This window comes from Hyperoodon ampullatus, assembly GCF_949752795.1.
Source record: "Hyperoodon ampullatus genome assembly, chromosome: 16".
Lineage (NCBI taxonomy): Eukaryota > Metazoa > Chordata > Mammalia > Artiodactyla > Ziphiidae > Hyperoodon > Hyperoodon ampullatus.
This window is the reverse complement of record NC_136929.1, coordinates 52,596,050-52,668,138: the sequence shown is the minus strand read 5'-3', so window position 1 is coordinate 52,668,138 and position 72,089 is coordinate 52,596,050. Positions and strand designations below refer to the sequence as shown.

Genomic DNA, 72,089 nt, shown 5'->3' with positions numbered 1-72,089 from the left:
GGAACTCTTAAAGAGCAAGTTATTTGTCACCTCTATCTTTGTGTCTTGTCAGACGATCTGTATACTAGAGTAAAAGTGGCTATTGAGCTATACTACAAATGTGTAGGCACCCCACCCTTTTTGAAAAAAATAACTCCTGGGCTGTATGCTTTGTTGGTAGAGGGGATAAATTATGCAGCTGAGCTTTGGCTGAACAAATTTCTGTGCAGAAACGTTTTCATTTGCTTCTCTTCCAGTAAATAAGTATCTGAATTAACATTGTCCTCATCATCAGAAAACTGTTCCTAAACTTCTCTTTTCACTTTCATTCTCTTACCCCTGTAAGAATTCAGAGCTCTTCTTTCATTTGTCTTTTAGTGCTGAGTAGCGGGTATCAGCTCTTTTTCATCTCCATATTTTGTAGCTGGAGATTGGTTGCCAGCATCAAAACAAACCAAAAAAAAAGCACAACAGTAAACTATGAATACCTTCTGGAGTTTTTATGAAGATTGATTTAATGATTTTTATATTAAAAAGCTATCAAAATGATGCACATTGTTAAAAATCTAATAAAAAACCTTTAGTGAAAAGCAGCCTCTCTACCCCTTCCCACTCTCAGTCCTGCTGCCTAAAGGCAACCACTTATACAAGTTTTTGGTTTTTTGATTTTTCAAATTTGTATTTTCTTGGATCTATCCTTTTCCAGTCTTCTACCCCATGGAATAGAAGTTCTTCAAGGTAGCAGGAACCAGTGTGACTTTACATGATGTAAAGTCATGTTAAGTTCATTTTCTATGTGATAGATGCTCAGTAATACAGTGGTCATTGTATTTGTGCAGAGTTGTATGGTACAGTTTTACAAATCTAAATTAAAGAAAATTGGTTATTTTCTGTATTTTAGAAAACAGTCCTGTAAACAGTGAAACTAGAAAATTTTACAATAAAACTATAAAAATGAGGTGTTGATTTAATAACTGTTAGTTTATGTGCATCTTATTTTTTATACCAAAATACTAAATGGAAGCTGAATATTGTAATGGAGCAATTCATTATCCTTTTTTCTTTAAAACTGAAATGTGCATGTAGGGGAATGTGTAAAACATATACAGTTTAAATGTAATTACATAGTGTTTACCCATGTCACAACAGAAATAGAGCACGTTTATTAAGATAGAAATCCCCCAGCAGGACTTTCCTGGTGGTCCACTGGTTAGGACTCCCTGCTCCCAACACAGCTGGCCCAGGTTCGATCCCTGGTCGGGGAACTAGATCCCTCAGGCCTCAACTAAAGATCCTGCATGCGGCAATGAAGATCCCGAGTGCCACAACCAAGACCCGGCACAGCCAAATAATAAATAAATAAATATTTAAAAAGAAAAAAAGAAATCCCCCACTCTGCCCATGTTTTTTTCTCCTTAAAAATAACTATTATCCTGATTTTTGCGATAAGCTTTTCTTTATAGTTTTACCCCTTTGAACTTTATTTAAATGGATCACACCATGTATATTCTATAGTGACTTGCTTCTTTCATTTAACTCTATGAGCTTCATCTTACTTAATTTTAATTGCAGTGTAGTATTGCATTGTCTGTATCAGAATGTATTTATTCTTTCTTGTTGATGGCAGTAGATTATTTCCAGTTTGGGAACACTCTTGCACATAATTCTTGGAGCATACGTGCAAGAGCATATGTGAAGAGTTTACAAAGAGTATGGAGAGAATGAATATTTAAGATACTTTAGAGTTTTTCATTTTCTTTCCTAGGAACTATTGCTATTGCCTGCTATTGATGCCTTCCTACCCATTCAGCATCTTACTATGGTGTTTTGCCCTGGGGACTAAAATCTTCCAGGACCCTAAACAAATGGGCAGTTGATGCCTTTAGAGTAAGTTGCAAACATTAGTATATTTGACCACTAAACACTTAGCAGTTTAGCATGCCTGTCATTTATTAACTAGAGTTTAATTAGTTCAAACATAATTTTGAATAAAAAACAAATTTTGATAGAACATTGTAATCCCTATTATGTACATAAAAACAATATTATTATTGATATGTATGAAGTAAAGTTATAAAAATATAGACAGTTGGGGCAACATCAATTTTAGAATAGTCGGAGGAGATTGGTGAGGGATATATAGAAGGCTTTAACTATATTTGACTTTTTTATTCTTAAGAATCTGAAACAAATTATGGAAAAGTGTTAATGTAATGTGAAGCCGGGTGATGGGTATGTCAGTGTATTCTTTCTTTGGTTGAACTATTTCATAGTAAACTGTGCTATATAAGGGGTAGTTTATTTTTGCTCCACATTTATATATAACTGAGAAATAATGTTTAATTTGATGAGGAGTAGAAGTTGATTTTAAAAAAATGTGGTGAATAAACTCTACATCAGTTAAAAAAATCACCATTTCAGTGAAGGAGATTAGGTAGATTCAGAATTAAGTTATAATAGGACCGTGTATCTGTCCCACATAACTAACAAGATGGCTCTAGGCATACTTCTTTTTTTTTTTTTTTTTTTTTTTTGTTGTGGTACGCGGGCCTCTCACTGTTGTGGCCTCTCCCGTTGCGGAGCACAGGCTCCGGACGCGCAGGCTCAGCGGCCATGGCTCACGGGCCCAGCCGCTCTGCGGCATGTGGGATTTTCCCAGACCGGGGCACGAACCCACATCCCCTGAATTGGCAGGCAGATTCTTAACCACTGTGCCACCAGGGAAGTCCTCTACGCATACTTCTGATGAGTAAATGATAATTTCCAGTTGAGATCCATGGGAGCTATAGTTTGCTAGAAATAATTTAGTCTTTAGAATCATCACACATTCAAATATTTTTCAAAAACACATTTTAGAACAAAGATTCATAAAACATAATTGATATAGTATTAATTGACACTGATAAACTTTTAAGTAGCTAATACCCCAAATCAGACTTTTACATCTAACCAGATTTATTGCCATAATTAGTGTTTCATCTTGCTTCCTGATATGGGTGTCATCTTGTTTCCTTAAAATTCTTACTATAATGATAGTAATTCCTGCATCTTTAGTGACTTTTTTGTTATAAACTTGATATGGAATCTTTATATAAGATTTCCAAAATGTAATAATGTAAATGTGGGAGTTGCTATAAAAAGGGAAACATAGATCTTAATCCAGTGTTTTGCTTTGGCAGTCATCTCTTGGCCCTCTTTTCTGAGCTCTTTTTCACAGTGTCCGTATAAGTAGTGGCAGGGACAAAGAGGAACAAATGAAAGTAGAAGTCATAAGATTTTATAGTTGGAAGGGTTCTTAAAAGTCATGCAATTCAGGGGTCTCCTGGATTTGTTTTTTTTTATTATTATGTTCCTTTTCATCCTATATAATTTATTGATTTCATTCAACAATTATTTATTGTCTGTTAGGGAGAATTCTTGATGCTGGGGAGTACAGCAGCCAGAGATTTTCTTATGGCAATTTAGAACATATCCATGCTGATGGAACCAATGCCGTATTTTGTGTTTTTGGCCACTCTGTGTGGCATGTGGAATCTTAGTTTCCGGATCAGGGATTGAACCCGTGCCCCCTGCGTTGGAAGTGCAGAGTCTTAACCACTGGACTGCCAGGGAAGTCCCCAATGCTGTGTTGGTGGCGGTGTGTAGCCTGCACCTTTTAGGCAAGATAGAAAAGGTTAGACCCCCAAGCTTCTTGTTAAGATCTCTACACATGGCATTCCTAAGGTGGGCTATAGCCTTTGTTCTGCAGAAGGTCAGAACACTTTGTGAGAGGCATCACTGAAGATGGGCTGCTTTTTGCATCTTAGATATTTCTGTTTGTTATAATGGAAGCCTAATAATCGTGATTTATCTTTCTTTGGTAATAATATTTTTCTAAGCACTGAGTCCTAGCAAATGTTTAAAATTCCTTTCCAAGTAACCTTTGTGTTTATTTATAATTTTATGTCTTAAAGAAGCCTTGTTAAAGTATGCTGGAAGAGTATATACAGTATTATACTATTTATATAAGGTTAAATATATACCACACAAAACACACATATATTAAAGCATAAAGAAAAAGAATGTGAAGATTTTAGATTTAAATTAGAATAATCAGAATTAATGTTATATGTGTTTTAGTTTGAGAGACAGTTCATATTTAGAAACAGAAGATTTGTGTAAGTTATTTGTTTATTCAGAACGTTTTATGGCATGAACTGTTAAGCTGGGTGTTATATTTGATCCTTTCGTCTTTGGATCAGAGACAAATATGTGGGCTGTTATAGAATCATTTATAACCTGTTAGTCTTCTGAATAAACTGAAAGGAAGGTGTACTGTTCATCTGCACTTGGAAGAATAGAACAGCTGCTCACCATTGTTAGCATATTTGATTGTTGAGAAGTGGTAGACGCCAGGTTCTCTGCAGATGTCCTGAGACTTTTCTGACCATTTTCAGGTGGTTCGACCCAAGCATCAGAGCCAGGGGCTGTGGGAAGGGAGCTAATGTGTAAGGAAATGGACAATTCCCTTAGGGTTCAGGGAGCATTTATTCCCTAGATACTGGGGACAGTTGAGGGTAATACATTTACAAGTAAGAGCAGAAATATACTAAAGATATGCTAGGAAGGCACTAGTAACTCTTACACTGTTGAAAAGAATGAACTAGATATTTTCATTGAAAAATACTGAATAAAAATGAAATTGGTTTCCAAGATACTCATTTAAGAAATGTTACTTGCTTTAGGAACATGGTGCCATGTTTAAAGCTGATTATTACATGTATATTAAATTCTCTTTAGGAAAGAAAGACCATAAGATGAGCTTACTTGCAGTAAAATATTGAGTTATTGTGGACATTGACCTAGAGACAAATAGCAGTATGGCCTGGTGAAATTGTAGTTGTGGTAACTTATAGCTTAGGTAAGAATTGACCAATGGAGAAGATGGCTGTATTGTGCCCAAGTTTTTATGGAATATGATGCATATGAGTGATGAATTGAGGTGATTCTTAGGAATTATTAGTTGGGGAGGCACCTAGGCATGATGAAAAGTGAGCATCTCTGTTTTAGTTGTAATTAATTGCAAGCTTGCTTTAAATGACTTAAAACAGTAATAAGTATTCACCTATTGGGAATGGAGTTCTATTTGCTTTGTGTATAGTTGGAGAACATATGTGAGTAGATAATGTGAGCCATGTTTTGGATATACTGAGAAGAGAGCAAGGGAGTGGAGATAGTTTGATTGGGGGGGAACACAAATTGTAATCTGGGAGAAGTGCTCACAAGAAGCCATGGTAAAAATGACCAGAGATCAAAGAGGCAAGGTGTCTGTCCTGCTGTTTTCAGTCAGTTGTTCAAAGTTTTTTTTTTGTTTTGTTTTTGGTGGTAGTTATCTTTTTTGAGAGGTAAAGTCAGGGTGGGGAGAGCGTCTTCTATCTAGGTGGTCACATGTTATTTATCTAACCAGTTGGGTAAAATAGTTTGGGGGCTGTTCTGTTGTTCAGAGACTTGATTTTTTTACTCACTCATTGTGGTTTTCAAGTCTTAATTTGTAAGGTACTTATTCCTAAGAGTACTTCTTAAGAAATCTATTAATAACGAGTCTTCATGTGTGTAATGAACTTAGATCCCAACCTCAGAATACCTTTTTAAGTGTTCTGTTTTCATAAACACTCTTTACCAATTCTATCTTATGCTTCTGACACCAGGCTGTGATACCTTTTCACATAAACTATTGGACTATTTATAAAACAAGACATAAAGATGTAGCAGAGAAGGCAGGAAATACTTGACGTTTGTATGCCATATCTTGTTCTCTGCTTCCTGTCAGTTAAACCACGATGAGAGGAACAGAGACACAGATGTACAGTTGCTGCTCTAATTTCCCATTAGGGAGACCAGTTAGGTATAAAGCTTATTTCATTAAACTTTTGTCACTTGTTGATTCTAGGCATGTTGTAGTCTTGTTTTGTATTATATGGGTTGTATGGATCACAATTAGATGTTTGATATAGAAAATATAAAATGTGTTTACCTTTGTGAAATTTTTATAGGTCATAAAAGGCTGGCATTCAAATTTGTATCTATGGTATACATGCAATATGAAATGATAAGCTAATATGTTGGTCTCAAAATTTTGACAAGCATTAATTTATTTTTGTATTTTGGTTTATCAGTATTCTTTAAAACTTTTAGAGCACTTTATGGTTTACAAAGTAAAATCTTGCTAGGTACAACTTTAAGATGATGAAAGGAAGGTCACAGAGGTTGACTTATCCAAGAAAATAAAGTTAGTAACTGGCAGGACTAGGATTTGGATGCAGGTCTTCTGATGCTAAATCTTGTGTCCTTTTAGGAAAAGGTTTGTTTTCATTAAATTACTATTTTACCCATTATTCAGTGATTTAATCTTTTAGGTTTTCCTTAGCTTCTTCTATCTGGAATGTCCCCCCAGCAAATAATTACTGAATAATATGGGAGAATAAGCTTTGTAGCCACTTCTGCTACATCTTTTGTCTTAGCTGATAGACTGATTGCCCATAGTGTTTCTTTCCTGTCCTTCTCCCTTACCCACTGGTATCTGGCAGATAGGTCCCTAGTGAGCACTTGTGAAATAAATAAAAGAATGTAGATAGTACTGATATGATTTCTGAAGGCCACCTAGTATATAGGAAAAGATAATACAGGGGGAATTTTCTCTTCTTCCTTGAAGTGTTTATATTTGTAAAGGGAATGCTTTAAAAACAATTCCAATAAACTTTTTGGTTGTTGTTAAATTTCAATTAACTCAAAGGCAAATTAAAAATTAAAGTGAAATAGAGGCCCTGAGGTTTGCCTGGAAGAAGTCAGCCATTGGATTTAGCTGTATCTATTTTCACCTCAAATTTTCCCTTCCCCTCTCCTTATGTGCCTACAGATTGTCTGAAAGGTAAGAAATTCTCCCACAACTCTTACTGTCCACTTTGAGTGGGAGAGGTCGCATTTTCTGTGTCTAGTTGCCAGGGATTGAGAGGTAGCTGGGAGTTAGACATGGGAGGAGAGGGGCGGAGTTTCTGTTCATGGGTTGTAAGGTAACTGTATTGCCTGACAATCTCACATTTTTAAAGCAGAATATTTTGAGGGGGAACATCAAGACCACTAGATTAGAAGCCCTTCGAAGGCAGAAGTTTTGGTCTGTTTTGTTCTGTGCTGTATTCCTGCCACCTAGGATAGAGTCTGACATGTTGTAGGTACTCAGTGGAGTGTATGAATAGATGAATGAACGTGAGCTGAAGTCAGACATGCTCAAACTCTCTCTGAGCATCTTGAGTATTCCTTTGACAAATATTTATCCTGGGCCGTCTGTGTAAGCTGTGGGAGTATGGTGGTGACCATGACAAAGTTCTTTTGCCCTTATTTGGTTGGCTCTGTCAATGCACGGTTATTACTGATATGAAGATTAAATGACAGATATAGCAACATACTGTAGCATAAGGCCTGGCACATGTAAATAGTAGCTATTATTTTCTTCTTATTATTTATTTCTAATTTGTTATCATCTCTTTCTTAAATTCCTTGAGGATAAGTATCATGGTTTTTTCGTATCTGTGCAAAAACATCAGTGGTTGTAGAGATGTTTAAGAATTATGTAAAGTAGTATATATGTCTTGCTTTATAAATTGTAAAAGCGCTTATTAGACACTAAGATATTATTACCAACAAATGATAATGTAAATGGACCTTATTGTGCTATTGTACAATTTCTGGATGTGTCTTCATGCTAAAGTATTTTTAAAAATCTAATAAGTGCCTGTAATATCTACTAAAGCAACTTTGAATTCTTGAACTTCCAAAGAGTAAGGCAAAGCCATAAAGCAGAAAATACTTCTAACAAAGAGCAAGTTTAATGCAGCTAGACATTTTTACAGGAGTATCTCTCTTTTAAACATCACCCTGGAAGGAAGTAGATTCCTTGAAAGTTGGTGATAGAAGTCTCTATTAAGTGACTAAGAAACTTTAATCTGTCATGGATATCATATCCTTCTTCACTAACTGACTCAGCATCATCTTTTCAAAATACTTAATACTAAATGGCAATATACAGTAATCCATAGATGCAGTGAGTTCATATATTTCAAAGTTTCACTGGTATCCAGATGGATGTAGGACAATTTTGATGTTCAATTGAATAGCTTGTAAGAAAGGTTATATCGTAATAAGTCATATCTTTTTGAAAATTTTATTTTCCTATTTCTCCCTTCTTCCAATCCTTAGGCAGAGAACAAAAAGTTGAAGTAAACTAGTGAGTTTTGTTTTTTTTTGTTTTTTGTTTTTTTGTAGTACGCGGGCCTCTCACTGTTGTGGCCTCTCCCGTTGCGGAGCACAGGCTCCGGACGCGCAGGCCCAGCGGCCATGGCTCACGGGCCCAGCCGCTCCGCGGCATGTGGGATCCTCCCCAACTGGGGCACGAACCCGTGTCCCCTGCATCGGCAGGCGGACTGTCAACCACTGCGCCACCAGGGAAGCCCCAGAGTTTTGTTTGTTTTAAATAACTTCCCCACACCCTGGGTAGTTTAAAAACCATTGTTGAGAATTTCTATTACAAGTAATTAATGAAGAATTTAAGGAGGACAGTATACACATCAGTGGCTAGAAGTTATCAGTGTAGCAGTCAAGCTATGGAATGTTTGTTTAAACTGTCCTCATCATTTTTAGATGGTAGTTACCAGATCCCGCTTGCACTGGGCTTTGTAATCTTGGGACCACACTCCGTTGTTGCAACCGGATATGAAAACCTCCAGGAACTTTCCACTTCTTCTTTCCAAATCAAGCCTAAATTCCACTGCCTGACTTTCAAGACCCTCCATAATTGGTTTTGCTTTGCTTATTTAACCACATTTTCTACTATTTCCCATTGTCAACTCTTAGCTCTGGTCAGGCTGTTAACTATCTCCAAACTTACTTGGTAGGTTTTGATTCTCTTTATTCTTCTGTGACTCAGCCTTCTCTCTCTCTCTCTCTCTCTCTCTCTCTCTCACTCTCACACACACACACACACACGCACATATGTACACATGTATGCACACATAAGCAAACATGCACATACACACACTATACTGTCTTTCCCTTTCCCTGTGGTCTCTCCACATCCTATGTCACTTTAAGGTTGAGTTTAAGTCCTTTACTGTCTAAAGTGTTCCCTTGATCCATTTGACCATCCCCTCTTCTGAAATGCTGCAGTATAGATCAGCTTTATTAGCGTTTAATTAAATGCTAACTTTTGGTGTTCAATTGTTTTCTCTCTTGGTCTTGTTTCCTGAACTAGATTGTGAGCTTCACAGGAATAAGCCCATGCAGTATCTTTTTGTCTTTCCCACAGTGCTGAGCTAAGGGGAAGTTCACTAAGTATTCACCAATTTTTTTTTACCACCAAGTCAATCAGTAGACCATGGTTTCTTCTGAAAATGGATGTTGTGGAAGGCCTGAAAATTGAACTGTTCTGTATTATAAATCTTTTTTTGTTTGTTTTGTTTTGCCACACCATGCGGCTTGTGGGATCTTAGTTCCCCGACCAGGGATCAAACCCATGCCCTCGGCAGTAAAAGCACAGAGTCCTAACCACTGGATTTCCAGGGAATTCCCTGTATTATAAATTTTTATATTACTTGTGAATGATATTTAAAGTTTGCTTCAACTTAAGATATGTACAATAGGAAAATATAAAGTTACATGTGTAATTTATACTAAGCCCATGCCCTTCCACTTTCTCATCTCTCATCTTGTGGTTTTACTGCTTCTAGTTTTTTTGGTGTCATTGAGCTTAGCATCTTAGGTGAGAGCCAGGTAGTTACGAGGATGATTGTAGGAAGAATCCCATTTTAAGGATCTTGACATGGAGCGCCAGAATCGTTTGATTATATCCAAACTTATTTAAACTAGATTTCTATTATTTAAAGAAGAAAAGGGGTATGCTATGAAATTGGGGATATTCTCGCACATAGTGAGCAGGAAGTTTTGTGCACAAGGATCTTTGAGTCCATCAAACTTGTTGGTGACTTGGGAAAAGGTGAAAATGCTTTGCATCTCTAGAGTTTATATCCTTAAGTCTGGTCCCACTGTGACTTGGAAGAGGCTGCTAAAATGCCACAGGTATAAAAGGTTATGATCACCCAAGAAGATTTGGAGAGATCTGGATTGAGCCTATCATTCAGCACAGATGAAGCCTGGGAAAGGGTGGTACATACAGGGTGCTGGGGGGAATTGGGGCAGGGCCGACTTTGGCTTCTTTAATTCGGGGGCGGGGTAAGGGGGCCATGAGAGACTATAAAATGCAGAAATGCTGGTGTACCTTTTTTTTTTTTTTTTTTTTTTTGTGGTACGCGGGCCTCTCACTGCTGTGGCCTCTCCCGTTGCGGAGCACAGGCTCCGGACGCGCAGGCTCAGCAGCCATGGCTCACGGGCCCAGCCGCTCCACGGCATATGGGATCCTCCCAGACCGGGGCACGAACCCGTATCCCCTGCATCGGCAGGCGGACTCTCAACCACTGTGCCACCAGGGAGGCCCTGGTGTACCTATTTTTGAGTTGGGAGTGAAGAGTAGTAAAAAAAATTGTGACAGAGGTGTCCTTTTTAAACTTGGTCTGTGAACATTCCCAGTCAGTCTTCTGGTGCAGGTGATCAGATACCCTGTTTTTACAAATCTGACTGGCTGCATTTTTCCTCATACCTTTTGGGACATCATGAAGAGCCACTTCAACCCTGTTAATGAATTTGAAGTTTTTCTTATAGGCAGTGGAAGCCACTGATTAGTTTTTTTTTTAATTAATTAATTAATTAATTGTTTTTGGCTGCGTTGCGTCTTTGTTGCTGCACGCGGGCTTTCTCTAGTTGTGGTACATGGGGGCCACTTTTTGTTGCAGTGCGTGGGCTTCTTATTGTGGTGGCTTCTCTTGTTGCGGAGCATGGGCTCTAGGTGCGCGGGCTTCAGTAGTTGTGGCGCGCGGGCTTCAGTAGTTGTGGCGCGCGGGCTCTAGAGCACAGGCTCAGTAGTTGTGGCACACGGGCTTAGTTGCTCTGCAGCATGTGGGATCTTCCCAGACCAGGGCTTGAGCCCGTGTCCCCTGCATTAGCAGGCGGATTCTTAACCACTGCGTCACCAGGGAAGTCCCTTTTTTTTTTTTTTAATTTTAGTATAGTTGATTTACAGTGTTGCGTTGATTCGTTGTTTTTTTTTTTTTTTTTTTGCGGTACGCGGACCTCTCTCTGTTGTGGCCTCTCCCGCTGCGGAGCACAGGCTCCGGACACGCAGACTCAGCGGCCATGGCTCACGGGCCCAGCCGCTCTGCGGCATGTGGGATCTTGCCGAACCGGGGCACGAACCCGTGTCTCCTGCATCGGCAGGCAGACCTCAACCACTGCGCCACCAGGGAAGCCCCGTTGATTAGTTTTAAGTAGAGAAGTAAGTTGATCATATTTTCATTTTTGGTTAATTACTCCTATTGCAGGGTGAAGAACCACAAGGGGAGCTAGAGTAAAGGTAGTAATGACCCATCAATTGAACACATAGAGCTGCTATCACCTAATAATACAATCTGTGGCCATTAAGCTTTTTATGTAACCTTTGATTTTGTTTTCACCTGATGGTGTGTCTCTTCCTAAGAGTGAAACTTCTCATGACAGAGTAACAGTCTCTTCTAGAAGAGTATTGTGCAGTGTGGGAGTTAGAGATGGCAGGAGCCGTGTCCTGTAGCAAAATCTCCTGTGGGACTTCACAGCAACATCCCTGGCTTTTCCCTTTCACTTTGGGCCAGAATGAAACACTGTTATTGATGGGAATCTGCCGTATTCTCAGGTGAGGGAACCACTGGACTAGAGCGTATCTTTACTCTGATGATAATATTAAACGGGGGAATAAACAACCACAGAAATGAAACAGTTTTCTTGTGAGCTGATTCTTGTTTGTTACAGAAAGAAAAATGTTAACTGCCCGATCAGGTCTTGCTGATAAGCACATTTCAGCATATTTGTGTTCCTGAGCTAGGTGTGTTTTTGTCGGAGTTTAGATTTTGCGTGCTGGAGGGAAGAAAGTTCCTTCAGTCAGTTTATTTGCATAATAAAAACACCAATAAATGACATTTTTGACAATGATCACTTTCAGCCATTTGGAGAAAGTAAATTTTTTTTTTCATGACCAAGGTTAAAAGACTATCTGATTACTGTTGGGTATTTCTCTTTGGTTTTAAATTCTCTTGTTTTCAGAACATGCTCAGAAAAAGGGTTAATCTTGAGACCACAGGTATGAACAGGTCTAGGTATGTGATATGGTTTTGCAAGGTGCTACAAATGCTGCCTGAGTGTAATGTGACACCAGGTAGGCCTAAGTGGCCAATGATGGGAAGTGGAGAACAATGTGAAAGAACCGGCCTTTCAGGTCTGGGGAGTGAGTAATTGCAGCCTGTCCTCTGAGTACTGGAACTGTTCTGGGGTGTCAGCAGAAAGGCCAAGCATAGAGAAGTCAGCCTGTTCCCTTGATCATATTGACTTTGTGGGGTTTTTGTTGTTGTTGTTGTTGTTGTTTCACTTTAACATGGTTGAAGCTAAGGTGAGCTTATTCAGGTTTCCAAGGCCTGCTTTGGCTTTGCATAAATCACCAGAATACAAAAAACATCAATTTGTGTTTCATTCACGTGGAAATAAAAATATACTTTTGAAAAAGATCTAAGTACTTCACTTCCCCTGCCTCCCCCTCAGTGTCAATGAAAGATGCCTAAAGCAGCGGAGCTACTTAAAAGATAGATGGTTATATATATGGTACTTATATGATTCCAATAACAATATTTTTAAACTTTTTCTACATTTTCTTGAATTCCTTGAATATTTGAAATGAGTTAAAGGTGGTAGTATAGAAACATTTTCTTTTTGAATTAAGAGAACCCTGAATGCAGTAGGGAATGATTTGCTCCTCTGTGACATTTACTTGTATTTTTTCCTCTTCTACTTTGTGTATAGAGTACATGATTTAGAGAGTGCTATGCAGTGAGATTTATTTTACAATTAATGTCTTTGTTTGTTTGTTTCCTTATTCAGTAGAAACTGAGAGACTACCCTTGTTGGGGGAGATTAAAGTCTGGTTACTTAACTGTAACTACATTTTGATGTGTTTTTTATTTTTTTCTTATCTACAAGTTTTTAGTGTGATAGCAGTATTGTATTCAAAGAACTAGCAAGAAAAATGTCAATAAAATTAATTTTAAAGTATTTTAATGAGTTATTGTGGTAGCTTTATAAAAAGGCTTATTGATGTTTCCTTTTCACTTTTTTAGGCTGAGTGAAGGTAAAGCAAGATAGTATGATATATGATAGAACTTGGAAGCGAACAACAATAGTAAAATTTTAAGATTTAAAACAATAATAGAAAAATGTAGAAACTCCTCTTTTTCAGTTATTCCACATAAAAATGTGACTGAAAATGATTTACCAGGTAGCAAATGTGTGTAAGGGATTTCTTATTTGTCCAGATATTCTACTAATGAAAAATACTAATGAAGTTCTATTAATGTAGAGAATTGGGCTGGGAATTGGGGAAAAGTAGAGAATTGTTGCTTTCTTTGTCATTAACTGTCTGTGTGACCTTGGACAAGTCAGACTGCGCTAGGCCCAAATTCTCTAACTGTTCAACAAATGCATTGTCCTAGGTAATCCTTACATCTTTTTTAGTTCTAAAAGTATGTGATTCCACACTTTTCAGATTGAGAATGGGCAGACCCTTGGAAGACTGTATAGAATTTATCTTGATACCACTGATTTATTATTTTCATTTCTGTTGGGAGCTAATACAAAGCATTCTACCATACTAGAAAACAACTGGAAAGGCGTAACTATGGTCTGTTATGGAAGAATTCCAGTCATTACAGTTTATGGATTTATTGCTTGCTTCTCATTTCTAACTTGAATAGCTTCTCTTCGCTCACGTTTCTTACTCTGTTTTCTTTAATTTTTATTGTATTTCTTCTGGTTTCATGGTTTTTCCAATATACTTCCTGTTCTTACGATGGGTGTATCTGTATGCTGAAAAGGGTGGTTTATCAGGTTACCACTTCATATAAAAGTACTTTCCGTTCAGGTACTTGGCATCTGCGGTTACTACATAGTTCCAGTTCTTTAGATACTCCCCGCCTTATAAATACACACACACACACACACACACACACACACACACACACACACGCTCTGAATACTTTATTAGAGATAGTCATTCAAATTAAAGGTAGTCATTCAACCACCCATTGCTCTAAGCTGGTGTATTTTACCTTCTTTGGGCCAGTAACTGTCTAATCTAAAAACTTATTCCTCTTTTGTTTGATTGGTTCCCTTTGTCAGTTTTCATATTGAGCTTAATGAATTGGTAGCCTAATAACTTCCAAAGGTTGGCAGTGATTTTTTAAAAATATCATTATGAATTAATGGGTTTATAGACCCTTGTGTTTAAAGCCCTTTTGAAGGGAACTTAAATTTGCATTCAATTAGGGATTAGAAGGCAAGTGTGAAAAGTATTAAAAACTGATTTTGACGATCATATGTTTGTAATACCTGAAATCTTTTATAATAAGTTATATAACAGTTAACCATTTGAGTTGGTTGTAGTAGCCAGTAATGTGGCTGAGGGTTTTGTATTTACAATCAGTAAATTCATTTTGTTTGGATTAGGGACATAATAGAACTCTGTGTTAAGGGAGCCTTGCCAGACAGGGTGTGGTCCTAACCTTGAAGCAACTGGATTTATCAAACAGGTGCCAAATTTTTAGGCACTGGAGTAGAATTATACTTTTGTTGATAATGGGGCTATAGTGTTCTTTGTTGGAGTCTAGCAAATAGCTGTGGTAAAGGAGACTCCTAGGGAGTATGGAAATGAGACTTAAGGAATAATTTGTTATCTGGCAAGCATGTGTTACGTATCTCTTGCACTGTACATAGATTATAATGAAGCTAATGTTTATTGAGTAAAATTTATATGCCAAGGATTCTGCACATACATTCGCATCTCATCTTCACAGAAACTCTAGATTTTGGTGTTGTTATGCCCATTTTACAGAATGAGAAAACTGTGGCTTATACCTATTTTGCAGGAAGAAGAGACTGACACTAAGTAAGTAACTTGTCCAAAGTCACAGTGCAGAAGATTCAAACCCAAGTGGCCTGATTCCAGAGCCTGTGCTCCTAACCATTTTGCTTGAGCTACTACTTTACCTTAAATTTGAAGCTCAGTTTGGCAGTAAGCGGCGAGGACCTCATTGATGAGACATTCCTTTGGCATGTCTCCTTGAAGAATAAGAATATGGTCCTTACCGAGTTGAAAGATATGACAGCCAGCTTGGGGAGTTTTTATTATTTGGTGGATTCCCAACTGGATGACTGCACAAAACTGTGCAAGTAAGTTAACTGTCTGTGTCGAATTAATAGTTTTCACTTTTTACTTGTTATTTTATAAAGACTAAATGACACTTTGAAAATGAAATATGTTTGGGAACTATTAATACAGCAAAATGTTCCTGAATATAATACATATAGCTAATGGTTAGTAAATTCAACCAATTTTTACATTTCCTGAAGACCTTATAATTTTGTTAGAGTAGAAAAAAGGCCTCTGCTTTACCCTGAGTACCCACGTTTTTTCCACACTAGAGCAGATTTGAGGAGTAAAATGATAAGTTTAGTTTTGGACATGTTGTAGACACGTTGACTGTGAGGGGCACTGACACGGACTTATCCAGTAGGCAGTTTAGTGAGTGGATTTGGACATCGGGAGCTGAACTAGAGAAGGAAGTTTGTTTTTTCTAATTTGATATATGTATTTACTTAGAAACCTGTGTTCTAGGGAATTCCCTAGCATGGCAGTTCAGTGGTTAAGACTCCGTGCTTCCACTGCAGGGGACACGATTTCCATCCCTGGCCGGGGAACTAAGATCCCGCAAGCTGCGCGGTGCGGCCTAAATAAATAAATAAGAAGAAAAAAACATTAAAAAGAAAAAGAAACCTGTGTTCTGAACTATTACAGCATAAACGATTTGGGTAGATTTAGAGGCTGTGTATTGTAGTCATGGACAGAGTCCTGATTTAGGAGATGAAGATTCTAGTAATTCTGTTAATGCTTTCAGATTGTGAGACCTTGGACACAGGACTCAGTTTACTTATGAAAAATTGAATCATTGATCTAGGTGTCCAGTCTCATCTGTTGCTGAAAAAATTTTAATACACTGAGGCTGTGTTATTTAAGTACCTCTAATATGTATGGGTGGTACCTCTGGATCAGGAATTAGAAAAAGTCTTCCCAGGAACCACCTTGGTGCCATAGGCTGTATAACTACTCAGAGAAGAGGAAGAGCAGTGGGATAGAGTGAAAGAAGATAGAGGGTCAGAGGCCTAATGAAGCCAATAAAATAATGCAGGAGCTTTCCTTTCCTTACACATTTTCAGTTTATGAACTTCTACATAGAAATGAACAGAATAAAGGTTCTCTCTTCCTATCCTAACAAAGGCTTAGTGATCATGGGCTGTCATTTCAGTTTCGGTTGATTACTGTTGGTTCCTAGTGTGTACCGTAAGATATAGGTATGTTGATTGCTTGTCCTTATTTTTGAGACTAAAAAAAACATTTATTAAAGAACAGTAACACTGTGGAAGTGCTAGTAAGAAAAGGTTTGTGACTGCAATGGAAAAGAAAGTGAAACTTTACACAGATGTGTTCACATTGATCATTGGAACAGTGTCACCTTTGTATTTATGAATAAATGGATTTTGGAATCTAACCTTTTACAGAGAAACTTTTCTGTCAGGAAACATCCCTTGCTTCTGGTTATACTTTCTTACTGTGGTTCTTTTAAGTTTAGAATAATGATTTCCATCTTGTCAAAAGTATTACAGTAATTCTTTCAAAGAACATACATAGAGCGTAAATATCTATGATAGATTTTCAAAACAATATCTGTCATTAATATTATCCTTTTTATTATTAGTATTATATTATTATCATTAATATAATCCTTTTTATTATTATTACCAAACCGCACAGGTTTGGTAGGTACAGAAGAAACTTTAGACAATGGTTATTTACCCAGAGAAGTTTTGCTCTAATTATTGTGGTGCCTGGTACATAGCTTTGCAAATAATAGACACTGAAACACGTACTCAATTGAATTAGGGGGACATAATTTTCAAGTGTGAGACAGTATACAGTTAGTGCTAATTTGGTGGTAGGGGTAATAAGTGCTGTATTTTTGAAGGCCCATGTAGGTCAAGGCATAGCGGTCGGGAGGCTCTGTGAAAGAAATGGGACTTGAGCATTGAAGGACAGAGAAGATGGGAATGGGTACTGGGAAGTGGGAGGGGAATTCCAGGAGTGGGGAATAGTAGAAGTTGAAAATGGAGGTAAGAATGAATGTAGTTTGTGTGGAGGACCTAAGAAGGAAAGCCTAGTACAGAAGAATTGGGTGAGAGTTTAAAGGAAAATATTGTATGTTTTATGTTTCTATGTCTGTCTGATGAATTTTGGTCAAAGTACTATCCCCCGCACCAGACATGGTGCAGTACTCAAAAACTACCTAAATAGTAGTGCTAAAAATACTTTCCCAGTGTTGGAGTTGAAGTCTTTATTAAAAGAGATGGAGTGGGTGTGGGAAACTGCTGGGTTAGAAGTTAGTGAGTAGAAATATTGAACTGAATTGAATTCTTAACTCTTTTTTTTTAAATTTCCTGTTAGGGCAACCACAGTCATCCATGATGACCCCTAGAGTCTGCAATATATAGGAAATCGGCTTTACTGAAATTAGGAAAATGAGTATGTGATTTAGCTAGCACATACTGGCTGGATTTAAGTTTTCAGAGAAACTGATTCACGAGATCAGCTTCATTCCTGAACTTGTCTCTTTAAAATTAAAATTGTAAATGCTGTTTCAAAGAACTAGATGTTATTTAATGTGCTTATTTTTATGTCTTTATCTTTTCATGTCATATTTATGGCCATAACCATATGAAGCAATATTTAATAAAATTGTGATAAACTTTTAATTTCCTTTTACTTTTGTTAGTAGTGGTAACTTTAAAAAAATATATTGTTAAATATGCAAACATCTTTGGCAGGCACTCTTTAGAGCTCTTCTCCCTCTGCTGTGAAATTGTTTTCACTCTTAAGTTGCGTTTCTGTTTTTCTATTGTAAAGTGCACTTCTTTGCATGTTCTAATTTGCCATGACGTGGTCAAGTGCTGTTTCCTTCCTGTTGCTTGCAAGCCTGTGCTAGAGATAAGGATACATTTCAGTGCATTAAAAAAGAAGCCACCGAAGACAGGCTTAAGCATGGTGAAGCATTCTACTTATCAGAAACCTTTTTAAAGAACAGAAAGAGTGAGCTTTATTTCTGCTTATTTTTAAAAGCTCTTAAAATAGTACTATTAAACTTTAAATGTATTAGACAGATTTTAAATCCTTATATATATTAGGCCTAACAAGGATACTGTCTGACTGTTTCTATTAAGGCAAAAATATATGTTATGAAATTACTCATGGAGTAGGAATTCCTATGTGTGTGGTTTGCTAGGTTAGTAGAAAGAAGGAAATTGTTTATATATCCTTTATTGCAATTACAAAAACCTAGTTATGGCTGGGTGGAATTTTTTTTTTTTTAATAAATAGTACTTCCTAGTTTAACGGGGGTTCGTGGGGGAGAATGGCTTCATTTTCAGTAATGAGAGGTGATCTTATCTTAGCAGGAATGAAATCTTAAAAGAAAATATATGTCTAGTTTTTTTAAAAAACAACAACAACCGTGTATTCACTAGTCATATTGGTTTTGTTTAAAAACGTTAACAGAAAAATGCTTTGGAGACATTACTGTCTGTATTAACTGTTATATTCAAAATAGTATGATTGCTTTCTCACAACTAACTTATGTTTTTCAGGTCAAGAAGTTCTAGAGAAGAAAAATTTCAGAAAAATTGCCTCAATTTAAGGAAAATCCCAGTGAATCAAGAAGATTTGAAGCACCTTCCTTAAAGAAAACCTGGTATACAGTAACTTCGCAGACTTAGCTTGGGTTATTTACACAAATTGATCACTGGACTCTGCTGCTTGGTGCTTGAACCTGTTTGGAATTTTTCTCATGTGGATCTAAGGGGAATGCTTTATTATGGCTGCTGTTGTCCAACAGAACGACCTAGTATTTGAATTTGCTAGTAACGTCATGGAGGATGAACAACAGGTATGAATGAGACTCAGAGAAAATTAGATTTTAATAAATTTATTATTTTGCTTTTTCTATTTGTCTCAAAATTATTTCCTTTAAAAGACAGTAGGAGAAACTTTATTAATGTAAACATTTAGATGTTAAAAATGTGGAGGTAATGTGATTTTATGTGTTAAGTACTAGTTAATTCATTAAGAAAGAATCTTATCCTTAGCTTTGATGTGGTAACAAGGATATAATACTTTCGGGGTTAGCTTGTTTTTCTGTAAAATGAGACTTAACAGGAAATACCTTAAGTAATTATTTCAGAGTACTTTGAAAAGTTCTAGATGACATACTGACAAGACATGTAAATTTTTCTTAGGACTGGTGATTGTAATAGTTGCTTGCAGTTATACAGTTTTAATATATGTGGTTAATTAAGATTTATAATCCTGGACTATTCCTTCAAGGGGATGGAAAGATGTTAGCAGTCTCATTATCAGACATCATTTCAGTCCAAAGCATGTGACTCTGAGGAAGTTACTTAACTTCTCTAGATCCTGATTTCATCATCTGCTGAATGAAGGGATTGAACTGAAGAATTTCTAAATTGGCTTTCTTTTATTGAATTTATACAAGATGTATAAATTACTATTTCTAGAGTGTAAGAAAGATCCAAGAGATAATGAGAAAAGGACTGAGTTAATTCTGGTCTCCCCCCTCCCCACTAGAGGTTCTTGGGACTTTATAATTTACTTCATTTTGAACAGGTTATTTGGGAATGTAAGACGTGATGTGAGAGAAATCATGTGTTAGAAAGATTCATTGTACTCATGGAGTAGGAATTCCTTGTACTGGGAAAAATATTTTGAGGGCTAGTAGACTTAAAATAATGTCTAATAAAGTTGATTTAAATATTGAAATAAGCCTAATCCTAAATATCTAACTTTAATAGGCCAATTATAATGTATCATGCTTTTATTCTAGGTGATTCTTACTTTTGGCAGGGTATTGTAATTTCTTAGTTCTTTGTATTGTACTGTTGAGTGAAGAGACAGAATAAAACATTTATAAATAAACCTACAAACGGTGAGAATTTCGATTAAGGTGCTGTAAAATCAAGGTGAGCTTTGGCTAGGGAGGAAAAAAGTGTGAGGGAGAAGATTGCATCCCAATTAAAAATAGTTTATGGATTTAATCTAGGGACAATAGAAAAGACATTTTAGAGGGAGAAAGTGTTTTGAATTTGTTTTAAAACAGTATGTTTCTGTATACGTTAAGGTTTGAAAACTGTGCGTTTACTGTGCAGCCCTCGAAGATGAAAGATGTGGTGAGGTTTGTTCTTGGGATGTGGCCACAGGGGACAGAGCTCTAAGCCGCTCACTGGTATATGCTTCCAGTGCACTGGCTTTGACACTCTTTAACCATAAGAAATACGTTTTACATCATGGTGCAGCATTCATACGTGTATCTATATAGCCTTAGAAAAAGTTTTCCAAGGCAGTACCTACCCTTACCATCTGTGATGTACTTAGTTTAACTTAGAGAGGTTATTAATGACTTTGGATAGCGAGATGTACTCATACCTTAACATCAGAACGCACATATATATTTTTCTTATTTATTTATTTATCTATTTATTTATTTATAACAAGTTATTTATCTTTTATCTAACAAAATGAATATGTAGTAGTTTTTTGAGATATTATTATAAGGACTTAACAAATGTGAAACATGGGGCAAATACTATCATCCCTATTTTACAATGAGGAAATTGAGAGAATAGATAGGTTGAGTGACTTACCCGAAGTCGTACATACAGTTGGTAAATAGTGGAGCTACAGCTTGAACCCAAGCAGTTTGACTCTCACTAATGATGTTGAATGCTCTTGCCATGATATATGCTGATTGTACTATATTATAATCAGTTGGCCAGGTTTAGGGTTTTTTCATCTGTGGCCATGAGCACAGAAAACTTAACTTGATGCTTGCAGGGGTAGATCCAGTAGTGTCAGATTTATTAGCATCTTATCTATTAAGTAGCTGTAGCTCTACTTTGTTGTTTTTTGTTTCCTTAAATTTGTTTTTGGTATAAAAGTCGTAGCATGCCAATTATAAAACAAGTCATCTAAGAGAAAAAGAAAGTAAATAGTGAGAATCTCTTTTCACTTACAGTCCCTAATCCTGTTCTCCCCAGAAGATACCAGTATTGACTATTTGATGTGTAATTTTTTGGACAAAGGCCTAAACAGAAGAACAATATACATACATACCAACCTATATACACAGGTTGTTTTTAAGATACAAATGAAAGAATGTAATATCTTTTTTGTGACTTATTTTCACTTAATATATTATAAATATTTGTGTGTTTGTATGCCGGCTCTGCATCATTTATTTTCCCACATGGTGGATGGATTATAATTTACTTTACCAGTATTTGATCATGGGCAATTGGCTATTCCCACTAGTTTGTTAATATATTATAAATGAATATCCTTGTTTGGGAGGCAATAGACCTACAATGGTTAAGAGCTCAGATATTGGAGTCAGAGTACCTGGATTTGAATCTTTGCTCCACTACTTATTATCTCTGTGACCTTGGGCAAGTTACTTAACCTCCCTGTGTCTTAGTTTCCTTATCTGCAAAACAGGGATCATAATAACAGACTTGATATTGTAGTTAGGGTTGTGAAAATTAAATGTGTTGATGTATATAAAGTTCTTAGAACTGTGCCTGGCACATAGTAATATTTACTGAGCACTGTCATTTTATTACTTCACGCGCACGTGCATGAAGTGTGTAGTGTATCTTCGTATACTTGTATGACTATTTCTGTAGTAAATTTTTAAAAGTAGAATTACTGAGTTTACTAAAAGTATATTCAAAAAACTGTATCAGTTTCTACTACCACTAACAGTATATTTCTCAAACCATCACTAACAGAAATCCTTTTTTTCTTTTTGTTCAGTCTTTTGGGTGAAAAAAAATTACATTAAAAAAATTACATTTTACCATTTAATTTGCATTTTCTTGACTACTACTATTGAGGTTGTGGGATTGTTCCATTAGCTTTTTTTTTTTTATTGTTGATTTGAATTTTCTTTGAATTAATAATATCCTTTTGCCTGGTAGGAGTTCTTTATATATTATGAATTTACATCAGTGTCATTGTCTTCTAATTCATTGTACAGTTAATGGTTAACTCTCTTTTTATGACATGTGATGCAGATATTTTGTCCCAATCTGGTACTGTCTTTTAACAATATGATATCTTGTGCCCTATAGAAATTTAAAATATTTATGTCATAAAATTTACCAATTTTTTTGGTGAGTTTCGTTTAGGAAAGCTTTTCTTACCCCTAAAACTATTAAATATTCTCTTATATTTTCTTCTAGTATATTTTATAGGTTTAACTCCTTAGTCCATATGAAGTCTACTTTTGTTGTTGTTGTTGTTTATTTGTTTATTTGTTTTTATTTTTTGCGGTATATGGGCCTCTCACTGTTGTGGCCTCTCCCGTTGCGGAGCACAGGCTCCAGATGCGCAGGCCCAGTGGCCATGGCTCACGGGCCCAGCCGCTCCGCGGCATGTGGGATCTTCCCGGACTGGGGCACGAACCCGTGTCCCCTGCATCAGCAGGTGGACTCTCAACCACTGCGCCACCAGGGAAGCCCCTGAAATCTAATTTTTTAAAAAAAAATTATTTTATTTATTTTTGGTTTTGTTGGTTCTTCATTGCTCTGTGTGGGCTTTCTCTAGTTGCGGTGAGTGGGGGCTCCTCTTCGTTGCGGTGCGTGGACTTCTCACTGCGGTGGCTTTTCTTGTTGCAGAGCACGGGCTCTAGGTGAGTGGGCTTCAGTAGTTGTGGCTCGCGGGCTCTAGAGCACAGACTCAGTAGTTGTAGAGTATGGGCTTAGTTGCTCCGCGGCATGTAGGATCTTCCTGCGCCAGGGCTCGATCCTGTGTCCCCTGCATTGGCAGGCGGATTCTTAACCACTGCACCACCAGGGAAGCCCTGAAATCTACTTTTGTAGGATGTGAGGTACAGGAATCTGACGACTCTCCTCTCCCACAAATGGGGATATTGGCCCTTCACCATTTATTGAGCGTTTTATGATTTCCACATTTAGACTGCTGCCTCTGTTGTATACTAAATTACCGTAAGTATAGACTTTAGTTTTGAACTTGCGCTAGTGTATTTTATTCCATTTACCTGTTTTGTATTGTGCCAATCTCACATTGCTTTCATTAGTATCACTTCATAGATTTGATATCTGATAAAGATATTCTCCACCCCCCGCCAAAATTGGGATAGAGTTTTGAATGAATTTTAGAACTGACTTGTTAAGTTACATAACTCTGTTGGGATTTTGACTTTTCAAAGTTAAGAAGTATTTGTATCTTTAAAATAATTTGTTCTGGTTTATGATCCTATATTGGTTTAATTGGTTGGTCTTTATAAAGTCACTGTTTGAAGGTACCAGATTAGAATGTATTTCCTGTTTTTAGTTATGGTCTGTGGTTATTAATGTAGTCGTCTAAAGAAACTGACACCATTAATGTGTGGTTGCCACCACCTTGATCATTTTCCCTTATATCAATTCGTACTCTTTTCAGATTTGCTTGGAAGAACTTTGGGCAGGGATGAGGCAAGGGGTGTTGGAAAAGAAATATCAATATTGCTGGTGCTGACAAGCCATTTAGAAGTCTGTTCTTGCTATCCATTCTAAACTGGGCCTATTTGTAGGTGAGAGTGAGGTACTTCTGTGGCAGAGCAACACTCAGTATTGAATTACAGTATACTTTTATTTGAAAGTGCCTTGGTTTGACCTTATTGAACAGGTATGTTTGCCTGGTGAATGTATGAGAGAAAAAGAAAGCTGAAGGTTGTGGACCTAAGTATCTAAAGAGAAGGAAACTTGACTCTATGCTCAAATATTCCAGAAGTTAATTGAGTGAAAAACAGCTGTTAGTTTAATGCTTTTTATAATTTTGATATATCATTACACTGTATGTTTTTTCAGTTGTTGGTTCTAAAAGTAGAACTTAGCAAATCATAGTTATTTGTGCTTAACAGACTTAGCTCACTAGGGAGAACCTTGGTGACATGCTAGGGAAAGTAAAACAAATATTTTTATAGAATCCCGCCCCAATGTAAGAAGGTGGTCTTATGACTTTCGTTCTTAGGGTGTAAATTGGCTCACTCTGCTGATTCCTAGAAGCTAAAGTGTAAACTGCTGTCTTTTCACCAAGCTGCCCGTTAATTCTCATTCAGTGTTTGGCAATCACTACCCAGTGTAACAGAGGTCAGCACAGAGTGCTGTGGATACAGAGAAAGGAGCCTTTGACGGCCCTGCAACTTTGGGAAAGCTTCACCATGGAAATTACATTTGAACTGGACCTTGAAGGAAGATCCAGTTTATCTGACAGATGAAGAAGAGGAAGTGTTTCAGAGCAGTGGACTGTACCAGAACTTTTGATATATTTCTCTTGACTGTATAATCAAACTAAACACCTTAACTTACGGTTAGAAGCTTTTCATAGTGTGATTGTTTCATGCTCTTTTCTTTCTTGTACTACATTAGTTTTGCCAGCCTACTGTATGATTTTCCCAAATGCTTTTCTGCTTCCCCACTGTTTGATCTTCCACATTCATACCTGTTACCTGTTTAAGTTCTAATCATCTTTCAAGATTTTAGGACAAAACCTACTTATTCCAGGAACTTATCCTAAAATCATCCCTTCAGGAATTAACAACTTTATCCTGTTATTCCTACATGACTTAATGTCATTATCATACATTTGCCATGTTAAATTTTTATATATACATTATTAATTTCCCAGATAAGTGCTAAACTACTTGAAGAAAGGGTTGCCTCCCCCCCTTAATAGTCCCCATGCCTTTAACATAATTTATAATACATTTATTGGTTGAATCCTCTGGAAGTTTTTTCTTCCTTCTCTTAATCTTGTTGGTAAAATGGTGTGGGATCTATATCAGTTATGGCCCTTATTACATCAGAAGGCCTTTCTTTTGGTTTGTTTGTTTTGCTTTTGTTTTTTTAACATCTTTATTGGAGTATAATTGCTTTACAAAGCTGTGTTAGTTTCTGCTTTATAACAAAGTGAAACAGCTATACATATATCCCTATATCCCTTCCCTCTTGCGTCTCCCTCCCTTCCACCCTCCCTATCCCACCCCTCCAGGTGGTCATAAAGCACCAAGCTGATCTCCCTGTGCTATGTGGCTGCTTCCCACTAGCTATCTATTTTACATTTGGTAGTGTGTATGTGTCCATGCCACTCGCTCATTTTGTCCCAGCTTACCCTTCCCCCTCCCCGTGTCCTCAAGTCCATTCTCTAGTAAGTCTGTGTCTTTATTCCCTTCTTGCCCCTAGGTTCTTCATGACGACTTTTTTTTTTTTTTTTCCCCATATAGGTCCATCCACCTCACTACAAATAACTCAGTTTCGTTCCTTTTTATGGCTGAGTAATATTCCATTGTATATATGTGCCACATCTTCTTTATCCATTCATCTGTTGACGGACACTTAGGTTGCTTCCATGTCCTGGCTATTGTAAATAGAGCTGCAATGAACATTGTGGTACATGACTCTTTTTGAATTATGGTTTTCTCAGGGTATATGCCCAGTAGTGGGATTGCTAGGTCATATGGTAGTTCTATTTTTAGTTTTTTAAGGAACCTCCATACTGTTCTCCATAGTGGCTGTATCAATTGACATTCCCACCAACAGTGTAAGAGGGTTCCCTTTTCTCCACACCCTCTCTAGCATTTATTGTTTGTAGATTTTTTGATGATGCCCATTCTGACTGGTGTGAGGTGATACCACATTGTAGTTTTGATTTGCATTTCTCTAATGATTAATGACGTTGAGAATTCTTTCATGTGTTTGTTGGCAATCTGTATATCTTCTTTGGAGAAATGTCTATTTAGGTCTTCTGCCCATTTTTGGATTGGGTTGTTTGTTTTTTTTTGATATTGAGCTGCATGAACTGCTTGTAAATTTTGGAGATTAATCCTTTGACAGTTGCTTCATTTGCCGATATTTTCTCCCATTCCATCAGAAGGCCGTTGAATGAGAGGTGATATCCTGCCCCACAACTCTCTTGACTACAATACTTTTTTTTTTCTGGGACCTGTGTGTCCACATTCTCACTTAGTGCATGGGCAGTATGGCATGTCACCACAATTCCAAGACCAGAAACAAATATTCATGGAGTTTTTTTCTTGAAAATGTATTTAGAACTATTGTGTTAAATGTGTTTAATGAAAACTACCTCAAATAACTTAAAATTTATTATTGAAATTATCAATAAGTAAATATCCATTTAGAGTTTTCATGTTTCTTGGGAGACTTGTTCAAGTTGTAGAGAGGGAGTTTTTGACATGGTTGTATCTTGAGAACGAGGTTGTATTTTGTAGACTGAGAAAAATATAGATCACATCAACCTGCCATTTTTTAGCTGAAATGGTAAAATTCTGTTAGGCCAGGGAGTTAGTGTACCTTAGAGTAGAAGGAATGTGTTGACAGTATTCTGTGTGTAACAGCACCAGTGTTGTGGAGACAGGAAGTTGGAATGATGCTACTAACCTGTGCATGGACATGGTAGAGCCTCTGTTATTTACATACAGTTCCAAATTATATTGACCAGTCTATCTGTTCCTGTTGTCCTCATTCTTAATCTTGCCAGGTCAGATTTATCAGACCCACTAAAAGTTTGACCATCTGTGAAACTAACATACAGAGATTGCTTGTTTCTTTTCTGTACATTTGGAAAAGCCTTCATCAAAGGAGTTATGCTATAGAGCCCCCATTACAAGCCTTATCATCTTTGGGAAAAGTCTGACCTTGCATAAGGTCTAAGGCCCTCTTCAGGTTATGTGAAGGGCCAACCCTGCCTGTGGCCTAGAGTTTGGCCTGGTTTATCTCCCTGCCAACTACCGGCAGCAAGGAAGCTGATGGTTGTTAAGAAAGAAGAGTTGGTGAGGGGAGCAGGAACTTCTTATCACTCTCTTTTGCAGAGTCTTCCTCTAAGTGTCCCCCAGCCATCACACAGAGGCTCCATGACAACGTCTTAGAAATGAATATGGATGAGGTCATTGCATAGGGTAGGACATGGACTGGTCTGGCTCCAGAAACATTCAGTGCTGAATTTTAGTAACTGATGTTTACTTAGCATTTTGTTCTGCGTACCTTGTGCTTTACAAGGATTGTCCTAGTTAATTCTTACCACAACCTGATGAAATAGGTATTCTAATTCTCACTTTGCAGAAGAGTAAAGTGAGGTTCCGAGAAGGGGAGCGACTTGCCTGTAAATGCTAAAGCTGGGAATTGCAACCAGCTTGTGCCTTAAACAACTATATTTGGATAATTCCAGCCACTAGTACGTGTAAGTGGTTAAAAAAGTAGTTTTAAATGTGGAAGAATTATTATACTTTGCATTTGTTATGTTAGCAAAAAGAAAATGTTATTCATTCGAGTTAATTTGTTAGTGTAGTTACAGGTTGACAGTCTTCGTGCCTGATAAACCTGTGTTGTATTTCTTTTTTTAAAACAACAGTTTGTTTTGTTTTGTTTTTGCTTTTTATTTTTTATTTGTTTTGGCCCCACCGCACTCGGAATCTTAGTTCCCCGACCGGGGATTGAACCTGGGCTCTCAGCAGTGAAAACGCCAAGTCCTAACTACTGGACCGCCAGGGAATTTCCTAAATAACAGTTTAATTGAGATATAATTTATATGCCATATAATTCACCTATTTAAAATGTGTAATTCATTACACATCTAGTATATAAATGTCATCCATCACCGTAATCAGCTTTCAAACATCTTACTTATCCCAAAAAGAAACCTCTACTCATTAGCGGTCGTGCCCTATTCTTTCCCCCACTCCTAGCCATTAGCAACCACTAATCTACTTTTTGTCTCTTTGGATTTGACTATTCTGTACGTTTCTTATGAGTGGCATACAATATGTGATCTCCTATGACTGACTTCTTTCACTTAGTAGAGGGTTTTCAGGGTTGTAGCATGAACAAGTACCTCCTTTTTGTTATTGAATAATGTTCCATTGTATGGATAATACCACATTGTATTTATCCACTCTGTATACCTTTCAGGAGAAGCTATTTTTTCAGTGAGGTTTGTGTTGGTCAGTTTTTTTTGAGGATAGACTTAGCAGTCTCTGTTCTCCCAGATAGTACTCCGTCACCTAGAGCACCCTTGCTGAGTAAGTAAGGAAATTAGTACCTCTTTGATGTATTTCAGTTTAGCTATGTAATCTTGACATTTTTTGCCCCCTTTCTATTTCACTTAACACATAACACGTAAAGGATAAGCCACTATATATACAGGTGGTGTTACTGTGTTACTGGCCTTTCCTGTTTCTAAAGCCATGGTCACCTTCAGTACTATTTAGAGAATACTGATGAAGATAATGTCCTTTGATTTAGTGAAATAAAAAGAAAACTGATAAATTAAAAGAAAAAAACTGATTGTTAATGGTTTGTTAAAGTGTGAATTTAACAAAGTGATACCCTTAATAATGTTCATAAATCTAATATGCCTAATATTAAATAAGTTAGAATACAGGCAGGATTTTTTTTTTAACATGGTTGTAGCCAAAATTCTCAGTATTAGGCAATTCTTTTCTTGGAAAGAAGAATTGTAATGACTTGGTGATACATTTGTGAGCTTATCTGTTTCATCTGTTCCCACCTCTTGTCAATTAAGAGTCTGTGAGGTAGCATCAAGAGTGTCAGCTTGGAGAGGAGGCTCCACCGCTTACTAGCTGTATGATTTCAGACAAGATTTTAAATTTCACTGAGCTTTGATTTCCTCCACCAAAAGTGAAAGTTACTTCCCAAGGTTATGAGCAGTCAGTGTTTATGTAAAACATTTAGCAAGAGCATAGCACAAAGGAAGTAGTCAATAAATGTGGCAGTTGCTGTGTTAATGACCTGAGGTAAATCAAGAAAAGGAATTAAGGTTTGTAGTGTTGCACTGTGCACTCTGCATCACTCAGTTGTTTTGGATAAGTGAGGTAATGAAGGCAATTTTTATGACTTGGATACCAGTTAGACAAATACATTCACCCTTTTTTTTTTTTTTTGAAGTTTTCCTATTTTTTCGTTGATACTTGAGAATGACTGACTTGTTTCTAGAATAAGCCAATAAACTTTTCATTCAGGATTTAAAAAATCTGAGAGATTCATTCTGTAGGGGAGCCCTCTCCTTTAACATTGTAGCATGTTAAGTTTATTTTGATGTAGTTTGATCTGGAGTTGTTCAGTTTTTTGCAGTGACTCTAATTTCTGTCTTTGTCTATGATCATCTAGTGTGACTTTTGATTCTGGAAAAGGCTTTGTTGTAGCTAAACTGCCTATATTCACGAATGCCCTGGCTCATTTTATTCTATGAGTTGTGCATATGTAAGATTCTTGTCAAAGTGCATCTTTTAGAAGTAGGAATTACCTCTTTAATTATGATTTTACTTGAATTCTTTGAGTTATACAGAATCTGCATGTTTAAAACATTTATCAGTCTGGTACTGACTGTTGTGATGTTGCCTAGTTAGTTTGCAAGTAAATATTTAAACCTGGTTAAAATTGACTACACCTCCTAAAATTTACCTTTTTTTTAACCTTGTAATTGATTCTGTTCATACTTAGCTAGCCACACACACACACACACACACACAGATACACACACACACACACACACACACCAATATATTAAGCTTTTAAAGTGGGCACTCTAGTAAAAAAAACTAAGATTGTTTTCAGTGATTATTTTACTTTTTTGAGATACATGGCCAAGTTGTAATTTATCCTGACTGAAAAAAGAAAACTCTGGGCAAAGACTAAAGAAGGCCAATTGTCAAGAAAGACCTAAAATGAGATTAGACTTAGCTAAATCAACTCCACAGGGGTTTACAGTGGAATTTCAGAGATTATCTTGGGGAAGTCTGGAGAAAAGACCATTTTACTTAGACCTTTCTGTTTTTCATGGTGCTGTGCAAGAGAAAAGGCTTCTTCAGAAACACTGATCTCTGCTGGAGTCAACAGAAATAAAACAAAATTTTTCAGCTGTAGCTCTAACACAGTGTACATTAAGAAAAAAAAAATATATATATATATATATTTTTTAAGCCCACACTTTAGCTGAGGTGAAACTTTTATTATGACTATAATTTATCTGTAGGATCCTGTACTTGTGGACTCTGGAATCAGATTGCCTGGGTTCAGATTTCAGCTCTGCCTCTGGCTGACCAGTGGCAACCAAACAACAGCACAGTGTTGTGGGGTAACTGGCATAAGCCACGTGAAGTGCTTAACATAGTGGCTGCTTTCATCATCACCACCACCACCATCGCCGCCACATTAAGAATATCGTTTTATTTTTACTTTATTCTATTTTACTGTTTAGTGAGGAGCTCTCAAAAATAGAGACTGGAGGATACAACATTGTAATGAGTTCCTTTTTAATCAGATTAAGGACGGACTTTGACTGTGTTAATGACCAGGAATTTGAATCATTTTTCCCTTATACCAAGCCCCTGGCTGTAACATAATATTTAACTACATCATGGTATAAAAGGTACGTAATCCATGAAAACCTAGGATATTGGAGAACTGAGGGGACTGATAGAAGCATGTATTAAAATTTTGTGCCTTGATGCTGCTTTGGATGTTAACCTCTGTGCCAAGAAAGCATTACCTGCTGTATTGTTGAGTAAAGTGTAAAAATAACACTGCCTAGCATTTTGTAGAGCCGTTTATAGTTTACAAAGTCTTCTCCACGTACGCTTTGATTCTCACAAATCAACCTGCAATACAGTGTTCTTTCTATTTTCTGTAGTAGACTATTATCTTGAATTTATTACTGGATAACTAGAAGCACTATATTAGAATCCTGTAATAGATTCCTAGGACAGGGTTACAAAGGTACCCAGAGTATTGTTCAAAATAACCTGGCTTATTTACTAAAGGTATCTAGATTCCTATTCTTTTAAAACAATTATTTATTTATCTATTTATTTATTTATTTTTGGCTGCGTTGGGTCTTTGTTTCTGCACGGGGGCTTTCTCTAGTTCGCGGCGAGAGGGGGCTACTCTTTGTTGCGGTGCGCGGGCTTCTCACTGTGGTGGCTTCTCTTGTGGAGCACGAGCTCTAGGGGTGCGGGCTTCAGTAGTTGTGGCGCACGGGCTTAGTTGCTCCACGGCATGTGGGATCTTCCCGGACCAGGGCTCAAACCCGTGTCCCTTGCATTGGCAGGCAGGTTCTTAACCACTGCGCCACCAGGGAAGTCCCGTCCTATTTTAATAACATTCTTTTAGAATATCAGTTAGTAGATGGTTTGTCTTATTATCTGTTTATTTCCTCATTAATTTTTTTGACGGAACTTGATTTGTTTATATTTCTATTAAGAGATGATGCAGAACTGTGTAGGGATTTTATATACTGCTTTAGCTAGTGCATTGAAGTATTTTTAAGTTTTTGGAATGTTAGTAATCAATGTTTGGTGTTTTGTTTAAAATGAAAATGTACTAGTAACAACAACAACAAAACCTGAGGAAATTGTCAGGGAACAATCTCCATAAGCATAAAACTGGTAGGCCCAAAGACTTTCGTGGGTGAGTTATCTTAAACTTTAGTGAATCATTTAAACAGTTTCAGTTCAGAGAGAGAAGTTCCCTAATTCATTTTTACAGAGCCAATATAACACTGATGCCAAAAACTGGCACAGTATATGCATACACACATGAACAATAGGCTAATTTCAAGATGGATATTTTGTTTAACTATATGAGGTAATATTTATTGTCTCTTAGCTTTACCAAGTCCTGTAGGTGATGTGCATTCTCTCAATCCTCACAATAAACCCTGGTACAGTATGGCAGCTGTTTTCCCCACTTTATGAATAAGGGAAGTCTTTGTAAAGAGGAATCTCGAGAGGTTTGAATGAAGGAATGAGTATTGCCCAGAAACACAACTGTAAAGTGGCAGCACCTGCATTGGAGTTGAGTCTTTGACTTGAGAAAGTCCAAAATCTTAACCATTATGCTAGGAGAGATATAAGAGATAAAAGGAACTTTGAATGAAAGAGAGAATCTGGAAGAATATTAAGTAAGTAGCCTTTTATAGGGATTACAATTGTGATAAATACAATAGGATTTTTATTTTCTCCCCAATACATTTACATATTAAAATTTTTTTAAATTAGATTCATGTACTACACTTTCAGTCAGGAAAACTGTTTATAAGTTAGACCAGTGTGTTGGGTAATGTGCACTGCAGCTCCTTAAGACTTTTCTGCCTGATTGCTAAAACTGCTTTTCATTTTCTTTTAAAATAAGACTAGAAGGGATAAGCTCCTATAAAGAGAGCTTGAGTCAGTCAACAGAAGTATTCTCATTTGCAGATAATGAAGCTGTTTTAATGACAGATTTTCAAAGTATGCCAGGAATCTGGCTGTGAAGAATCCTTCACAAGAACTTAGTGCTGAGTCCCAGAGACCAGCTATACAATCCTGGCTTGTTTTATATAATACATTAATTCCTGAAATCATTTAAAATGCACTTTGGAAATTGGTGACAGTGGTAGCTATTGGGGACGGGGAACTATATAGAAAGGGGGACAGTAATGTTTTATACTCTTGGAATATAAATATGTTCATATATAAATCTATTCCCCAAAATAATTTTTTAAAAATGTACCACGGGAACTTGTATGAAGGATTTTAATTTTGACTAATTTCGTTCACCAGTCACCCTAATTTTGTGTGTGTATATCCACCTAGATGTGCTGTGTCTAGAGATTTTCTTTAATATTATTATGGCTCGTAGGAGGGGGTGAAGGAAGACCATCCTAGTGTTTGATCTGGTCCCAGTCTCCTCCCCCAACTGCTCTGCTTTCACTTCTGCCTGAGAATAGTGCTCAGAGCTGAGAGAACTAGAGTATAGTGAGTTGAAGGTATTTTCAGGTTCTTTTTCTGCCATCATATGGACCTCTGCTTTTTAAGCTTGAAGTATAGCATAAACACAAAGATGCACAAATCATAAGTGTACAGTTTGATGAATTTTCGCAAAGTGAACACACATATGTATCCAGCTTTTGCTTTTAGTTGGAGCTAAATGGTTGTTGCTGGGAGTAAATGGTTATGTTTCATGCACCAGTTTTCTGAAAGGACTCTTCTTACTAAAAACAAAATAAAAGGGACTTCCCATGCGGTCCAGTGGTTAAGATTCCGTGCTTCCAATGCGGAGGGCCTGGGTTCGATCCCTGGTCAGGGAAGTAAGATCCCACATGCCAAGTGGTGAAGCCAAATTAAAAAACAACACAAGGGCTTCCCTGGTGGCGCAGTGGTTGAGAGTCCACCTACCGATGCAGGGGACACAGGTTCGTGCCCTGGTCCGGGAAGATCCCACATGCTGCGGAGCGGATAGGCCCGTGAGCCATGGCCGCTAGGCCTGCGTGTCCGGAGCCTGTGCTCCGCAATGGGAGAAGCCACATCAGTGAGAGGCCCACGTACCGCCAAAAAAAAAAAAAACAACACAAAGCAAAAAACCATGCCTGTCAATGTAAGATTGTAGTAAGCCATGTCCTGCCCCCCCAGCTTTATTACATATAACATTGTTTAAGGTGTGTACAATGTGATGATGTGATTTGTGCGTTTGTATATATGTATATATAGTAAGTCAAGTTTTAAGAGTGTTTATTTTTATCTAAGTCAAATATTGAAGGATTTTGATCATCAAAAAAATTCATTGAATGCTTGCTCTATGCCATGCAGTATAAGTGATGTATTTACATGTTATTGAATTTTTACAGCAGCTCTAGAAGATATTATTATTCGTATTTTAGATGGGCACAAAAACTAAATCCTAGAGAGACTGAATAATTTGCCTGAGTTCAAGCACCCAGGGCATGGTGTACAGTCTGGCCTTAAATAGGGTCATTCTGACTCAAGGGCCTGAGTAGTTACTGTTATATCCTGTTTTCGCCATGTGTATTTCTGGTGCATTTGCTGCATGGTAAATATTGTCAGATTGCTTCCTGATAGAGTAAGGGGTCGGGTTTTTGTTTTTTAAATCAAAGGTGGAGGAAGTCATTTCAAAGCAGTGTCTTCATAGGATGAGGCTTCGGGACAGCATTCTGATCGGAAGAGAGGGCACAAGATAAATTTTTACAAGTGCGCTGTGCTTAGTTTGCATGTTTTAGTTTGCATGTTTGCAAGATACTGAAGGTATCTCCTGTACCCAACTCCTGGTATCGCCTTGACCGCCTTGACCGGAGGCAGAGAGATGGTATAAACTACTGGAAAGGTGCTCGTTTAGCATCTTATCTTTAAAGAGGATTATCTCCATTGGGGAATTTTTTCTTTTCTGTTTTCTTTTAGCCGCGCCCGCTGTAGGGCATGCGGGATTTTAGTTCCCCAACCAGGAGACCAGGAATCGAACCCGGCCCCCTGCAGTGGAAGCACGGAGTCTTAACCACTGGACCACCAGGGAAGTCCCTCCATTGGGGAGATTTTTAAAGACTGTTTTTAACCAGCTTTTTGTTTAGGAAAACATTTGATAGATACTTCATTTTAAGCTGTTTCGTAGGGGATCGGCAGGATGTTTCACAACAGCGTGGACCAGATTGAGCTCTGCTATTGGAAAAGCTTGGCAAACAAGTTATTTGAAAGTTCTTTTGCTTTTTTATATCCAAAAACTTGTTGAATAAACTTACTTAATAGAGTTGGAATAATGATCCATAGTTTCTTAAGTATCTGCCTAGGGCTTTGGATCGTGGTATACTGAGGAAACAAGCAAGCCTACTCAGGGTAGTAACATACTGTACTGCTTACAGATTGGTCACTTTCCTTCTCTTTTAACTTGATGGTGTTTCCACATATATCATCAGCCACAAATGGCAACTACATAGTGGACAATGTTGAAATTTGGGGAATTGTTTCTCTTTCCTGCTAACACTTGGTTTGATTTTTATTACTGCTGCTAAAAAAAAATTGTTAATTTTGCTTTCATCACATGTCATAAATTTACCTGAAATTAATAGAAAGGGAAACTGGTATACATATTTTTCTGTCCAGAGCTGTTAACACCTTCACTAAAGTTACAAAACAGTCAAAAATCAGTTTTTCACTACAGTGTAATTTGCTATGGAAGTAGCGGCTTTAATAACTCTGATCTTTAACAGATTTTAATTCTAAGAAGCGTTCCCTCTCTCTTCTCACCTATCATTTGTGATTTAGTTTAGTTCTATTCCAAAAACAAATGGGAAAATAATCTGCAAGTGCCAAATAGCAGAAGATCTCGTAACATAATAATATAACTGTTTGTCTCTTTGGATTACTAGTATCTCAGACATTGGTATAAATAATCAGAGTTGACTCAATTTAGGGAATGCAGTTTAGAATCTTGTAATTCTTTAGAGCAGTGGTTCTGACCCCTTCATACTCATTGGAATCACCTGAGGAGCTTTAATAACATGCTCTGGTTACATCCTTAGATATTCTGATTTGTTTGATCCCATATAGGGTCAGGTACTGATATTTTTAGATGTTTCCCAGTATATAGTCAGGGTTGATGACCACTGGTAGTTTACTGAGATCCCCTGATTTACTGAAGAGGCGATGCTTATTTAACCTAATTATTTAAATGAAGAGTGGGTTTAGAGCTGATTTAGAAGATTTGGAGAAAAAAAATTTTTTAAGTAGCCAGCCAAATGAAATGTAATATTTTTGTTCGGGCATCAATGAAGTGTTGACTCCCTCATTTCTTAAAAGGAGGTAACAGATCTTATTGCTAACTGTTAGAAATGTGGCCATTTTATGACTAGCTCTGACCTTCCTGAAACTCTCTTTTTAAATAAATCTTGGGAAGGAGTCTGGTCAAAATGATAGAGAAAAACTAGGTGGATAAAGTTTGATGGTCTTCAGCAAAGAAACTTGAAGAATAATGTCTAACTTTAATTTATGAATAGTAACAAGAATATATATATATATATATCTTTACTGCCTTAAGCTATTGAGGTTATTTAGGGTAAAGGGAGCTGGTTGTCAAATGAGAGCTTTAAAGCTAAATAAAATGGAGTCCTGTTATGGGCTGAATTGCCCTCCACCCCCCAAATACATATGTTGCAATCCTAACCCCTGATATCTCAGAATGTGACCTTATTTGGAAATAGGGTCATTGTGGATGTAATTAGTTAACATGAGGTTATACTGGAATAGGGTAGGCCACTAATCCAGTATGGTTAGTGTCTTTATAAGAAGAGAAAACTTGGACACACACATATACAGGGAGAACACCATGTGAACATGATGAGGGCCATTTACAAGCCAAGGAGAGAGGCCTGGAGCAGATCCTTCCCTCAAAGCCCTCAGAAGGAACCAACCCTGCTGACACCTTGATTTCAGACATGTAGCCTCTAGAATTGACAGACAATACGTGCCTGTTGTTTTAGCCACCTAACCTGTGGTGCTTTGTTACAGCAGCTCTAGCAAACGAATACAAGTCCCAATATTTTATTTATTAAAAAAATTTAAATCTACGAAAATTCAGCATTTGAAATTTGCCAGTTTTTTCATTTAAGAGACTAGGGTCCATTTCTTTATATGGAATGTCAGAATGTGTGGTTATGAAGTTTTTAGGTTCCTGATGATTCAGTCACTAGTCAGTCAGTTTATAAGGCAGGAGTTTACCATGAGCCCAGATCAGCAGCTGGAGTTTCTGGAGCGTGTGTTTTCCTTCTGTTTATGGTAATAGAGAGAGAGATTCTTTCCAGTCACCTGAGAGGGGTTTCCTAGATCTATTTTGTATATACAGATTCAGGCTTGTTACCTAAGATTCAGAGTTGGTCTGTTCATTGTATGTGAATTAATAGCACCCTGGAGAAATTAGAGATGAACAACTTTGAATATATATCTCAGTGGACTAGAGAAGAGTGGCTTATGTTTTTCATGAGAGGAGCAAATATCTAGAAGGAGAAGACAGTATGGCTAAATTGGGAGTGATCCTGGGAAGTCCCTGGGGACCAAGAGGGACTGGCTGTGCCTTCAAGATAGTTTATAACAGATTTGGATCGGAGAAGCCCTGAAAAAAAGATAATATTGAAAGTCATACCGTAAACACAGCTCCTTGCCTATTCTGGTTTTCTAAACAGAGCTAAGTAAATATGCCAAAAAAACAAAAACCAATCCCAAAGCAAAATGGGACCATGTTTAAAGCTGGTTATAATAGGGAATAGGTAAAGAACATGGACTCTGGAGTCAATTTAAGAGTCTTCCGGGGACTTCCCTGGTGGTGCAGTGGTTAGGACTCCGAGCTCCCAATGCAGGGGGCCTGGGTTCGATCCCTGGTCCGGGAACTAGGTCCCACACACATGCTGCAACTAAGAGTTCACATGCCACAACTAAGGAGCCGGCAAGCTGCAACTGAGGAGCCCACATACCACAACTAAGGAGCCGGCAAGCTACAACTAAGGAGCCTGCCTGCTGCAACTAAGACCCAATGCAACCAAATAAATAATAAATAAATATTTTTTAAAAAGTCTTCCACTTACAATAAATTATTTCCTTTCTCCTTGAGACTTCATTTTCCCATGTATAAAACAGATAATCTTATGTGTCTCCTTAATTGGATTTTGTGATGATGAAATAAAGTGGTAATCCATGTGAAGCAATGAGCAAAATGCCTGGTGCTGATAATATTAGCTAACAGCAGTAGCAAAGCCAGAAGGTATGTGACCACTTGTGCATGCGACTCCCTCCCCCTGGTTCAGTCCATAAGAATGAGTAATCTCTTCTACTGTAATGTTATCAACAGGCAGTTTTCAAATCCATACCTTTAAAATACATCTTAAAACCTGGAAGTGCCCTTGGGATCAACTGGTGCTTTCTTTCATTTAAAGTGAGGAGGATAAGATCATGGTAGTAGGATTGGAGAAGGCCTTGGGTCTCCTGGTGCACAGTCTTCTTTACCTACAGGTTGCCACTCTCTAAATCACACAACCACATGTCCCTTTTCATTCTTAAGTAACCTTTTGCTTCTGTGGAAACTAATTTTTCTCTCTACTTTTTGTATGTTTGAAATTTGTCTTAAAACAGTTTTTAAATTATTTTAAAATTTGAACTGAAATTAAAAATGATTGTTTAACGCAAATTAGAATATGCTTGATTATACACAGACTGCCTCTGTTAGGGAACAAAGAAATTGGCAACAGTGGTTGCTTCTGGAGAGGGGCACTGAGGTAGATGTAGCATTGATTATAGTGGTGTATGACAGGGTGTTCTAACACCTGTACATCTGGAGACTATAGCGTCATCAGCTCCAATCCAGTTACAGAGTAAGAGAATAGGACAAGGCAGAAGGTAGTAACACGTATCTGTAGTTCTTTGAAACTTGGGAACTTTATAGATTCTGAAAAAATTTTGGAGATATCCCTTGTAATAGCCACACTCTAAACACTCACTACCCAAACTTAAGGAGCCAAATAGATGTGGGTAGGGAGAAATACTTCGCTTTCATTTGAGGGCTTCTCCTGTGAATTGCGTCGACCTGCCTCTGTCTCTGACTTAGTGGTGATCTTGGGTAAATTTCTTAACCTAATTCTTTATCTGCCAGTGGATAGAAATGATAAGCCCTGTCCTTACCTGGTACATGGAGTTGTTGTGGCTTAAAATGAAATCATGAGAATTAACTCTGGGCTCAGCCTTGTCAGAAGACAAGGAGCTTAAGTTTAGCTCTTAGGAGAGAAGAGGAGAAGGGCTGTTAACAAGCATGTGCTCATGCTAAGTTGGGTTGCATGTGCAGCATTCACTCTCAAAAAAGAGAAGGGCAAGGCAATGACTATACTGTGGCTACTCTGTATGATACTCTCTCTAGTGCCTCCCTGTGTGTGTTTTACATTGTAATGTTTGAGCCTCTTTCTGTTTTAAAACTTATGATTTGGAGAGCCAGTTCCTTCTGACTAATTTCCTCTTTTCTGAAATAGGAAGAGACATTTTAAAATAAAGCAATCCAAATATGTTTTAGTGTTAATGTTATCTATAAATTTCAGAACATAACATTCTTGAAGGCACAGATAGTATCTGTTTAGTACCTATGATACCATATACTTAATTTAGGTAATTAAATTCTTATATAAGAAGTAATATTTAACTTCTGTGCACTGCTACAAACATTAATTTTAAAAGGCTGAGGCTGCTTAGTTATAATGAAATCATAAATAATATTTTCAATATATATATATTTTAAGAAACAGGATATTTACATGAGCTATCTTCCCATAAGATACTTATTAATTATGAAAGGAAAAATAGTAACTTTATGGTAGAGAAGCCTGGTAGACCCCACCCTAACTGAATGATCAAAGTTAATATCACTAGTAATGGGACAAAAAGGTTTTTTTGACCTCCTGATAAGATATATTTGAAAGGACACAAGATTACTTTTTTTTATTCTAGCCAAAAATGCAGACTGAATCTAATGATGAGTTAATATCACAAAAACCCAAATTGGGGGACATTTTATGAAACAAATGGCCTGTATTCTTCCAAAGTGTCAAGATCATGAAAGACAAAGAAAAACTGAGAAACTGCTCCAGATTAAAGGAGAAGAAATTGTTCTAGAGTAAAGGAGTTGTCATGAAGAAACATGATATTTACTAAATGAAACTTAGGATCCTGATCTCAATTTTTTTTCCCATTTAAAAAAAAAAAAGACATTAATGAGACGGAGAAATTTGAATAAGGTCTATAGATTAAATAATAGTACTGTATCAATGTTACTTTCCTGGTTTTGATAATTGTGCTATCTTTGTATAAGATAATGGTCATATATTTAGAAAATATATACTTAAATATTTAGGGTTAAAGGAGCAGTATGTCTACCACTTTCAAATAAGTCAGAAAAACTATAGATATAGAAATGATAATATAGAAAGAGGATGATAGACATGATTAAGTGTTAAAATTTGGGGAATGTGGATGAAGGTTGTAGGAGAATTCTTTGTACTACTTTTACAACTTTTTAAAGTCTGAAGTTTTTTAATTTTTAAAGTAAAAGAGAAATGTAATGACGTCTTAATCGATTTTTTTCATCAATAGACTGTTTAGTGTATATTAGTGGTTTAGGGGATGATGATTTGCAGAGAAATGTTACTATGAAAGTGTAACAAATGAACAGAACCCTTACCATATGGCAAGTAGAGCAATATAAAACAAGTTAATAAATGTCAGCATTTTTACTATATTTAAAAAGTAATTCTTTTATAGCTAGCCCTTACTATATAGTATTATGATTCATGTATACTTAGGTACATTCAAAACATTTTTTTATTTGGCTTTCACTTTTAACATTGAATTTTTTCGTGACTAATTAACTGATTTTTGAGTAGGCTGTTAAAAATCCTCTCTGCCTCAGTTTCCTGATCTGTAAAATGAGATGGCTAGACTAGAGTTCTTCCAGTTCTCGACTTCCCTGATCTTATAACCAGATAGAAAGTGAAAGTTAATTTTCCCAATTGAATCAAAAGCAGTTAGTTGTTAAACACAGCCTGTGTGCCAAGTGACAGTGTAATATTTATTAAGCTCACAGATTTTTTTCTGTCAAAGAAACTTTTGCTGAGATTTTATTTAATTGTACATTTCATTTGTATGCCACTTCTTATGCATTAATGATTCTAGATTTTTTAATTTAGTGAGCTTTAAAAACATACTTTTATGGAATTTCCCAATGAAAACTTGTCTGTTAAGACCCAAAATTGATAATGAAAGTTTTATTTGGTCTTAGTAGATATATATTCTCTGTATCCTAGAAAGCTTGTCAATATACAAGTAGCTGATGATGTGAAAACTAAATTGTGTAAAATAATTTGGGTTGTATTTAACAAAAGCAAAACTTTGTTAATCATTTTTTTCCTTCACCCCTCCCAGCTTGGTGATCCAGCTATTTTTCCTGCCGTCATTGTGGAACACGTTCCTGGTGCTGATATTCTCAATAGCTATGCGGGTCTAGCCTGTGTGGAGGAGCCCAATGACATGATCACTGAGAGCTCCTTGGATGTCGCCGAAGAGGAAATCATCGATGAGGATGACGACGACATAACCCTTACAGGTGTGCGAGCCTCTGACAGCACCTTCCTTCAGCATAGTTTTAGTCAGTGGGTTAGCCCTGTGATTTGGGGGATATAAAAAGTTCTTGACTCGGTTTTAAGTAACTCCATTACCGGCTAGAGCCCTGTGGGAAGAAGGAAATGACGTTTTCTTTCTCATCTGCCTGTGCTTCATAGTGCTCACTTATCTCCTCCCGCTTCTTTCCTAAATAGAGATGAACGTGATGAAATAGAAGGTGTGTAAGAGGAACCAAACCAACTCGGTTCACCAAGTTTTCACTGAGCACTGTTTGTGTGCCCAGCTCTGTACTCCTGATAACAAATTAATGAGAGGTTGTTTGCAGGGCAAAAGATAGGAATATTCTTTTGTTACTGCTGCCGCAGGAAGCAAAATAGGAGGCCGTGACCCAAATGTAGGATAAGGTGCAGAGGTTTAAAGATTTGTTCAGTCAGAACTAATAGGATATTTCACACTGAATGTGTGTTGAGGTGGTGCTTTTTTCCATCAGTTTTAGAAACTGGTGCATGCATTTGTAATTTTATACATTTACATTCATATATCTTGGCCAGAGATGTTGGAGGTGTTTGAGAAAGTTAATTACTTAGAAGCAAAGATTATTTGAATATTTACTCTTTTTTTTTAAAGTTTTATTTATTTATTTATTTATGGCCGTGTTGGGTCTTCGTTGCTGCGTGCGGGCTTTCTCGCGAGTAGGGGCTACTCTTCGTTGTGGTGCACGGGCTTCTCTTGTTGCGGAGCACAGGCTCTAGGTGCGCAGGCTTCGGTAGTTGTGGCACGCAGCCTCAGTAGTTGTGGCGTACGGGCTTAGTTGCTACACCGCATGTGGGATCTTCCCAGACCAGGGCTCGAACCCATGTCCCCTGCATTGGCAGGCAGATAGATTCTTAACCACTGTGCCACCAGGGAAGCTCTGAATATTTATTCTTAAATTAAAAACATTAACATTAGTCACAGTATTATCAACTAAACCTGGACTTTATTCCACGCATTTCACACTAACATCCTTTTTCTATTGCAGGATCCTATCTTGAATCTCACATTGCAATTTGTTGGTAATTTTTCCTAGTCGCTTCCAGTCTATGACAGTTCCTCTGTCTTTCCTTGTCTCTCATAACCTTGATGCTTTTGAGGAGTACTGGTCAGACAGTACTGCCCCTCAATTTTTTTTCTGTGATATTTTCTCATGATTGGAATGAGATAATCCATTTTGGGCAAAAATACCTCCAAAATGGCATTGTCTTCTTATCATTGTATCATATTAACATAGTAGATTTTTTTAAAAGTACGGATTTAATTCTCACAGCAGAAAAAGAAAACTGAAATTAGAGAAGTTAAATGACTTGCTTATGTCATGCACCCAGTGACTGAGTCATTGATAACACTGATGAACAACACTTAGTTTGTGTACTGTCCTCTTATTTTTTACAAAGCATGTTCTCATATATTCACATTTTTGTTCAGAGCAACCCAATGAAAGTTTTTGATAAATCTATATTTGTTTCTCGCTTATCAATAAGACAGTTGGATTAATCATATTAGAGGTTTCAACTCATCACTGACTGTGTACTTCATGTTTTGTATAACAGAATGACCACCACTATGCATGTGTGTGTTGTGTAGCTAATGGGGTTTTCGCCACAGTGTGTTCTGACCTACTTTCTTGATGCCGTAGGGTAAGGCTACACGCTTTGTGGGTTGGGAACCAGGGTCTCCCTTGAAAGAGTGTTTATTCCTGGTTTTAGTCACCAAGGAAGATATTGGTCCTCAAAGAAGAAATGGAGACTAGGAAAGCAGATCTTGGATCTTTAGGAGAAGGAATTATTTCTTCCTTCCAGTGCTTCACTCTCTTGGGCTTAGACTTGAAGATAGCTGATGACGTGATGCAGACAAGCTCCTTCCTTCCTGGAAAACAGAACTGGTATGGAATGGATCCAGGAAATAAGCCACATCTTGAAAATCAGATTTGCTATTTGTGTGTTTCTTCTTTCTTGCCTTTCTTAACTTCCAACCCAAACCTTTGTTTAACTCTTCTGTACTTGTTCGAGTCATGTCATGAGAAATGAAAGGATCTTATAGCCCTCCTTAGTCCAGAGTGGGGGAGGGGAGAGTACTGCACTTTTGAGAAACTACAGGGAAGATGGTGATGGGGATAGGACAGTTTATAAACTAATTATGAGACCTAGGTAGCACTTCAGATTATAAGGAATATTTTTAACATTTTTAGACATGATAACAGCATTGTGTTAGATTCTTTATCTTTTAGATACATATGCTCAAATACTTAGAAATAAAATACAGTGTCATGGATTCCTTCAGAGTAAGCCTGGGGGTCAGGGTGTGTGTGAGGGGACCTTGAGCAGTAAGTGGAGTATGGATGAAAAAAAATTGATTATGTTTTGATAATGATTGATGCTGAGAACGGATATGTGAGAATTCATTATACTGTGTCCCATAATTTTGATTCTGTTTAAAATTTTAAATAAAAAGATCAAACTATTTTTATGGACTTGAGAGTTATATTAGATGGCAGCTGTCATCGATAACCCCTGATTTCAAATTTTCATGTTCATCAGAACACTTTCATTTTTTCTCTTTTTTTTTTTTTTTTGTGGTACGCGGGCCTCTCACTGCTCTCCCGTTGCGGAGCACAGGCTCTGGATTCGCAGCCCCCGTGGCCATGGCTCACGGGCCCAGCTGCTCCGCGGCGTGTGGGATCCTCCCGGACCGGGGCACGAACCCGTGTCCCCTGCATCGGCAGGCAGACTCCCAACCACTGCACCACCAGGGAAGCCCAAACACTTTCATTTTTATCATTTATTTATCTCATATCAAGTTTGATATAAATTTTAACCTTTAAAATGTATAATGATAAAATACTACTTTTATCTGTTTATATGTTGGGGTTTTATATAACATTTCCTTTGAAACAAGGCTGTGCTATTAAAAATTTATGAAAAACATTTGACTATGAGCTTTATCTATGTGGAGATCCTTCCATTACCAGTCTTGAGTCTAAAATTGAAATTATTAAAGGAGATGGACCTCTTTGGACCCCTCAGCCAGCTATCCGGGATCCAGCCCCACTCACAGGTGGGCCAACAGCAGCTTTTGGACACCCTGGACCCCACGGCCAGCCGTGTCAGGAACTGGCCCTGCCCACCAGCAGGCTGACACTAGATCTTGGGATCCTGAGCCCCACAACTACCCACTCTAGAACCTGGCTCTGCGCACTTGTCAGCCAACACTAGCCCTGGGACCACCTGGGGTCCCTGGCAGCCTCTGCGCAAGGCAGGACCTAGCGAACAACTGGACCACAGGCCAGCCACACCTACCAGACCATCCACAATAGTTAGCCTATCACAACAGAAGGACCCACGCAGTCCACTAGGGAGCACCCCAGAACACATAGCTCTGGTGACCAGAGGGGAGACCACAGCTGGGATGCATAGGACGGCACCTACAGAAGGCCACTTCTCCAAGGTCGGGAAATGTAACCAACCTACCAAATACATAGAAATAAAAAGAGCAAGTTAAATAAAATGAAGTGACAGAGGAATATCTTCCAAATAAAGGAAAAAGATAAAACCCCAGAAGAACTAAGTGGAGATAGGCAGCCTGCCCTATAAAGAGTTCAAGATGATGATCGTAAACATGTTCAAGGAACTGTGGAGAAGAATGGGTGCACAGAGCAAGAAGTTAGAAGTTTTTAATAAAGAGTTAGAAAATGTAAAGAACAACCAAACAGATGAAGAGTACAGTAACTGAAATGAAAAATACACTGGAAGGAATTACAGTAGACTAAATGACACAGAGGAACAGATCAGTGAGCTGGGAGTCAAGAGTAGTGGAAATCATTGGAGTTGAACAGAAAAAGGAAAAAATTATAGAAAGAAATGAGACAGTTTAAGAGACCTCTCAGACAACATCAAGCATACTAGTATTTGCATTATAGGGGTTTCAGAGGAGAAGAGACAGAGAAAGGGGCAGAGAACATGTTTGAATACATAATAGCTGAAAACTTTCCTGACCTGGGAAAGGACACAGACATCCATGTCCAGGAAGCACAGAGAGTCCCAAACAGGATCAACCCAAAGAGGACCACAACAAGACACATTGTAATTAAAGTAGCAGAAATTAAAGAGAGAATTTTAAAAGCAGCAAGGGAAAAGCAACAAGTTACATACAAAGGAACTCCCATAAGGCTATGAGCTGACTTTTTAGCAGAAACCCTGCAGGCCAGAAGGGAGTGGCTCAATATATTTAAAGTGGTGAAAGGGGAGAACCTACAACCAAGAATACTCTACCCAGCAAGGCTTTCATTCAGGTTTGATGGAGAGATCAAGTTTTACAGACAAGCAAAAGTTAAAAGAGTTCAGCACCAACAAACCAGCTTTACAAGAAACGTTAAAGGGATTTCTCTAACCAAAAAAAGGTCACAACAAGAAATATGAAAATTATGAAAGGAAAAATTATGAAAGGAAAAATCTCATTGGTAAAGGCAAATATACAGTAAAGGGAGTAAATCAGCCATGTATAAAGCTAGTAGGAAGGTTAAAAGACAAACAGCATAAAACCATCTGTATTCACAATGAGTAGTTAAGGGATACACAAAACAGAAAGACGTAAAACATGATGTCAGAAATAGTAAATGTGGAGTTGGGGAGTAAAAATGCAGGGTTAAAATGCGTTTGAAATTAAGTGATCAACAACTTAATATGTATATTGCTATATACAGTGTGGAGAATACAGTAAATAACTAGGTAATATCTTTGTATGATGATGTGTCTTAACTAGACATATTGTGGTGATCATTTTGATATGTATAGCAATACCACATCACTATGTTGAGGAACTAACAGTGTTGTAGGTCAGGTGTACTTCGAAAACAAATAAACAAACTCATAGAAAATGAGATCAGATTTGTGGTTACCAGAGGCAGGGGTGGGGGGAATGGGAATTGGACCAAGGTGGTCAAAAGGTACAAACATCCAGTTAGAAGATAAAAAAGTACTAGGGATATAATGTACAATATGATAAATATAATTAACACTGCTATATGTTATATATAAAAGTTGTTAAAAGAGTAATTCCTCAGTTCTTATCACAAGAAAAATTTTTTTGTGTTTCTTTAATTTTGTATCTATGAGATGATGGGTGTTCACTAAACTTATTGTGATAATCATTTCACGATGTACATAAGTCAGATCATGCTGTACACCTTAAACTTACACAATGCTGTATGTCAATTATAATCTCAATAAAATTGGAAGGAAGAAAGGCTTATGGGTTTTATTGTTGCTTACAAGAAATTTTTGTAATCTATTTAATGAAGGGCAAACATTTTCTTTATATTTTTAAAAGCTTAGTTGTACTTTTTTTTGGTTTTCCTTCCTGTTTCATGTAGGAGCCACCAATTTATTTTGTATTTCCTGACCTAAGCACTGAAGCTAAGTGGAATAAACAAAGTTTTACAAATTAGATTACTGATATTAACCACATTTAACTTGCCTTACGTTTTTGAAATTCAGAAGGTAGCATGATTTCTATATGTAGTTGTGGAATGATTTCTAGTGTATATGAAGTTTAAAAAGCAAGGGTCAGTACAGCATGAATGGTTACCTATTATTTAAGATAGGGGAAAGAATATAAATGATATGTATGTGTTTGCTTACATTTAAAAATAGAAAGATATGGGTTTCCCTGGTGGCACGGTGGTTAAGAATCCGCCTGCCAATGCAGGAGACACGGGTTCGAGCGCTGGTCTGGGAAGATCCCACATGCCGTGGAGCAACTAAGCCTGTGTGCCACAACTACTGAGCCTGTGCTCTAGAGCCCGTGAGCCACAACTACTGAGCCCGCATGCTGCAACTACTGAAACCCACGTGCCTAGAGCCCGTGCTCCGCAGCAAGAGAAGCCACAGCAATGAGAAGCCCGCGCACCACAGCAACAAGTAGCCCCTGCTCTCCACAACTAGAGAAAGCCCACGCCCAGCAATGAAGACCCAACACAGCCAAAAATAAATAAAATAAATAGATTTTATAATAGATAAAACCAAAAGCTAATAAAAATCTTTCAAACTTAGTGGTCACTTTTTTTTTCTTAAATACTTATTTACTTATTTATTTATTTGGCTGCGCCGGGTCTTAGTTGCGGTACGAGGGATCTTTTAGTTGTAGCATGCGGGATCTTTATTTGTGGCATGCGGGCTCTTAGTTGGGGCATGCGGGATCTAGTTCCCCGACCAGGGGTTGAACCTCGGCCCCCTGCACTGGGAGCATAGAGTTGTAACCACTGGACTACCAGGGAAGTCCCTGTGGTCACTTTTGAAAGATCCCATTTATTATTCTGAAAATCAGTAAATAACAGAAAAAGAACCAAGTGTTTAATTTGCCCTTATTGTGTGAACCATGGCTCAGGGTAACCAGATAGTTTATGACAAAGTTCTTCCTTATAGAGAATTCTAGCTAATAAATGCTAGAGGAATGATAAGGTTAGAATTATCACCATTTTGAAATCCCTAATGAAATAGTGCATCTAGGTAACTATCATCAGTAACTTCTAAAGCCATTAGGTAAAAGGCTGATGGAGAATCTTATGCTGGATAGATCAGGCTGGCAACACCTGAACCTGCTTCTCAATCCTCGCAGTACTGAAGGAAGATCTACCTACCTTCAAAAGGCCCAGTGAATCACACAGCATCACCTTTGAAGTATTCTTGCCAAAGAATTGAATGCAAATCGAATCAATCTTCTAGATGTAACTACCAGTTTACAGGAAATACACAGGGGGAGGGATTTGGTAAGTGACACCACAGATATATAACCAGCAAAATTTAGAATGTGGGAAACTACAAACAGATGACCCTGTTTCTCCTAAGATAAACAACAAAAATGGAAAAAACCCAAATACTAAGGAAGGGACGTGCCACCAAATGTAATGCATGAACTTTGTTTGAAATCTGGTTAACAAACCAACTTTTTCAGATTTAAAAAAATCTGAGACAGAAATTTCAATATTAATTGGATATCTGATTTAAAGAGTGATTTTTAAAAGATGTGATCATGGTATTGTCTATATACTGTAATATTTACAATTGAATGATAGGCTCTCTGGGGTTCACTTTGAAATAATCCCGTATCTGTGTTGGGCCAGGGAGTATAGATTAAGGAAGATTGACTGTTAAGTATTGAAGCTGGGCCCTTGATACATTCAGTTCATTATAAATATGATTTCCTATATGTTTGTATATGTTTGAAATTTTTCATTATACAAAGCTTGACAAAGAAGTGATTTGAAATTCTCATTGTATTTTCTTAATTGATAGGCAACTGAATAGTTATACATACTAATTTTATCATTTTCATCAACCCAGTAGACTTTAAAATATTTATAAAACTTATTTATATAAATGAACATTTAGAGTTATATAAATGTTTAGAAGATGGTAATTAATTATGGAGTTATCTGTGCCTTACTTGCCTGATTTTTTCAAAAATTTAGTTTTAGGAGGATATTTTCTTCAATTCATAGAATTTCAAAGCCTTGACAGAGGAGCAATATGCTTTTCTTCTTTTTTTAAAAAAAAATTATTTATTTATTTATTTATTTTTGGCTGCATTGGGTCTTTGTTGTTGGGTCTTCGTTGCTGTGCACGGGCTTTCTCTAGTTGCAGTGAGTGGGGGCTACTCTTCGTTGCCATGCGCGGACTTCTCATTGCGTTGGCTTCTCTTGTTGCAGAGCGTGGGCTCTAGGCACACAGGCTTCAGTAGTTGTGGTATGCGGGCTCAGTAGTTGTGGCTCACGGGCTCTAGAGCACAGGCTCAGTAGTTGTGGCGCACAGGCTTAGTTGCTCTGGGGCATGTGAGCTCTTCCTGGACCAGGGCTCAAACCTGTGTCTCCTTCATTGGCAGGCAGATTCTCAACCACTGCGCCACCAGGGAAGTCCTGCAGTATGCTTTTCTACTATGCCTTAAATCTACAAGATTTTAAATAGGAGGCTTAAGTTTTTAAGAGCAAGTGTTACAATGCCTTATTTTAATCATTTTGCTAGACTTTTTGAAGTATTTACCTTTTCTGGTTTTAACTATTATGGAGGAATTGGACTTTTAAGCACTTGTTTTTTTTAAATTCTTTTAACGTTTTTATTGGAGTATAATTGCTTTACAATGGTGTGTTAGTTTCTGCTTTATAAAAAAGTGAATCAGTTGTACATATACATGTATCCCCGTGTCTCTCCCATCTTGCGTCTCCCTCCCTCCCACCCTTCTAGCTGGTCCTAAAGCACTGAGCTGATCTCCTTGTGCTATGCGACTGCTTCCCACTAGCTATCTGTTTTACATTTGGTAGTGTATATATGTCCATGCCACTCTCTCACTTTGTCCCAGCTTACCCTTCCCCTTCCCCGTGTCCTCAAGTCCCTTCTCTAGTAGGTCTGCATCTTTATTCCCGTCTTGCCCTAGGTTCTTCATGACCTCTTTTTTTTTTTTTTAGATTCCATACATATGTGTTAGCATAAGGTATTTGTTTTTCTCTTTCTGACTTACTTCACTCTGTATGACAGACTCTAGGTCCATCCACCTCACTACAAATAACTCAATTTCATTTCTTTTTATGGCTGAGTAATACTCCATTGTATATATGTGCCACATCTTCTTTATCCATTCATCTGTTGATGGACACTTAGGTTGCTTCCATGTCCTGGGTATTGTAAATAGAGCTGCAGTGAACATTGTGGTACATGACTCTTTTTTTTTTAATTGAATTTTATTTATTTTTTTATACAGCAGGTTCTTATTAGTCATACATTTTATACACATCATTGTTTACATGTCAATCCCAATCCCCCAATTCATCACACCACCACCCCCACCCCCCTGCCACTTTCCCCGCTTGGTGTCCATACGTTTGTTCTCTACATCTGTGTCTCAATATCTGCCCTGCAAACAAGTTCATCTGTACCATTTTTCTAGGTTCTACATATATGCGTTAATATACGATATTTGTTTTTCTCTTTCTGACTTACTTCACTCTGTATGACAGTCTCCAGATCCATCCACGTCTCTACAAATGACCCAATTTTTGTTCCTTTTTATGGCTGAGTAGTATTCCATTGTATATATTTACCACATCTTCTTTATCCATTTGCCATGACTCTTTTTGAATTATGGTTTTCTCAGGGTATATGCCCAGTAGTGGGATTGCTGGGTCGTATGGTAGTACTATTTTTAGTTTTTTAAGGAGCCTCCATACTGTTCTCCATAGTGGCGGTATCAATTTACATTCCCACCAACATTGCAGGAGGGTTCACTTTTCTCCACAACCTCTCCAGCATTTATTGTTTGTAGACTTTTTTGGGGGGGTGGTATGCAGGCCTCTCACTGTTGTGGCCTCTCCCGTTGCGGAGCACAGGCTCCGGACGTGCAGGCTTAGCAGCCATGGCTCACGGGCCCAGCCGCTTCGCGGCATGTGGGATCTTCCCGGACCGGGGCATGAACCCACGTCCCCTGCATCAGCAGGCAGGCTCTCAACCACTGTGCCACCAGGGGAGCCCTGTTTGTTTTTTTGATATTGAGCTGCATGAGTTGCTTGTAAATTTTGGAGATTAATCCTTTGTCAGTTAAGCACTTGTTTTTGATAGAATGTATAATTAATATTTAATTGATTTACTTTTCATTATAATTAGGGGAAGTAGCTTCCTAACGAAGACTGTGAATCTCCTAATGAAGTTTTGTGTATCTTGATATGAAAATGAAAAGGACACCTACTTTTAGAATTAAAAACCTAGTCAAAAACCTATTCAGGTGCTCTAGAGTGCTTTTTTGTAGTAACTCAGAAATGTGAGCACTGGCCTTAAGAGGAAAAGCTTAAAGCCTTTAAAAGAGGAAGACTCCATAAGGGTTAAATTGCTGTTAGAGAAATTCAGCCTAGATTAAAATCCTTGCCTCTTTTTATGTTGGCTGTCTTCTTGTTCCTTGTCCTCCCTGTGACCTATAGATATTTGGGTTCAAAGATATTAGCTGAGGGAATGGAGCCCAGAAGGTTGGAATTATGCAGATACATCTTTCATATCTGGAAGAAGGAGGTTCTCTTCTGGCTTGGCAGGTTGTGGGGACTTCCAGTGTTAGCCAGTATTTTATGGGAGAAAATGTGCTTTGTTGGGAGTTTTTCCTAATTGAGAGGAGCTGACTAGTATATAATCCAAGATCCAGAACTCCTTTGAAAGCATCATTCAGGAATTGTCTCTAGTCTCTGCTCCTTCAGCAGTCCATGCCTTCCATTCCTATTGTGGGATTCCTCCCTTGGGGACGCAGTCAGCCACATTAGTCAATTTGTAAAGCAAATTACTTAATATGATGTTATTATAATAATCTTTAGCTATTACACATTTTGCTTTCTAATGGTATAGACTAATTATCTCATTTTCTTTAAATGCATAATACTTCTTCTCATGCCCTTGCTTCTACTATTATTCTTGCTTTAATTTCTCTCTCTTCTTCTCGAAGTATTTAAATCCTAGCTATCTTAAATGACTCAGCCTAAACCCATCTCTTCAGGAAGGCTTCCTAACTTATAATGATGTACAGTGCCTGTAGTCAGTCTGCTCTATACCATAAAACTGATCACTTTGTTATCTTCTTGGACAGTATCTAAGTATCTGTTACCAATAGATAAGGAAAAAGGTCATGTCCTATACTATTGTATCTTCCACATTTCCTTGTACAGTTACTTAAGAGTGCTCGTCATTCAATATTTTTGCCAGCTGGGGATTTGGAATCAATGAAGAATTTTGTAGATTCTTGGAAATCTTCAGTCTAAAAGAGAGTGTGAACTGTTTAGGAAATATTTAGGATAATAAATGTTATAATATTCTAATGGAAAGTTAAGGTAAATTTCAAAGAACTACAGATTTCTTGGAAATCTGGTTATAATCTTAATAATGAAGAGGAAAATGATTTTGTTGCTTCTCTGGATTGAATAGGAATAGGGAGAGGTGTATAAATGATCATTTCATTCATTTGATTGAGAAAAAGAACTTTTGCTTTACTACGTTTATATTTACTTTCTAATGTTTTGTAAAATTAAAAGGCTTATATTCATTGAGTTATAGACTGTCAGTCCAACCCTGAATCTGAAAATCATTATTTTATATATATATATATATTCAGACTTTTAAAAATAGCATGTATAATTTTGTCAATATTGAAAGGAAAATATAGCAGGTAAATACAAGGGATTATAGATGATAAATACCACATTCAGGAAACTTGAATTTATCCATGAAAAGAGAACATTGGTAGCTCTTTATTTAGTTTCTTGGTGCTGATCCTAGAACTGAGGGGCTAAAAGCCATTCAAGGAGTTTGCTGTGCAGCTATTTCGGACACCTCTCTGGGATGCAGAGAAGTGTCTAGTGTCTAGCATGTACTTGGATTAATTTTCATTTGTATTTTAATATTTTTAAAGAACATAAAAAAAACCTTGGACTAGGCACAGTTCACAGTAGGGAAATTAGTGTTCTATGTTACACATTAGAGAAGAAAGGTACCAGAATACTATAATTATCAGAGTGTTTAGATTCTAATAATGTGACTACGACTAAAACTTTTGGTGATGGTGGCAATTCACTAATTATAGAAGAATGGAAGAAGATTCAGAAATTAACAGAGACTCATGTTCGTTCCTATGAGTGAGCTAAGAGTATTGGAATCAATGTTAGAGCTGAAAGGGACCTAAAACTATCAACCCAGTCATTTTAAAGTATGGAGTCAACAGAAACAGCACGACCTGCCCAGTGACATCTTAGTTTACTATTCATGTAAATACAAGAATTATCAGAAATGACTGGTGTTTTCCTCCTAAAGTATGAGTTCTATTTTGCTTACTTTTTTACCTCCCAGTGTCTTGCAGAGGTTTTTGTTGTTGTTATTTTTAATAAAACCCCCGCATCTTGCAAAGTTTTAAATGAGAAATATAGTCATTTTCAGTATAGATTTTATATGTTGAGACAAACTGTTGTTATCAACCAGAGTATTAAGTGATGTATCCTGGTTCAAGAGATGAGAATCTATGCTTTTTAATTCATTAATGTATTTATGTATTTATTTATTTACTTAGGCCACACCGCACGGCTTATGGGATCTTAGGTCCCCGACCAGGGATTGAACCTGGGCCCCTGGCAGTGAAAGTGCTGAGTCCCAGCCACTGGACCACCAGGGAATTCCTGAATCTGTGCTTTTTAGAAGAACAAATGTCTTGTAGCTAATTCTGTTTTCTCTTTAAATGTATTGTAGTTGAAGCTTCCTGTCATAATGGGGATGAAACAATTGAAACTATCGAGGCTGCTGAAGCACTCCTCAATATGGATTCTCCTGGCCCTATGCTAGACGAAAAGCGCATCAGTGAGTGTTGTGTTAGGACTGTTCATGTTTATATGCTTTTTTTTTTTTGATGTATAGTTGATTTACAATATTGTGTTAATTTTTGCTGTACAGCAAAGTGATTCCGTAATACATATGTATACATTCTTTTTTGTATTCTTTTCCATTATGGTTTATCATAAGATATTGAATATAGCTCCCTGTGCTATAGTAGGACCATGTGTATATGCTTTGAAAAGCTCTTCTTCCATCTCTCTCTCAGATGGTAAATATCAAGAGACCAGAGACCATGTTTTATATTTTTTTGGTCCCAAGTGCATCTTAAGGTACAGTACTAGTTGAGCCACCTTTGCTAAAGTGTTCAGTTAAACAAGATTTTTTTTTTAAATTTGGGGAGTGAGGACATTAAGGATAAAAAAGTAATTTAGTTGTCAAATAGCAGATTATGCAGAATTTCTTCTTAACCTCATTGGTGAAGTATTTAGGGCCCAAACTATGATAATTTAGTGATCTTTAGTCAATATTGATCTTTATTGATCAATAAAAATTGATCTTTATTGATCTTTAGTCAGTATTCATCGGTGAATAGGCAAAAATCCACTGAAATATTTTCTGAGACTTGATGGCATAAAATTCACTGCCACATTTATTGATCTGCTTTTAAATCCATGTTCTCCTTTGGACGTAGTCAAACTCATAAAATTAATTATTATTAAATCGATTTAAGATGTTTATTGAATATTTTCTATATGCACAGCAATGTATCAGGCAATACATGTTATAAAAATGAACAGGTCTTGTTTCTTTCCTCAAGCTGACAGTTTTCTTTTGAAGATAGTTGTTTACGTAAATAACTGTAAAAGCCAAAAATAAAGGCCATGAGAGGGATAGCGGGGTGTTCTGGAAGGAGAGATTTCTCTAGCTGAAAACACCAGAGACAGGCTTTATGGAGGCAGTGTTTTGACCTGGGCGATTAGTAACAGATAAGCTTTTCATGGGTGGAGGAGACAGGAAGGGGCGTTCAACGTAGGCGGAGGGGATTGAACGAAAGACACAGACCTGTAAAAAAAAAAAAAAACAATGAAATGTTTGAGATTTAAAATGCTTTGGTATAGCTGAAGTATAAGCTTCATAATGGTTTGTAGATTGTGGAAGCTCAGAATGGCATGCTATGGAGTTTGGGTTGTTCCTATCTTTTTTCCCCTGTAAACTATGGGAAGATATGTCAATTTTATTTTTCTTTCTGATTTTCAGGGTGTAAAGTTTTTATAGAGAAGAATAATATGGTCAGGCCAGACTTAGGTTTTAAAGAAAAACTTTAGCGGCAATGTGAAGAATGGAGAAGAGAGACAAGATAGACTGGGGATAGGAAGTCAGGTAAGGGAGGCGTTGAATAGTCCTGTCAAGCCTGGACTGCCTCAGGGTACTTGACTTAGGGCAGAGGAAATAAAAAGCAGGGACCAGATTTCAAAATCTTATTTCTATTTTAATCTTCAAAGAAACAGGAAATATTTTATGAAATTATTTTGATTTATAATACAAAGTTGATTACAATTAGTTGATTTTATTTCCATTAGATAATAATATATTTAGTTCATCTGAAGATGACATTGTTGTTGCCCCAATCACCCATGTATCCGTCACATTAGATGGGATTCCTGAAGTGATGGAAACTCAGCACGTTCAAGAGACATATGCACACTCACCAGGACGCTCATCACCAGAACAACCTAAGAGAAAGAAAGGTGGGTGGTTAATTTGTTAAGGGAAAACAGTCAACTCTTGATGTGGAATCTAAATATAACTTCTATTCAAGGATATTTCTACCCCAATTAAAACTTATGTGAGAAAAAATTGAAGGTACGAAACAGAGTTATTTCTTCGTATTAGATTCATTTTTAAAGAATTATTTTATACTTTTTTATACATTTAAAATACTTGGTCTATCTCACAGAAAAGGGATTTTCCAACTTTCTAAAGCCTCAATCTTTTATCTAAACTCTTTTATCCAAGCTCAGAAAGAGATCAGGGGTAAGGGCTGAGATCAGCTTCCTCCCGCAGAACATAGTTTGAAAACCACCAGCATAGATTCCAATATAAGATTCCAGTGGGAAGAATACAAGTTGGAAATCAGCAGGTAAGTAATTGAAGAGGGAAATGTTAGAATGTGTTAGAGGGAATTTTAAAGTTTTCACAAATTAGGACCATACTTACATTCTAACACTGACATTCTTCCCATTTCATTGCCTTTTGATTCTACTCCAGCTTGTTTGATATTTTGAGTTTAATATCTTGGTTGATGGCATCACCAGCCACCACATACCCTAACTTCACATGAAAGTAAGGGAAATTCCAAGAGCCAAAAATACAGAGGAAAATAAGAGTGAGCTGACACTGCAACAGCTCTGAGGGCTGAGAAGGACATGTCAGTCTGGATGTCCAAGGGGCTTGGTTTTATTGCCCATGTAGAGGCAGATGCTTAAGTCTTGGTCCAATGCAAGATGGGGTATTAGACAGAGACCTCAGCATATAATTGGGATCCCTTAGCTATACCCTAAGGGGAAAAACAGTCCACCCTTTGGCACAGACAGATGTTAAGAAGCTGGTATTTCTCAGCTGGGTGGAAAAATTTTTCCTTTGAGAATTCATAATCCTAGGTTTGTCTTAACTTAGGTTTATGATTAGATTTTAACTGTTACTGACTTTAGGAATTTCCAGCCAAGTAATTAACATAACAACGGCCCCTGGCTGGCAGTAACTTTGGGCACCAGGCGAAGCTCTTGTAAAATTGCTTTGGCACGTCATACGTTTAATCCAGGCTGCACAGTATTTCTTCAAATAAAACCCTGTTGAAGGTGAACTCACATTTCAGTATCACAGAATGCATAAGAAAGATACTTCCTGAATGAGAAGCAGCAGACATAGAAAACCCTAAGGTTAGTTCGCTAAGAACCTCAGATAATAGGATTATCAAATAGAAACTTTCAATGAATATGATTGTAATTATTAATGCAAGGGAATAAAAAACATTGTCAAAGAATGAGACTATTAAAAAATACCAGGTGAAACTTCCTCTTCTAGTCAAGATGGAGTAACAGAACCTGACTTGGCAACAATTTTTTGGATATGTCACCAAAAGCGTAAGCAACAGAAGCAAAAATTAATAAGTGGGACTACAATAAACTAAAAGACTCTGCACAGCAAAAGAAACAATCAACAACATGAAAATGCAACTTACAGAATGGGAGAAAATATTTGTAAATCATATATCGGATGAGGGGTTAATATCCAAAATATATAAGCAACTGGTATAACTCCATAGTGAAAAAAAATCCAATTAAAGGATGTGCAGAGGACCTGAATAGACGTTTTTCTAAAGGAGACACACAAACAGCCAGCAGGTGCATGAAAAGATGCTCAGTATCACTAATCGTCAGGGCAGTGTAATCAAAACCACAGTAAGATACCACCTCACACCTATAGAATGGCTAGAAAAAGTGATAGAAAAGACAAGAGATAGAGTGTTGGTAAAGATATGGAGAAAAGGGAATCTTTCTGCACTGTTGGTGGAAATTTAAATTGGTACAGCCACTGTAGAAAACAGTATGGAGGTTCCGCAAAAAGTTAAAACTAGAAATACCATATGACTCAGCAATCCCACTTCGTAGGTATATATCCAAAGGAAGTGAAAACAGGATGTTAAAGAGATACTTGCACTCCCATATTCTCTGCGGCATTATTCACAGTAGCCAAGATTTGGAAACAACCAAGTCTTCATCCACAGATGAATGGATAAAGAAGATGTGAGATATAAATACACAGAATGGAATATAATTCAGCTGTGAGAAAGAGGGAAATCCTGCCATTTGTGACAGCATGGACAGACCTTGAGGACTTTCTGCTAAGTGAAATAAGTCAGAAAGACAAATACTGTATGCTATCATTTTTTTTTTTTGCGGTACGCGGGCCTCTCACTGCCGTGGCCTCTCCCGTTGCGGAGCACAGGCTCCGGACGCGCAGGCCCAGCACCATGGCTCACGGGCCCAGCCGCTCCGCGGCATGTGGGATCTTCCCAGACTGGGGTACGAACCTATGTCCTCTGCATCGGCAGGCGGACTCTCAACCACTGCGCCACCAGGGAAGCCCTATGCTATCATTTTATGTGGAGTCTGAAAGAGCCACACTCATAGAAACAGAGAGCAGAATGGTGTTTGTTACGGGGTGGAGGAAATGGGGAGATGTCAGTTAAAGGGTACAAACTTCCATTTATATGATGAGTAAGTTCTGGGGACTAATGTACAAGCATGGTGACTATGGAAATTTCTAAGAGAACAGACCTTAAGTGTTCTCAGAAAAGAAGTGATTACTTTGTGAAGTGATGGATATGTTAACAAACCCTACTGTGGTAATCATTTTGCAATATATAAGTATATCAAATCATCATGTTGTACCCTTTAAACTTACACAATATGTCAATTATATATCAATAAAGCTGGAAAAAAAAACAACAAAAACAGAACCTGGATTTACCCTCCTGTTTGAAACAGCTAACACCACAGATAAAATATATGAAGCAATGGTAATAAAGAAAGTGGTGGACATCTGTCAACAAAAGTGAGTGATCCCTGGGAAACAGGAAACCAATGAGGTGAGCCCTATGATTACCCCACCTTCCTACATGGAGGAAATATTTTTGGAAAACAGTTTGAAAATTCCTTAAAGAACTTAATGTATACTTAACATGTGACCCAGCCATTCTACTACTCAGTATTTACCCAAAAGAAATGAAGCCATACATTTAATAGAAAAACTTATGCATGAATGAAGGTTCTTAGCAGCTGTATTTGCAGTAACCCCAAACTGGAAATGACCCAAGCGTCCATCACCTGCTGATTGGGTAAACAAATTTGTGGTATATCCGTACAATGAAAGACCACTCAGCAATGAAATGAAATGTACCATTGATACATAAAACAAAAATGGATGAATTTCACCATAATTATGCTAAGGGAAAGAAGCCAGACTCCCTCCCCCTTGCCAAAAAAAAGAATATGTTTCTGTTTATATAAAATTGTACAAACTGTAAATTAATCTATAATGACAGAAAATATATGAGTGGATTGGGCAGGGTGGGGAAAGGTGAGATGTAAGGATTACAAAAGGGCATAAAGCACTTTTGGGGGCAAAGAATATGTTTATTATCTTTGAGTGTAGTGATGGTTTCACAGGTGTATACATATGTCAAAACTTATCAAACTGTAAATTTAAACATAAGCAGTTTATTGTATATCAGTTATACCTCAATAAAGCTGTTTTTAGAAAGTGAAAGACTAACATCCTATTTAATGGTGAAAGGCTGATACGATAAGGAACCAAATAGAACACATAATATATGGGTTAAACAGCAAATGAGTCACTGCTTAAGAGAGAATTAGTGAGCTCCAATATAGATCTGATGTAGAATAAAAAATATGAAAGAGAGATGTGAAGATTGCATGAAAAGGTCTACATGTTTAATCAGAGCTCTAGGAGGAGAGAATGTGTAGAGTGAGGAAGAGGCAGTATTCAAAGATAATGACTGAGGAATTTTCCAGAATGATGTTAATCCCAGCATGGTGAATCGTGAGTAGCATAACTAAAATAGATCCAAGCCTAAATGTATTATGGTAAAAATGTGGAACATCAAAGACTCCCCTCCATCCCCCATCAAAAAAAGAAAAGAAAAAAAAAAAAGGAAGAAGAAGCAAACCAACCAGGGAGGATCTGCATTACCTGAAGAGGATTGATTATTGGATTGGCAGCTTACAAGCTCCCAGTAAAGGCTGGAAGATCTGGATATGTTCAAAGCACTGAGAGGAAATAACTGTTACCAGAATTTCTATACCCAACTAATCTGTAATTCATGTGGAGCTGTGTACATCACCACCGTGAACAGTAAGGAAGATGATGGAGAGGATGGATATTGGGTAGGCTACTGACAGTATCTGCCATGACTGAAACGAGTGGAGGAAAACCGTGGATTAAAGAAAATATTATCTATCAGAGCAAGTCAATGAATAGCATAAAGTAAGATGGGAGGAAGGATAGGAGCCAACTGAAGTCTGGCTTCTCCCAGTCCTCACTGTCATCAACACAGTTAGCTAGAAGTCTCTGTGTCATGCAGAGGTTCTCTGCAGATGTCTGCAGTGATGGAGTTGAGACACCAGGCTCCTATGGTCTACGTTTATACATCTGGTAGTTTCAAGAGGGACCTGGCCTTAAGAGTGACTTTTTTGACCCTCTTTTCCTTGACTCTTACCTTAACTTCAGAAATGTTTTCCTGGGAATTCCCCAGCAGTCCAGTGGTTAGGACTCCATGCTTTCACTGCCCAGGGCCTGGGTTCAACCCCTGGTTGGGGAACTACAATCCCACAAGCCACGCGGCATGGGCAAAAAACAAACAAAAAAACAACAGAAAGAAACGTTTTTCTATTCAGTTTGTCTTGGGATGTGTTGTCACTAACCTTGCGACTTTAGCTCTAGGATTCTGCTTTTCTAAATTACTGCCTATATTATATTACCCCAGCATTCACCCTTATGATCTAAGATCAGAGAGTCAGCTTCAAGAATGTAGGGGTAAATGGTACTAACTAAAGTATCTATTTATGCTTAATCTTCATTGTCTCTCATATACAGGGTGGTAGTCTGTTCAGACAGCAGCATCAGCTTAACCTAAATCATAGGCAACGTTGCTGCCAAGTTGTGGTTCTAGATAAGTGGCAAAAAAAGATCACAAACACAGTTTTAGAATAGTTGGTTGACCCAGACTAAGGCTGCACAAAATACAGTTTAACTCTGTTGCATTGGACTTGTTTAGGACTGGATGATAGATAATCATAAAGTAAATTTGTTTGCTGTAAATTGAAAGAAATATAGAAGAATGAGATGTTTAAAAATACACAAAAAAATAAAAATTGACTATGTGGTTCACAAAAATTTAGCCTCACTTATTTTTTATATCTCTAGAAGTTTTGGGTAGTTTCCAGTATTTGAGAACTAACCAAGAGGCAGACAAACCTGTGTGGCTTATTTTTTGAGCCCAAGTTTTATCAGCATCAAGAATATTCCCCCAGATTTTAAGAAAGCACTGTCAGTATTGTCACCTCAAAGACAAAATGTAAAGTTTAAACTTAACCTCATTTTTACAAATGAGCCAAAGTATTGTTTTCTACATAAAAGTGTTTGTGATCTAACCTAAGTTAATGTCAAATTTTTACTGAAGTTACTTTCCTTTTAATAAATAGCACTTAGGAGACCAATATATGTGTTCCATGTATAAAATATTTGGCACTTGAAATTTAGGATAAATGACAAAACAGCATTTATAAACAGCTAAATTGTCCATTCCCTCTCTCTTTTGAGGGCAAATATTTATGTAGAGCCATTGTGATTTCAGGGAGAAAAACTAAACCACCACGACCAGATTCCCCAGCCACTACACCAAACATATCTGTGAGGAAGAAAAACAAAGATGGGAAGGGTAAGTACTACTACTGTAACTTCCCTATAATACTTATGGGTCAAGTAACATTCAGATTGCTTTAAAATGTCTGCATATTTTAAGTAGAAACCACCAGCTTTTATTGAAATGGGTCTTATTGCTGCCACATGCTTATAAGGTACGGTTGCCACCTTCTGTAGGAAGACTGGTAATAATGTAGTCCAAGAAATCCACCTAGGAGATTTTCACTTACCTGTCAAAATAATCCATCCTTTCATTTAATAAAGAGCCTCTTGGAAGAATTCAGCCACATTAGGTTTTCAGTTCATAGACACTTTATTATATTGTCTTGGAGTTTTAGTATTTTCATAACTGCTGCCCAAATTTGAAGAAAATTATTAAGGCTAATCTGCTGGCTCTTTATATAAAAAGAACAACTATTGAAAGGTTTTGTACAACTCTTTCTCAGTTTCTTAGGCGTAATAATGGTTCTTAAAGAGTCTGAAAAAAAAATTGTCTCAAAGTGCTTTCTCCCTAAGTCATTACACATCTAACTGGCAGGATTCCTCTGTTCAGACATCTTATACGGGACTAATAAAAAGATCTATGTTAGACCCTAAAAATTATGACCATTATATCACCAGTACTAACTGAACTGTGTAGTATGTTTGTATAATTATAGATGGAACTTAAGACCTTTAGTTGTGTTTTATTGTGTTCTTTCAAATGAAATTTTGGGCAGTTAAAAAGAAATTGCTTTTGTTTCAGGAAACACAATTTATCTTTGGGAGTTTTTACTGGCACTGCTCCAGGACAAAGCTACTTGTCCTAAATATATCAAGTGGACCCAGCGAGAAAAAGGCATTTTTAAATTGGTAGATTCTAAAGCAGTGTCCCGGTTGTGGGGGAAGCACAAAAACAAGCCTGACATGAATTATGAGACCATGGGAAGAGCCCTCAGGTACGTGAGGCTTCCGTAGTTCACTGTGTGACCAGTAGCGGTTCCTAAATACTGAAAAGTAGGTGACTTCTAAAAAGTGCGCGGGTTAAAGAAATGGTGAATTTTATTGTTGAAGGTCTAAAACCACACTACTTATAGAAATGAGTATGTATTTAAGTTGAAATCTTATTCCAATCTGGGAGAATGTTCTCCTTCCTCCCCCCAAATCTTCATGCAAACGAGATATTTTATTTATGAAGGGATCAGAAGATGTTAAGCTGTCATCAGAAATTGTAAATTGACCACAAGGCTCACATGTTTTGAGTCATTAAACTTAAGTTCAGCACAAAGTAACAACTAGTAGTAATGCAGGTACTGAATAAGAGGGTGCATTTTTAAACATGAATCTCAGGTATGATGTGTAATATATTGTGTTGGAATAAATTAATGCTTCAAGCATAATATTAGCCATTGTGAAAATGTTGAACAAAGGTATCACTTAAACCCACTTTTAGTTTGTTTTTCTTGTGATCATGTCATTTAGTCTTCAGGATCTGGGTATATCTGAGAAAGATTTATTAGAAATATCAGTGACCTGAGAACTCGGTAACCTTTTTAAACCAGAACTATTTAGTTACAGTTGACATTTTATTTTTTAACTCACACTTTTTAAGTTCTTGATTTAATTAAAATAAATGACAGAATTTGAATCACTTCTATTTGTACATCATTAACTTTTATACAGAAAATTGTTTCAGATTTACTGAAGCAAATTTAAACAGGTTAGGGACATTATAATTACAGTAAGCTATGGAAGAGAAATAACTACCCTTCATTTAGAAAGTCTTTTCTCACCTGTTTGTTTCTAGCTTTAAACTTTTGTTTACGATTAGGAAATTTTTATTGTGTTGAATATTATTTTAGTTTATGTATAACTGAATACAATATTGATGAAATTTCTGCTTTGAATAGGTACTATTACCAAAGGGGTATTCTGGCAAAAGTAGAAGGTCAGCGCTTGGTGTATCAGTTTAAGGATATGCCGAAAGACCTTATTTATATAGATGATGAGGATCCAAGTTCCAGCATAGAGTCTTCAGATCCATCACTGTCTTCAACAACCACTTCGAGTAGGAACCAGGCAAGTCGATCGAGAGTATCTTCAGGTCCAGGGATAAAAGGAGGAGCCACTACAGTTCTAAAACCAGGGAATTCTAAAGCTGCAAAACCCAAAGATCCTGTGGAACCTGCACAGCCATCAGAGGTTCTTAGGACAATGCAGTCCACACAGACTCCATATCCTACCCAGCTCTTCCGGACTATTCATGTAGTACAGCCAGTACAAGCTGTTCCAGAAGGAGAAGCAACCAGTAGCATGCAGGATGAAACATTAAATTCTTCCGTTCAGAGTATTAGGTGAGAAAACTAAACTTACTGGTGCAGATCATTGTGCGATGTTTCTGACCAGAGTCGTCGTTAAACGTGTCAGGATTCAGAAGTGAAAATAAAAATTATATACATGTCAAGCTAGAACTCTTGGTCAACAGATTGTTTCAGCAGCGTTGCATCAGTCCTGTGATTGTATCAATGATTCCTTATTTTTATTTATTTATTTTTTTTTAAAGCACTCTTTTTTTTTTTATAAATTTATTTACTTTATTTCTCTTTGGCTGCACTGGGTCTTCGTTGCTGCACGTGGGCTTTCTCTAGTTGCGGTGAGCAGGGGCTACTCTTCGTTGTGGTGTGCGGGCTTCTCACTGTGGTGGCTTCTCGTTGCCGAGCACGGGCTCTGGGTGCGTGGCCTCAGTAGTTGTGGCGCATGGGCTTAGTTGCTCCGCGGCATGTGGGATCTTCCCGGACCAGGGTTCGAACCCATGTCCCCTGCATTGGCAGGCGGATTCTTAACCACTGCATCACCAGGGAAGACCCTATACCTTACTTTTAAACTTTGACATTACTTGATGTTATTCAATCAATTTGAAACAGTTCTCTATAGCTTTGTGTAACTGAATTGATCCATATAAGAAGGTATCCACATATAAGAAAATCCAGAGAATAGTTTCAGATCTTTTTTCAAACAAAGGTAGAAGCTGTAAAAATTTAACATAAATTTACATATCATGCCCCTTTGAAATGCATTGAGTTCTAAGAAATACACATTAGTCTTTGGGAAGATACTATCTTCTCAGATAGTATCCAGAATAGTTCTAAAGTTCAAACAGGTTGGAGGCCAAGAATCGAAGGTCCTCTTTTTCAGGCTTTTAGAGTGGCAGACTTGGAAGAATAGTTTTGTGGTTTAATCAAATCAAGTCTGCCTCATAACCCCAGAAAAGACATGAAACAACAAATTAGACTGCTCTATTGCAGACACTTGGGACTGGTCTTGACTGATTTAGAATGGGGAAAAGGGAGGAAGGCAGAAAATGAGATGGACATTTTCAGGTTCTGTTTTTCCATATCTACTGCCATGAATTTCCAGAACATGAATCATAATAAAATATAGGAGCCCCTCCAAATCCAGTAAAAATGATTCTTTGATTATTTTCATTAGCTGACTTCAATCTTACAGTTGTATATTCTAGAATATAAATGCTGGGTTTTTGTTCAATTGATCTTGAAGTATACATTACCTAGAATCAAAACAGACTTATAGACGATTCAGTCTTCCTTGTATGGTCCATTTAAACTTTTGACAAGTTTGATTTAAGAGAATTGAATTCTCTTAAATCGTTGACTTGTAAGGAGTATAAAGATCACATTTTTTCCATCTTAATTAAAGAAGTACTTATTTAACTCTATATTTTCCCTTTAATGTTTTATTTTCCTCTTTGTTCTATTGGTTACTTATGATGACTGAATATCTAATGGAAATTATGTGGTTCCTCGCATTGGTTTCTATGCTCTTTGTCATCTTATCATTGTATGTATTTGTGTTGATATGAAACATACAATGGCCACAGCTGATCACTGGGACTCCCTTCTTGGACTGATTCAGTTGTTTTTTAGCATCTCTAATCAAAGTTTCCTTTTTAGACCTAGAGAATAAAAACAAACCAGAAGAAAAACAACAAGAACAACAAAAACACATACCTTTAGCTCTGAAAGATAGTAAATTGTGTATTATATTGGATAGTTTATTACTCTGAATGTCAATTTCTGAGTAAGACTCACTGCCAGATATTAAAACATTGTAATTACACTCCCTACCTCTGATTTTCAAACTGTCTTTCGTGTACCTTTCAGAATCTTCATTTCCACAGTCTCAGAGTTCTGTGGACTCTCTGTCTGCTTCCTGTTTCTCCTATTTTTTTCTCTTGCAACCTACATATTACCGATGCATATCATTATGTGATGTTTCTGACCAGAGCCATTCTTTGTTTAATGGCTCAAGAGTCAGCATTCGTGATAACGCCTTCTTGCAGCTTTTGTTAGATCTATTTTGCACACAGAGTGCAGTCCAATTTCTGGAGCCTCCACTGCCAGCTCTCACTCTACTCATAATTCCTTCCTTGCTCTCCAGCTAAAGCTTACTTCTTGCCTGTACCACATTCTGGTACATAAACCAGGTGTTTCAGGTGACTTTAATGCCTGTCTCCTGCTATACATTTAAATCTGTAGGAGCTAGATTCTATTCATTGTCCTTTTCCTAGCACCTAACATAGTCTGACATATAACACCCCTTCATATTTATAGAATTTATTTTGAAGTAGTGTATATGATCATTCTTTATCTCCTTTTAGAATAATGAGTTCTCTAAGTGGACTACTTATAAAATGAAGAAATACAAAATTTAACTTTTCAAACTTTAAGACAGTTTTTTTCTTTTCTTTTTTTTTTTTGACCATGGTGTGTGGCTTGTGGGAGGTATCTTAGTTCCCTGACCAGGGATTGAGCCCGGGCCCATGGCAGTGAAAGCGCCGAGAACTAACCACTGGACCGGCGGGGAATTCCCAAAACACAATTTCTTCTTGTAGAAATTATTATGTATTTATATGAATGTACATATGTATCCACATACATTCTTTTTTTTATATAAATTTATTTTATTTATTTATTTTTGGCTGCGTTGGGTCTTCGCTGTTGCACACGGGCCTTCTCCAGTTGCAGCGAGCGGGGGCTACTCTTCCTTGTGGTGCGTGGGCCTCTCATTGCAGTGGCACCCCCCATTGCAGAGCACGGGCTCCAGGTGCCTCAGTAGTTGCAGCTCGCAGGCTCTAGAGTGAATGCAGGCTCAGCAGCTGTGGCGCACAGGCCCAGTTGCTCCACAGCATGTGGGATCCTCCCGGACCAGGGCTCGAACCCGTGTCCCCTGCATTGGCAGGAGGATTCCTAGCCACTATGCCACTGTGGAAGCCCCACATACATTCTTAATCATTCATTTGACTTTAAGAAAAAATTCTTCTCTCATTTGGTTATATTTTATTTTCCTCCCCTAAATCCTACTTATTTTCATTGTAATTATCCCAACTTTTAACTATGAGAAATTTCACAATATGGGAAGGTTGAAATAGTACACTGAACACCTATACCATCCACCTGGATTCACAGTTGATAGCATTTTGCCTTATTTGTTTCCTCTCTATATTTATTTATACCCTTTTTTTCCTGTTTGGCTATTTGTCAAGTCAGTTGACATCACCATGACATTTCACCCCTAAATACTTCAGTGTACACTCTTTAAGAATAGAGACATCTGGGCTTCCCTGGTGGCACAGTGGTTGGGAGTCCGCCTGCCGATGCAGGGGACGCGGGTTCGTGCCCCGGTCCGGGAAGATCCCACATGCTGCAGAGTGGCTGGGCCCATTAGCCATGGCTGCTGAGCCTGTGCGTCTGGAGCCTGTGCTCCGCAAGGGGGAGGCCACAACAGTGAGAGACCCGCGTACCACAGAAAAAAAAAAAAAGAATAGAGATATCCTAAATAATCATATTATCACTCCTAAGAAAAGTAACAGAAATTCGGCTATATCTTTCTTGACTACTTTTTAATAAAATCAAAGACCTTTGAAATATTTTTTTCTATAGTTGAGGGAAAGTCAAATGATTATGACTTAAATTTAGATTAATTATTAAATTAATATACAGCAAGAGCTGATACTTTCAAAGAACTCTCTATATTCATATACTTTACATATATTAATGTATAGAAAATCCTTATTGCTCAGTGACGTGTAGGTAATATTCCTGTTTTACAGTTGAGGAAACAGAGGCAAGAGAGGCCACAGAGCCTGGTCACTTCTAGTAAGTGGTGGAGATAGTGTTTTAATGCAAGCAGTTTAGTCTAAAGCAGTGAACTTAATGAGTTGCCATACTGTCAGTTAATTCACATAATCACATGAATTATCACTTACTTACAATGAAGTAGCAACATATTTTTTCTCAATTTTTTTCCTTTGCTCTTTCCTTTTTATCTCACATAATTGCACATAGAGTTATCCCTCAGTATCCTCAGGAGATTGGTTCCAGAACCCCCTTTGGAGTCCAAAACCTGAGGATGCTCAAGCCCCTTATGTAAAATGGCATAGTATATGCAAATAAGCTCCATACACCCTCCCATATACTTTAAATCATCTCTAGATTACTTATAATACCTAAAACAGTGTAAGTGCTATGTAAATAGTTGCCAGCATGTGGCAAATTCAAGGTTTGTGTTTTGGAACTTTCTGGAAATTTGGGGGGGGCGTGGATATTTTCCAACAGAGAGGTTAGTGGAATCTGTGGATGTGGAGACCGTGGATATGGAAGGCCAGCTGTATCTATGTTAAAATTGATTAAACTTTCCTTAATTGATTTAGGGTATATATGCTCAGTTGTACAAATTTTAACTTTGGCTTCACAAAAATAAACCTCTGGTAAAATATTTTCCTAAAGTTGTTACTTGGTAAACCTGCAAGTCCATATACCAACCCAGTATAACTTATTTCTCTATAATGTTTATCCAAGTACTAATAGTTTGTCTTAGGGTCTTTTAAATAAATTAGCCTCTAAAAATGTATAATGTACACACTATACATTTTAAAGCAGTGTGATGGAGTAGGAAGAATGTGGGCATAACCTTCTCGCCCTCCAGCCTTGTCAATTATTAGATGTGACGCTGGATCACATTAACTAACTATTCTGAGTCTGTTTCCTCATCCGTAAAACGAAGATGATATTATTTAAGCTTACAGGTGGTTGTAACAATTAAATGACACTTTCTGACATCTGATATTCAACAAAAGCCAAATATTATATTGTATATGTTTCTTAGCTTCAGAAAGTTTGAGGAATTTTAAATGACCAATATTGTACCAGTTGGTTACAAGCAGCTTAAGCTTTTTAAAGGTAGTTAACTGTAATATAACCTTTGTTGTATAATATGAGACACAACTGACAGTTTAATCATTAACTAAGAAAAGAAATAATGTAAAATTCCTGTGTTTAGAAAAAGGCTGTGTAATATTTAATCCTTTAATCTCTGAATTTTTTATTAGTGAAAATTTATTGTTTTAGAATTTGTTCAAATAAGCTAATATATTTACATTGCAGATATCTATCTATCTATATATATGTCTCAGTATATATATTTTCTGGCAGATGGCAGTCAGGTGTTATTTTCTAGCAGATGGCAGTCAGGTGTTCAGGAAAGGGACATCTTTTTCTGACTTGAGTAAAAGCATTGAAAGTCTAGTGGTAGCCCTGATGAGCAATACGGAAATTTTCCAAGTACATTATTGCTCATGCCACATCTGAGAGAAGGAAAGAGGAAGGGGAGGGGTGTGTATTAAAGGTTGTTAACTCCCCACAGTTTAAAGATCTAATAGAAAGTATTCATCTTTGGCTGAAGTTATTCAGGACTTAAGAAGTGACAGTATGTTGTAATGGTTAAGCACATAGGCTCTGCAGTTGAATGACCCCTTTTCTTATCTAACTGCTCACCTTATGCAAGCTGTTCAACTACTTTGTGCATTAATTTTTTCATATGAAAAATAGAGATAATACTTATAGGGTGGCAAGGCTATACATATTTATAGATATAATCTGTGTGCTTCCTATATGCCAAGTTCTATTTTATCTATGCATACATGTACATGAACTCTTGGCATGGGAAGCCCTTGGGTCTTTTTTATTTAAAAAATGGTATCTGTCAGCTACCATTTGCAGGCTTAGATTCCACCCAGGATATCCTGATTCAGGTGGGCAGGAAAGAAGGGAGCACAGTGTATTTTGGAAAAGTGCCCTAGTTCCCGAAGTTATTCTGTATCCTTCCCACTCATCCCTTCCTGCCCAATAGTATTAGTACATCTGGCCATACCCTGCCAGCCTATTAAATCTTCATTACCTGACCTATATTCTCTTTTAGCGGTGTCCTTCAAGAGAGCCGCCGATCTCCTGCTGTAGACTACTACTCACAGTGGTGACTATGGTGGCAAACTGAACTTGGGAATCAGTATCCTACACGTATGGGTGGGCTCCAGTTATCGTGTGTCTTTCTGCTTCCTTTGAACTTCTGAGTTGTGCTGAGTCATCTTTCCATCTAGCCCATTTGTCTTCTCCTCCAGAATTTCATTTCTCACATGTGACAGGCCACATAATTGTAACTTGCTAAAATTTACCTGTGATAGTCTCCTGGCAATAATTAACATTTGGTTTACGGGGACTAATCCAGCTCCTAGCCATTTGGAGTAGCAATCATCTCTCTTTTGTAAGATAGCTTTATAGAATTCAGAGGAAACACAGTTGAGATCCAGATGCTAAGTTTTTTCAACAGCATTTGTTTTATATTAACAATGGCCATAACTGTAAACTTCACAGCTGTGAACTTTTAAAATTAGATTGACTTATAATATCATTTATGTACCTCTTTTCTTCAATAAGTGGAATTAACAACCTTACATAAACTGGATTTTACGTTAAAGGATTTAAAAAATTTTTTTTGCGGTATGCGGGCCTCTCACTGTTGTGGCCTCTCCTGTTGCGGAGCACAGGCTCCGGACGTCAGGCTCAGCGGCCATGGCTCATGGGCCCAGCCGCTCTGTGGCATGTGGGATCTTCCTGGACCGGGGCACGAACCCGTGTCCCCTGCATCAGCAGGCGGACTCTCAACCACTGCGCCACCAGGGAAGCCCACGTTAAAGGATTTTATGTTAAAATTGTATCTTTATGACAAAAATTCGTGAAAATTACTTGAGCTGAGAAAACTGCTAAAACACGCCTCTATTTTTGCCAAGGGTTGGCCTTAGTTTTTGTTCTGTCTGCCAGGTTAAAGAACCCTCATGAGTTAATTATATTCATGACTTGTTTTATGTAATATGAACCATGAACTCTTAAAATTCTTCTAATAATTCTGTCTCATATACATTTAAGATTGTTTTTTATTTTAGTTAATTGAGCGTTTTCTCTCTATATATAGAAAAACAAGTTGAAAACAATTATAATCATGTGAAGTTTGGTAATTTGGTTGGGTATATTGATGACATCACCCCTCAAATATTAAAATGATAGTGAGTCCAATATGTTTATTTAAAAGTCCCTAATTTTCTTTCAGGCAGCTTCCCAACTTCCTTGGGAAACATTTTGATATCCTCCTCCCCCAACAAAATTGCTTCCCCATTTGTGTTAATATAGCGCTTCGTATAGACTTATTTTTTTTTCCCACCAGATGGTATCATAGTTAATGGACTGAGAGTTTTGTGTTGGGCATTTCTGAATGTAGAGTGTTTCATGCAGGGTCTGGCACAATGTTTATGTTGTTTTGAAAATATGGGAAGGAGCATTTGAAATGAATAACTCATGTTTTGTCAAAGTGAGTTGTCAAATGTTAAGTTTTAAACAATGTAGAATATGCTAATTTCCTCACTTTTATTTCATAATCTCAATAGGACTATACAAGCTCCAGCCCAAGTTCCTGTGGTTGTATCTCCTGGGAATCAGCATTTGCACACAGTAACACTTCAGACAGTGCCAATCACAACAGTTATAGCCAGCACAGATCCATCATCAGGTGCTGGATCTCAGAAATTTATCTTACAAGCCATTCCATCGTCACAGCCCATGACAGTACTGAAAGAAAATGTTGTGCTCCAGTCGCAGAAGCCGGGCTCTCCTCCTTCCATTGTCCTGAGTCCTGCCCACGTACAGCAGGTTCTTACTAGCAATGTTCAGTCCATTTGCAATGGAACCGTCAGCGTGGCTTCATCTCCGTCCTTCAGTGCTACCACACCTGTGGTGACCTTTTCTCCTCGCAATTCACAACTGGTTACTCACCCACCTGGCACTGTAATCACTTCAGTTATCAAAGCTCAAGAAACAAAAACTCATATACAGGAAGTAGAGAAAAAGGAGGTTGAAGATAATTTGAAAGAAGGCACTGGGGAAACTGAGCAGCAGTCACAGCCTTATGTGATGGTGGTATCCAATGGATTTACCTCTCAGGTAGCTATAAAAAACGAACTGCTGGAACCCAACTCTTTCTAAGTAATATACCAAAGGAATTACAGATGGTGGTTTTTTAATTGAACATTTTCAGTTGTATGCAAACTATTGATTGATTCTAAGGTAAATTCTCCAAATGTTCCTAATTTTATAGTTACTTGTTAAAAATAATAACTTAGAGTTAATTTTGACTTTGTTAGATGAGGGGAGGAAAACCCAAGTGTTTCTTTTTGTTCTTCAAATGTTTCAGAATTCAATTGTGAAGGAACAGGCGTTTTATACTATGAAGACATTCTTGTGAGGTTTTTTTCAGTGGTTATATCATATGCATTTTTAAAGTTTCTTTTTAAATTTTACATCGTATTAGCTTTTCTGATTCTTCTGTAAATACAGTACTTAAATATGACATCAGGAAATTTATATAGGAGCTATTTTCATTCCACTTGTATAGGTTAAGTCTTGACTCTTTCAAATGCAAGACACCTATTTTATGCCTTGTTAAAATTATGATTTCACTTAGATCGACTTTAGTTTGTTGCACTGTATATTGAACTATG

The 72,089-nt window shown here is 37.4% G+C and overlaps 1 protein-coding gene across 3 annotated transcripts; it reads left to right on the top strand.

Moving 5' to 3' along the window:
* Positions 1 to 19,115: 19,115 nt before the first annotated feature.
* Positions 19,116 to 71,574, top strand: ELF1 (E74 like ETS transcription factor 1; the record flags this gene model as incomplete). 3 transcript variants are annotated; one of them, XM_079722034.1, is made up of 8 exons in its annotated part: positions 19,116 to 19,187; positions 41,124 to 41,304; positions 53,615 to 53,722; positions 55,351 to 55,446; positions 61,137 to 61,220; positions 61,950 to 62,142; positions 63,094 to 63,537; positions 70,980 to 71,574. In XM_079722034.1, 8 exons carry the CDS (start codon positions 19,116 to 19,118, stop codon positions 71,572 to 71,574), a joined length of 1,773 nt encoding a protein of 590 aa, XP_079578160.1. The 3 variants fall into 3 exon arrangements, with proteins under 3 accessions (XP_079578160.1, XP_079578159.1, XP_079578161.1); XM_079722033.1 differs by having other exon boundaries at positions 55,279 to 55,446; XM_079722035.1 differs by lacking the exon at positions 53,615 to 53,722 and having other exon boundaries at positions 55,279 to 55,446.
* Between the last annotated feature and the right edge of the window lie 515 nt (positions 71,575 to 72,089).